At 34.7% G+C, this 72,089-nt stretch overlaps 5 protein-coding genes across 8 annotated transcripts in view; 2 read left to right on the forward strand and 3 right to left on the reverse strand.

Annotated features, from left to right (window-relative positions):
* LOC131803678 (uncharacterized) overlaps positions 1-360 on the reverse strand; it is a 979-nt gene extending 619 nt beyond the window's left edge. Inside the window, exons 1-2 of the mRNA XM_059125167.1 lie at positions 201-360; positions 1-122 (exon numbers count right to left, since the gene is read on the reverse strand). The exon at positions 1-122 is cut by the window's left edge and continues 55 nt beyond it. Coding sequence (XP_058981150.1) covers positions 1-122; positions 201-258 — 180 coding nt within the window. The 5' untranslated portion in view covers positions 259-360. The remainder of the gene's footprint in view (positions 123-200) is intronic.
* Positions 361-11,228: 10,868 nt separating this feature from the next.
* On the reverse strand, positions 11,229-13,961 carry LOC101890523 (uncharacterized). The gene is made up of 2 exons (XM_005177394.4): positions 13,542-13,961; positions 11,229-13,477 (listed from the first exon to the last, which is right to left on the reverse strand). Exons 1-2 carry the CDS (start codon positions 13,610-13,612, stop codon positions 11,296-11,298), a joined length of 2,253 nt encoding a protein of 750 aa, XP_005177451.1. The 5' UTR covers positions 13,613-13,961; the 3' UTR covers positions 11,229-11,295.
* Positions 13,962-15,312: 1,351 nt separating this feature from the next.
* On the forward strand, positions 15,313-20,695 carry LOC101888807 (serine/threonine-protein kinase 25). The gene is made up of 8 exons (XM_005177384.4): positions 15,313-16,750; positions 17,169-17,267; positions 17,325-17,963; positions 18,028-18,173; positions 18,238-18,922; positions 18,978-19,352; positions 19,419-19,612; positions 19,852-20,695. Exons 1-8 carry the CDS (start codon positions 16,736-16,738, stop codon positions 19,862-19,864), a joined length of 2,166 nt encoding a protein of 721 aa, XP_005177441.1. The 5' UTR covers positions 15,313-16,735; the 3' UTR covers positions 19,865-20,695.
* Positions 20,696-23,248: 2,553 nt separating this feature from the next.
* Positions 23,249-24,043, reverse strand: LOC101888628 (NHP2-like protein 1 homolog). Its single transcript, XM_005177383.4, has 2 exons — positions 23,884-24,043; positions 23,249-23,820 (listed from the first exon to the last, which is right to left on the reverse strand). Exons 1-2 carry the CDS (start codon positions 23,884-23,886, stop codon positions 23,440-23,442), a joined length of 384 nt encoding a protein of 127 aa, XP_005177440.1. The 5' UTR covers positions 23,887-24,043; the 3' UTR covers positions 23,249-23,439.
* Positions 24,044-26,699: 2,656 nt separating this feature from the next.
* On the forward strand, positions 26,700-31,333 carry LOC101888109 (cAMP-dependent protein kinase catalytic subunit 1). Of its 4 annotated transcripts, none has more exons than XM_020040174.2 (2): positions 26,700-26,954; positions 28,710-31,333. In XM_020040174.2, exon 2 carries the CDS (start codon positions 29,471-29,473, stop codon positions 30,530-30,532), a length of 1,062 nt encoding a protein of 353 aa, XP_019895733.1. In that variant the 5' UTR covers positions 26,700-26,954; positions 28,710-29,470; the 3' UTR covers positions 30,533-31,333. The 4 variants fall into 4 exon arrangements, with proteins under 4 accessions (XP_019895733.1, XP_011296509.1, XP_019895734.1 ...); XM_011298207.3 differs by having other exon boundaries at positions 28,821-31,333; XM_020040175.2 differs by having other exon boundaries at positions 26,700-26,947.
* The last annotated feature ends 40,756 nt before the right edge of the window (positions 31,334-72,089 follow it).

The raw sequence follows: 72,089 nt of genomic DNA on the forward strand, positions 1-72,089 counted from the left end.
ATTATGATAGGTATTCAGCAGAGCATCACGTGTAGCATTGGCATTTATTTGGTTACATTGCACGGTAGTGGGATTTTTGCAGGAATTCACATCACGGCATTCGTAACATTTCAAGGAATTTGCTAAATAAATACATAAATGCAGATATGACACAATTACTTTCACTTGCACGGTATTTCAAAATATCAATTTTCATTTACCCAGCGGCAAGGCGATAACGGCAACAAAAGCCAAACACAACAAAACTTTTCCGTACATATCGATTGGTATGTTATTTTTTCTTTTGATTTTATTTCAATTTTTTTTCCACTGCTTTTAAGTTCTGCACCCGGCGAGCGTTTAGTTAATACTGTAACTTCTCTTAACCGTCAATATGAATTTTATAACAAAACCTCTTTGCCTTCTTGCCTTGAGGTCGTCTGTTCTTATCAACTGTGATATGACAAAAACGAAACGTCGTCTCTTTTTTTTTGTTTTATTTTATTTTTACTTCTTGAGCGTTAATGTTCGTAATCGAAATTGTTTGCATTGCGCCAAGGAAGTAAATTGTATTATTATTTTGTTATTGTTGCTGTTCGGCTGTTCATTTGTTATTAATAACAATGGATTACTCACACTTTAATCAATTCACGAAAGAGTGTTAATCACACCAACCCCATCCCGCCCTAATAATCGGGTTACACTTGTTTTATAAATATTTGCATGACAACTAAAATGTAAACAATAGCCCAGGTGACATTTGAAGAAAACATAATGAAAGTGAAATCTTCAACATGACTGCTCGAACATAGCCTCCATAGAAATATTCACAGTCCTTTGAAACATATTATTTAGAATACCCACCATGATTCTACTTAAAATCATGTCGGCCGGGCCGACTTTATGATACCCTACACCCCTCTACATATTTAGTAGAGCTTTATATAATAAATAAAAATCGAAAATATAACAAATCGGATGAAAAATATATATGGGAACTATAGCTATATCTGAACCGATTTTCACCAAATTTAACATACTTGTTTCTAGGCTCAATTTGGTCATAATTGCCAAATTCCATCCCAATTGGGTTAATATTAGACGTTAGGTGCACAATAAAGGCAAAACGGACGAAGACATATGTGGGAGCTATATCCAAATCTAAACCGATATCGATAAAATTTGGGAAAGGTATTTTTGTGCTTTTTTTTAATTTATTTCCCCAAATATCGTTGTTACAGAGCACATATTACGGCTGCGGAGGACAAAAAAAAAAACAAATCGGATGAACAATATTTATGGGAGCTATAGCTATATCTGATCCGATTTCGATCAAATTTGGCATACTTATTTCGAGGCTTAACTTGATCGAATATGCAAAATTCCATACTATTTGAGCAGATATTACACGTTTGGTGCACAATAAAAAATCGGACGAATATACATATGGGAACTAAATCTAAATTTTGACTGATTATCTCCAATTTCAATAGGGTTCGTGCTTGCGTTAAACAAATGAATTGTGTAAATTTTCATCTGGATCGGGCAATAAATGCGACCTGTACTTTGTTTACAAAAATACAGGGACAGACAGGCAGACGGACGGACATACATAAATCGACTCAGAATGTGATTCTATGCAGATCATCAAAAAAAGCTATGAGTCTATCTCGTTTCTTTTTGCCTGTTACAAACAAATGCACAAAGACATAATACCCCGACCAACTTGTGGTGTAGGGTATAAATACCTAAGAGATCCTTCCAAAAATACACACAATTATTTTATTTGATGTTCTCTTTTTCGTGACGAGCTGATTTGTAATTAACAATGAACAATTAAAAAAAAGCTTTAAGTTCGGCAGGGCCGAACTTTGAATACCCTCCATCATTTGGAAAAAATTTGACAATTTTCAAAAAAAAACCGTTAAACATTCTGTTAAAAAAATACCGAATGTAGCAGTTATATTGGACCTGCATAGGCAACTTTTGTCATAAACCATAACAATATTCAAATGTGAAATTTGGAAAAAAAAAATCGGTGAATACATTATTCACTAATCATTATTCAGCTAAAATCATCAGAATTAATCTTCTGTCATAGGCTGTAGTATCCAATACGAACTTCAATTACTAAATTTGAGACAATTCCGTTGAATAATGCCGCTAAAATCATCAAAATACCGATTATCTGGACGTACCGTTATATGAGGGCTATACGAAAACGTGGGCCTGCGCAAACAATTTTCTGTCATAGGCTGTAATATCGATTCCATTCCAATTCCATATTCATCTCATGTTTCTGGTTGAGAGAAATATTTAGATATAGCAAGTTTTAAAGGATCGCTGACTTGTTTCGCAAGCTATGACAGATAAAAGTATTGAAAATTGTGACCATTTGGGGGGGAGGTACCAGAAGGTATTCGCAGATATATATCATCTTCACAACAGATCTTGTGTTGGCAAAAATGTTTGTATGTGTGAAATTTTAAGGGAGTTAGATGCTAATTTCGCTCTATTTGAAAGTTTTGTTTGTCAAAATCTTGAACCCTTCGCGAGGGAGTTACCAGAAGAAATGGTCCGATCGCTACCATCCTTATAACAGGTCTAGTGCTGATAGAAATATTGAGATGTGCAAAGTCTAAATGGAATTGGATGTTCATTTCGCGTTTTATGAGCTTCCCCTTTGTGGGGGAGACACCAGAATAAATGGAGCGATATATCCCATCTTCACTGCAGATCTTGTGTTAGTAGAAATAGTGGGATGCGTGAAATATGAAGAAACCCGGATGCTTATTTCAGATTTTATAATCGTTTTGGGTATTTAAAACTTGGATCCTTTGTTTGGGGGGTAAATGGTCCGATCTCTTCCATCTTTATAACAGATCTCGTGTTGATGGAAATATTGAGATATGCCAAGTCTTAATGGAATCGGATATAAATTTCGCGTTTTATGAGCTTCGTCCTGAAACGGATTTGGTCCAAAAAGACCTAGGGTCAAAAATCGTTATTTCGACGAGGCACGATTTCGCCGTATCTCTAGCCATATGGCTTATAGTATAAAAAACGTTAGAGGCATTCTCTGAAATTTTTTGTGAAACTATATTTTAAAAATTCAAAAAGGAATGAACAAATTTGTAATAAACAATCCGTCAAAAAAGCTCAAAGGCATAAAAATGCTCAAATCGCGTCTGAAAAAATATAAAAATACGATATCTTGAATATATCAAAATTTAGCTACAATCACTTGCGGTTTGGCTTTTCGATTTTGTTTATTTGTAACTAACTGTGGTTGAGATCGCACTTGGTTAGTACATTAAAACTTTCCAACAAAAACACCCACAAATTAGTCACTTGATATCGAGTCACGAGATATGTTGCCATAGGGAACTGTAGTAGGCCACCACCAATTTGAGACAAACAAAAACATGTTGTTTGATAAAAAAAAATAATTGATATTGAATAGCACGAAGAAATGTTTTCATCAGATTTTCAAAAAGATGTATGAATGTTAACCAAAAAATTTTAATATTTCTAAAGCAAACGGGACACACCATTCCCCATCCCCCAGCGAATCTTGTATAAATAATAACAGGAAAAAGCATAACAACAAGAAAAAAACACCAGCCCAGAAACAAATGAAATGATACGTGATAGTAATACACGTATCACGTCGTATCTTCAACAGAATATGCGCCAGGCAAACAAGGAAGCAGGCTGGCTGGCAGGCAGGCAGGCAGGCATGTGACGGGACAAACATAACTCCGGTATGTAGAACATGATGCTATGCAATGTCATGCCGATGTGGATGATGAGATGCCATGTGATATGGGACATTATCCAGGAATGTTGGATAGATGATTCTCGGTTGTGGCAACAAGAATGGTAGAATAACAAAGGCAAAAACAAACATTGCGGGGCAACAATATTATATTTGAAACATTTGTATGCAACCATCAAATGTTGGAATATGTGACCTCCCAAAAAAAGCTAGAACTACATACACATATAAAACAAATGCTAGTTAGGAACCAAAAAATCCAACTAAAATGGAGAAAAAATATCTTCCAGTTTCGCAAAAACCAAACACATATTTACATACACATGGGCATGCATATTTCAATTCAACATCGTCATCATCGACAATAACGTGGGATTTTGTGAGAAAAAAAATTGCTACTAACTCAGAATCCCTCGGTGATGTTTGTAATACCAAGCAACCATTGCTTGGAATCCAAGAAATTGTTTCTTTGCCAAGGGTAACTTTAAGCTAATTCTCATTTTGCCTTGACTCGTTCACAAAACCGGAGGATAGAAAGGATCTGTTTTCACTTTGTAGTACTCGGTTTGTATTTTGTCATTTATTTGTTTACTTGTTGTTGTTTTTTTTTCTTGGTCTTTCCAAGTCACTACTACTGCTACTGGTCTTTCATATCGAGCATTTCTCGCCAATAGTCTCCTGTCGTTTTGTAGATATTCATTGTTTCAAATAGTTATGTTTAGTTTAATGTTTCTAGTCACGTATCCTTTTTAATCCTGACAAGAATATTATTTCCATAAAAATCACATGCACACACATACAGAGCCATACACACAGCGTGGAAGCATAACCAGTCGTTATTGTGAGCCAAGCAAGCCGCCGCAATGTCCTTTTGACAAAGGAGGATTCAAAACAACATTGTCAAATTGGCAGACCCGATTCCATTTCGGGTTGCTATTATTCGGATGGGTGGAAAACAATTATTCGGTAGGTTTTTTTCAAAATATATTAGAAAAAATATGAAAAAGTAAAAATCCAGTAAGGAAAAGTGAAAAGTCGGTCGGGGCCGACTATATGATACCCTACACTACTATGCGTATTTAGTAGAGTTCCCGTAACAAAAAAATTTACTTGAAGTAGATCATATCGCCTATCAACATTTGGCTTTAAAGCAGTAATAGTTTGGTTTCAGAGGAAACTACTATATGGGAGGCATATCCAATTCTGAATCGATTTAAAATTTGGCAGAGACATTTTAATCTTTTATACCAAATAACATTGATATAGAGTGCATGATGTCACTTAGAGAAGGATTATATTAAAAAAATATATATCGGAATCAAGTTCCACAAAATGGAAACGTACGTCCCGAAGTTCACTATATTTGGGGTGATATTATATGCCATTATTTGCACAATAAACCTGAAATCGGATTAAGGATATATATGGGAGCTATATCCAAATCTAAATCGATCTTGATAAAATTGAAAACATATATGGAGATATATCCAAATCTTAATTAAGTTTGGTGAACTGTATCTGGTACCAAATATCATTGTTGTCGAATGCATATTACGAATGTGAGGGCCATAAAAACCAAATCGGATGAAACCTATATATGGGAGCTATAGCTACATCTGAACCGATTTTCACTAAATTCGAGGTACTTGCTTCTAGACTGAATTCGATTCGATGTGCCGAAATTCAGGTCATTTGGACTTACATTGGCCATTCAGTCCACAATTAACCCGAAAACGATTGAGGATATATATAGGAGCTATATCTAAATTTGAATCGATCTTGATAAAATTTGGCAGAGGTATTTCTGGGCTCTATAAGATATCTGGTACCAAATATCATTGTTGTCGAATGCATATTTCGAATATTAGGGACTTAACCTACTTGCTACTAGACTGAATTTGGTTGGATATGCCAAAATCCAGGTCATTTGGGCTGATATTGGCCATTTGGAGCACATTTAACCCAAAATTGGTTGAAGATATATATGGGAGCTATATCTAAATCTGGTCCGATTATCACCAACTTCAATAGAGTTCTTCCTTGGGCCAAACAAATATTGTTTGAGAAATTGCACCTCAATCGGAAGAATACATGGACAGACGGATGGACTGGCATTCATAAATCGACTCAGAAAATAATTTTATGAAGATCCTCAAAGGTAATTATGGATCTATCTCGCTTCCTTTTCCATGTTACAAACAAATGCACTAGGGTATAAAATTTTATACCCTCCACCATGTTAAAACTTGTTGTATGGACAAATCACAATGGTCAAAATCTCTAAAATTTTCCGGAAGAAATTTGAAATTAAAAGAACCTGAAATAAAAAATTACAGCCGATTTGGTTAAAAAATGGACCAAAATATTCAAAATGCAAAAAATCTTTAAACTACCTACTGAGAACAAAAACATCGCCAAGAAGTTCTACCTTTTTGACCCGCACCAACACCATCCCAGTTTCGACCAGCGACTGCTACTCAGTGTATACATATTCGGGACTAGCAAATGAGGGTGATGACCTCTGTCGTTCCTACCCTACTGAAGCCGAAATCAGTGAATTGGCTGGACCATCTGAAGTGTTGGAACCGATATGAGAAGCTGTTGTCGACGGTTAAATCGCCCTCGAACTTTGGGAAAAAGGATGATAGGTCATCAGTCACTTCTAACAAAGTAAAGGTGACGGATCCGAAGAAGTGTATTGTATATTTTAAACGACAATTTGCCGAGCACCCCAAAAACGATACAGCGTATCAGATTTCTTCCCTCCGATGAGGCAAAGCGTTAGGCCCAGGCGTAATCTCAATGGTAATGTTGAAACAATTGGATATGAAATAAGTTGAGTACCTGACAAATCGTTCCCAATGCCTGGAAAATGGGTCAAAAATCCACAGCTTCTCATTCAAACAGATGGTTCGTACGAAAAAATCTTTATTTTTTTAAAAATGGAGACAGACCTACAGAAGGGTAACGAATTTATAAAAGTCATTTTAAATATATTCTCAATCCCCAAAAAATTGTAGCCTCAAAAATTGAATTTTTTCTAAATAAAATTTCTTCAAATCCCGATGCTCTATTTCCAGCAATTTCCATTGGGAATTTCAGTTAACTTAACCTCCACCATTGGGTAAAGAAAAAATTTTAGGGCAAAAATATCTGGACTCAAACGTGCTCCACTTTAAACTACAAATTTCAAACAAATCCGTTAAAAAATGTGGCTAAAATCATCAAAATACCGAATATCGGGAGGTGCCCTTATATGGAGGCTATACGGAAACGTAGACCTATATGTACAATGTTTACGCCACTAGAGCTAGACCACATAACGTACTACAAATACCAATTTTTTAGACAAATTGGTGGATATGTGTGGCTAAAGCTATCAAAATACCGAATATCAGGAGGTGCCGTTATATGTACTTCTGTGCCAAATTTGAAAGCTCTACGTCAAATATTGTGAGCTGTATCGTGATTTCAACAGACAGACGGACAGACAGATGGACGTCGTTAAATCGACTTAGAATTTTATGCTGATCATGAATACATGTACTTTATGGGGTCTATGACGAATATTTAGAGGTGTTACAAACGGAATGACCTTCTTTCCACGGAGGAGGGTATAAAAATCAGTCGGCCTCTGTGGGTTGATACAATTACATTTCGAATCCCATAAGTCCACCTCTAAATCCTTATTTGGCTCACAAATTCTAAGCAAAAATATATCTAAGAATATCTACTTATGCCTAATAAAAATATTCGGCTGGTCATGTATATATTGCTACATTAAAAACATCTGGCTCCCTGGGAATGGGTACTAACACATTCACCGAAACCTGAAAACATATTTTGTTCATGCACCATCATAACCAGTTCATGAAACATTTCACACACACATATTTTTTTTGTTCAAGAAAATACTTGGCATTTCCTTTCGAAACGCATACCATAAGCTTATGATGGAAGCTTTTCTTGGATTTAGAAACAATTTACAAATAGAATATTCAAAATAGTCATTGAATTACAAACAAAACTGTGACAGGAGAATATTTTGAGAGAAAAGCCTGCTAAATTTGTCACTTATTAAAGGCCACGACAGTTCTCTCTTTAAGAGCATGTCAACCTTCAGCTTGCATTATAAATCGTCTTTCCCTTATTTCAACACGCGCTAACCAAATGATTTCGAAAAACCCAACGGTTTGGAAGCCATGGATTTCAGTGATGCATTCATATGAACAAACCTATCCAACACTTACCTCAGTGCAAACATCACGTACAATGCCTGCAGCAAAGTGGACATCATGTAATGTTTCTGTGTTGTTTTTTTTTTTTTGTTCACAGTAGTGTACATGCATATGGAAATCCACATGTCCTGACTAGTAGCTATGTGAACGTATAGATGAATGCTGTTATTCTAATGCTGAGTTATGCCGGAAATAGCCTAAGGGCAGCATGGGCAAGGTGAAGTCATTCTAGTTTGTTACATATTTGCTGAAAAATCCACCAGAATATTTAAGATTTGTGACATTATTTCCATTGGAATTTGAGAGATTGAAAGTACCACAACAATTTTTATGACTACTATTGGGCGACATGAAAAAACTGCAACCAACTTCAGACTGCGGTCATTTCTAAGCCACTCGTCCGACAGCTGGTAAAATTCCAGTGACAGCTCATTACATTGTTTACAAGCGTACAGAAGCATATTGGTCAGAATTTTGCAGAAAAAAATTATTCGTGATGGAAATCAAGCGTCATAGTGTGATTTCTTTATATTTTTCAGGAAAACCACAAGTGGCTATCGTTAGAGCACTCCAGCATTTAAATCACTCGTAACCGTGATACTGGTAGCGTAGCCCGACGTCAAGGAAGTGTACGGAAGAAAACAGCAACATCAGCAGAAATGGTTCGAAAAGTAAAGAAGCGACTTGATCGAAACCCGCGTCGCAGTGGCTGAAAAATGGTTCGTGGGCTGAACATATCGCAATATTCCATTCGGCAAATATTGAAAAATTTGCTCGAGGTAAAGCCATTGAAATTCCAAAAAGTGCAAGAACTTACACCGCAACAGAAAGAAAATAGACTCAAAAGAGCTAAAGAGTTGCTTCGCTTGGCCGAAAGTGCTGAAGTGCCGAATTTGGTTTTCTCCGATGAGAAAACATTCGTCGTCCAGCAGTTTGTAAACAAACAAAATGATCGTGTTTACTTGTCAAAGAGGTCAGCTGAAAATGTACACCTTCGGTTGGCCACCAGAACTCAAGCGCCGGTCATGGTGATGGTGTGGGCCGCCATAACAGCTGATGGTCGCTCTCAGGTCGTATTAATCGACCGTGGCATCAGAATAAATGCGGAACATTATCGCGAAAATGTTCTGGAGGGTGTATTAAAGCCCTGGGCACGCAAACATTTTGGCCGCAGACCTTGGACATTCCAACAGAACTCAGCACCATCGCACTCAGCACGCGCCAACCAAGAATGGTTACAAAATGAGGTTCCTCGCTTCATTTCCAGCGCACAATGGCCACCAAAATCTCCGGATAGCAATCCGTTTGACTATTGTGTCTGGGGTATTTTGGAAAGCAAGGTTGGCACTAAAAAAAATACCAAAATTATAGCGTTTGACGTTGTTGCACCATGTATAGACAACGAGACCTATTGTGAACACCAAACTCAAAACAATTCCTTTGAAAAGTATGGCTAAAATCGTCATAATACTTAATATCGGGAGGTTCAGTATATGGGAGCTATATTGCAAAGATGTTCCCTATATAGTGGGAACACAATCTGCAAATTTCCAGAAAATTCATACCTGTTTATGTAGAGAGCTTTAAGCCAGGGTCTGAGACTTTCCGTCGAAGTATATCCAACACCGACTACGCGACCCCAGGTATTCTAAATTTGATACTTTTCATAAGATGTGAAACTTTCTCCTATGGACAGATTCCAACACAGGCTACAAGACTAAATCTACTTTTAAAAAAGTAAAGATTTATTGAGTGGCCAGTCTTTGCAATCAGTGGCGCTACAACTTTACATTGATATCCATATCTCTGGTTTGGACAAACACTGCGACCACATCAGACACTAATGGAACTATAGAGTCCCATAACTCGGGAAGGCCGGACTTAACGGTACACCAAGCGGTACCTATGGAAACATTTTCAATTATTCCACGCTGGCCTAAATCCCCACTAAAGCCTTTATTTCAATAAATTGGAGAGGAAGAGAAAAAATTTGAGTTGCTGAGTAGTGATTTTTATTAGGAAACATTTAACTTCAGCCTTTAACAATCTAATTTTATATTCAAAAATCTACATCCAAAGGAGAAGTCTTTTTCTTATAGAAATAAAATTATGTTTAAAAATTCTCAAAACGAGAAGTCTGAAGTCTATGAAAAAAACGTTTTATTCCCAATTTTCTTTTTCAGAGATTTTTTTTTTTTGTTTTTAATAGAATCTTTATCTTTAGAAGACAACATATGTGGAGTTAACCTAATTCTTATCAAAAAAATATATTGAAGCTGTATATTTAACCTATCTACTTTTGGGAATACAACCTTCTTCCTAAAAAATATATACCTTTTCTGTGTCATATCCCGTAAAAATATAAATAACAAAATTGGCTGAATCTGTGGATTCCCCAACATTGGAATTTTTAGCAAATAAATAAACATATCAGATAAACTCCGACCATGACTTAATTCCTCAAGTATCTTTAAAAGTATGTGACCGATTCTATATGTTACAAAACTAATTTATCAACGCTGAATTATTGTACATTTTACAAAAATATAAATATTCCCCCTAAGAAGCCTTTCAACTTAATTTTTTACCTTTCTTGTTTTGGCTGAATTGTTCGTCATTATAGAGAAATCTTAAATTGTCAAATGTTGTCATTTCTTAGAATTGCTTATCAGATAAAGAAGCCCAATAAAACAATAAACATCACTTAATCACCAAGGTATTGTTGTTGACGAAAGGGGATTCCTCATGTCACTTTCATAATTTGAAGAGCATATTAAATATTATTGGTAAAGCTATGATTCTTCGCCGCTATCTAATCAATATGGGCCAAGAATGCGAAAAAGGTATAAACCAAAAAATATTAAGTACTTTTGTGGCACAGAAAGGTAATTAAAGAGTAGATTTTACAGATGGCTTGGGAGAAAATCTTTGTCTACATAATGACATTGTAAAGTTTTGGACGAGTAACGACTGTATCCATTGAACAAAATATGTCAGCATAATTAAAAAATCAAATAAATTATGTTTCTAGCAACATCTACTTTGAAGATACAACCAACAAAATTTACTTACAGCTAATTTATGTATTTTCGGCCAATGAATTCCATATGTATGGTCTGTTGATGGGCGAATGATGTTTTGAATTTGCTGTGTTGATTTGTTGGTATGTTATCTGAATTTCAATTGGTCAGTTTTCTTTTTTTTAACATTTGTCACTTAAATATATATTTGAATAAAAGTTCCAAATCACAAAAAAATTTATTTAATTCTATTTTTATTCAGATCAACCCAGGGCTAATCTTATGAACACTTATTAAATACGACACTGGCCTTTAATGCGGAATGTTTGCAACGCAACATATCACATTTCAGGGCATAACTATGTTTGCAAACTTGACAGGTAAAGGGCTTCACTTGTAGATGGAACCCTTTCAGATGCTGTAGCAGACCGTTGCGACGTTTAAAGCATCGCTGACATAAACTGCAAATGTGTTTCCTTTCTTCGGTATGTGTTATGCTGTGTTGGCGTAAACTGTTGGCATTCGGAAAAAATTTCGAACACACCGGACATGTGAAATTTTTATTTTCAGTGCTTGCATCAGAATTTGCTGCAATTTTAGGTTTTCGTCTATCCTTAATGGTCCGGCTATATTTCTTTGTAGGTTGCAACTGTAATTGTTCAACATTCTGTTCTAAATTTAAACACTTCTTTTGCAAGGTTTGATAGAGCTTTCGCAATTGTTGATACTGATTGGCCATGGTGTTGAGAGAGATTTTGTGTGGATTCTTCTTGACAATATTGCGACGTCGATAATTGGTTTGTCTTTGTTTCATTTGCGTAACATTATCTCCCCTTACGTCGCGGCGACGTATCTTAAAGCTATTTTTGAGCATTTTTGTGTTTTCTTCCTCGTTGGTGTTTCCTTTTGGATTTTCATTAGTTTCAGCAACGATATCCTTCGCCAGTTTTTCCAAGTTCTCAGCTGGACGTTCATAGACTTCCTTAGCACTGCTTAACTCTAAATTCTCAATTACTTCCGTTTTCATGTGACATTTACTCTCCGTGCTATTTCTCTCCACCAATATGTTACTGGTCGGCACTGTAACCATGGGAGTACCATGTGTTTGAGTATAGTGCTCTTTAAGATTTTCCACAGAGAAAAACTTCAAATGGCAAACCATGCAGGCATGTAACTGGCAGCCACCAGCTCCAGATTTGACTATACTTTCATTAAGTACCACAATACCATTTCCTTTACTCGTCGGCTGTTGTATAGCACTAACGGAGGTGACAATTGGTTTCAAGGCGCGATTTTCAAAAGAGTTCGTTTCTGAATATGATGGATCCGATATGTAATTATATGCCGGGTCTTTACACAGGTTCTCATTTTGTCGCACAATATTGTCGTCGCTTAGGTTTGGATGCTCCGTAAAAGTTCTCTCATCTCCATCAGATTTTTCGGTCTTGTAAACTTGTTGTTCCTCTTTGAAATCGTCGGTATCCACATAGGCATAATTATGTTCGTCCATTAATAAATGCACCTGCAGGAGTTCATGGGCAGTTAGCATATGGTTGGAACGCTGTTCATTTACTCTTTTCGGCGATTCTTCACTCTCATTTACAATGGTATTGTTGTCATCATCGGGTATGTTTATAAAAGGGTCGTCGAGGTTAATGATTTCCATGATGTCACAATCGTTAATGGGAAAATCACAAAATTCATATTTTTGGTCTACAGCTTCGCCGCCTTCGGTTTCATCATGTTGGCCATCGGCCATGACATCATATTCATCGTTGGCTCCAAGTTCCTGTTGCTGCTGGTCATAACCCACTTCAGCCACTTCCTGCTTTACCCGCACTGCCAGTGGCTCCTGTTTGATCTTTAATGGTGGTTTCTCTACGGCTTTCAGTTTGTATTTCTTTTGTAACTCCGTCTGAGCGGCCCACACAATGTCAACAAATTCACAGAAATGTTGAAGATTTTTATAGCAGGCAGAACACAGCACTTTGGGAAAGGCATCATCCTGTTGTATATTCAGTGTGGGAAAACATTTCTGTAGCATGCCATATAGCTCATAATTGGAAGCAAATGTAACTACTGGAACTGAACTGACACCACAAAGACGGCAATTGGTTTTGGCAATATTACTGCTGGCTGCAGCTTCAACATCTTCCAGCTGTTCTCTAATGGCCATGATTTCTTTAAACTCTTTGTCCTTTTGGCTCTCTTTGTCCTTTAATACGTTTCCATCATATATCGGTTTGTTTCTACTGTGACTTTCCACATAATTTCCCACATCCAGGACCGAGGGTACAGCAGTCTTTTTAAGAGTTTTTCTTTCGTTAAACGATCGAAAGTCGTCCTCACGAAAATGACGACTACACAAAGAACTCCAGCGTGAGGCTCGCCAGTCTGGTCCTCTTTGCTTTTGTATAAACGACTCCCATTGTTCCAACAAATCCTTCCGTTTAAGAGGAAATCTATAAGGAAAAAGGAAATATGTATAAATAATAGACATTGGAAGTTAAGTTACGGCGTACTTACTTGTGAAAGGATATGTTCTCTGAATGTCCATATCGATCATTGCAATTCACCACTGCACAAAATGAAGGCATTTTATAAATATGTTGCTTTTTAACGTACAAAACACTCAATGGACTTGGGGCAAATCCAACTTTACGGTCATATTTGGTAAAAATGCATAAACTTCAAACTTCACAAATTGTTTTCCACCGAACTTGGTATATAAAGTTACACTTTCTGGATGCCACAACAAGAATTTAAATAGCGTAAATCTTCATTAATACGATCGAAGTCTCCGATTTGGTCCAATTTCTGCGAAGAATGCCTTCCTTCCAGGACAAAAGTCGTATTTTGGACGAGCGTATGTCCATCTGTGTCACACCAAAATAAAACGCGTACCTAATTAGAAGGCAAAACAAAATGACCGATAGCTCTATTGTTTACGAATGAGTGTACTGCATACCGTCGAAAACTTTGTTGTTTACGAACTACGAACATGAGGAAAACGCAATCAGCTGGAATATTCATTTAAATGAGCAGGGAAGTAGATACATTGATTCCGCGGTGGCTTATAAAAATTTGTAACAATTGTTGCAAATTGTTACTGGATGTCTTCTGTTAACACAAAATATCTGCAAGAGAGAGCGATTTGAGAAAACAATTTTGACAGTTCATTCACTGAGAGTTTGCAAATTCTTGCTGGACAAATTTCTTCTTGCAATCACTTGTAAACTCTTCTTCTTCTCCTTCCGTTGATTTACATTCGGACAAGCAATTTAAAAAAATTTTATTTTGGAAATCACAAGCGCAATTCCTTTGTTTTTTTTTTACTTTTTTGAAATTTCTGCATAATTAGACGCACTAAATGCTTTGTTTTGACAATCCAGCTGATTTCTTGCAAGTTTCTGCAGGAATTCCGTCTATTTACTTTTCACAGTTTTTTTTTGCAAAAGAAATTAAAACTACCTTAATCTAAATTTTTGGTTTCCGGCTATCGAAAAATAGTAAATGTCAAAAACGTAGAAAATAAGGACAACTATGATACAATAAAAAGGAATCACAGAGCTGCTTCCATTGCCATGGAATTGAAACATTGAACTGTTTAGAACATATTAAAAGAAACATGTTAGTAAAACTGCAGAATACAACACCAAGGCTATGCCCGCTTCATGTCAGAATTATTTAAATTATATGCAAAAGTTGTTCTTATTTATTTTATATTTTTCCTAATTTTTAAAATAAGTTAAATAGATTCTTCAAAACAATAAATACCTACCCAAAAACGGAAGAACTCGGGCACACTCAGTAAAAAAATTGTAATCAGCTTGTAGCTCTACCTTACCTTTTTATTGTACCAAGTTTATGATAACTTTCACGAAACATTAACAACTTGAACCTAAATGTTCGATAAATAAGTGCAATTTTGAAAACTATTTTTAATGCATTTTGTAGACACATGTTTACATTTCCACATAATATGGACATTTTTTACTATATTTTGCACTTTTACTTCTTACAATATTTTAATATAAATTAGTAATTAGTAGACTGCTTTCACGCAATCATAATGAACCACCCCAAAAAATTATGATGGCAGTCCTTTAAAATCTACACAAATTCGGGTTGGAAATCATGCATTATACAATTTTTAAAATTTGAATTTCCAACGGCTTAAGCAGTGTTGAACTTCTAACGAAACAGCTGTAATTGAATGAGACAAACATATACGCTTTCATATGTTCTCAACTCAATTTGTTTTGACACTTTGTCTTTTCGCAGCAGCTAGCTTTCATATATCATCTCTGAATAAAAAGAAAAATATTAGAGAATCGGGGCAAAACATCTCGGAAAGTTATTATTGCTTATTTACATAACGAGCATGATTATTTTTTAATAAAATCGTATAGTTTTATATTTTTCGTAATATAAAATTTATGGCCATTTAATTTCTATTATTTCCACTATCGAAAAAGTTCTGGGAAAAAGTTAAAATAGCAAATCTAATCTGCGAAAAAAATCTGAAACGTTGAAAAAAGAAAGTTTAACCTGTCATCTCTATGAGAGAGGGAGAGAATGTGAGCAAGAGAACAACAAACCAAACAGAAACAGAAGACGAAATAAATTGAAAACAAAGCAAGTCAAGTCGATTGAATGAAATAGGCAAAAAGAAGTGGTGAAACAAGATCTATTTGTCTTTCGACACAGATTAGAAAAAGAATTCCAAGTTGTTTTTTTTTTATTAAATTCCAATTTATATGCATAAGACATAACCAGCCAAACGAAGAACGAATAATAGATGTGAACAAGAAGAAAAAGAAAATCGGCAAACAAAAGACAACACATTTGGAAATTGATGTTGTATTGGAGATATAGGGAATTATTGCCAGAGACTACAAGCCGTGTCACACAGCAAGGGCCAGCCACAACAGTCTGGGCCGAGGAGCGCAGCGGAGCAGCGTAAAAACAGATTGACAGTCGCAGCGCAAATTGTAAACGTAGCAGTCAGTCAGTCATTGAGTGGAAGAGGTAGAAGCAAAGCTAAAAAATACATATATTTGTGGTGTGAATGCAAGCAGCGCGAAGTTGCGAAACAACAATAACTACGACAACGACGACGACGAATAAGAAGTGGCACAAGACAATCCGACAGAGTGGTACACAAGAAGTGGAGAGACGTGTTCTTGGGTTCCCGTTGTAGTCCCAATTTTCCAAACAGACTGCTGTTCTCTCTGTGTATTGTGCAGCGGCGGTGGCGAAGTAGCCAGCCACAAAAAAGGGGATCCCACGATCATCATCATTATTGTACACTCCCTCTGCTAGACCCCCAAACCAATGTTCGTGTGTCTCACACCTTTCCTCCTGATCGAGTAAAACGATTCAAAATCTACGTTCGTGTGTGCGTCTGTATGAGTGAGAGTGAGGTGTGTGCTTAGAGTTTTTGGTTTTTACTATCGCTGCTGCTGCTGATGTTTACGGAAGTTATAGCCGCTGTCTTGTAGTGGATCACTGTTTCTATTAAGGGAAAAGAAGTGTCTTGTTTTGTTGTTTGCATTTGTTGCTGCATCACCCGCAAAAGGCGGAAGAGGAAGCCGTAGCTGCCAATTGTTGCAGCAACCACCAGCACCACCACCAAAGGAGGAGGCAGTCATACTTGTCAAGTCGAGTGCAGCGTTAGACAGACAACACATTGCCACCGACATCATTTTCTGCCCACCATGTCGTGGACAGAGGTAAGTAAAAAGCGAAACAATTTCTTACCATTTATGGGCAAACCCCTTGAGCGCATATCTTTGGAATGGAACTTTATGGCCTTAGATAAGGGTCTCCCTTGCTCTCCCATCTATACACGCATATGTATACCGGGAGTATCGAATCGACACCAAAACAAATGAGATCATCAATCACTATTTGTTTTACTTTATCGCAATTGTTATTGTTGTTGCCACTTTTTCAACCACATTCTTTCGAAATTAATTTTTCGTTTGCTTCGATGTCTTACAAATCGCATTTGTAGCTGAAAAATTGCAGCGTAAGAGCCACAGTGTTCAACGGACAAACATGCATACCTGGCAACAGCATTAACATTGGGACACAAGATAATGAAAAACCTTAATTTAACCAGTATATAAATATTCTCGAAAATTACAGCAAAAGGTCGATCCGGAGTTAATCTTCACAAAACAAGAACGTATCGGCAAAGGATCATTTGGCGAAGTTTTCAAAGGCATCGATAATCGTACTCAACAGGTAAGACACGATGGAGTAAAAATGTTGCACATGGTTTAATTATCGTCCTCTTTTTAGGTGGTTGCCATAAAAATAATTGACTTGGAAGAGGCTGAAGATGAAATCGAAGACATACAACAAGAGATTATGGTGTTGTCGCAGTGCGACTCACCATTTGTTACCAAATACTTTGGCTCCTTTCTCAAAGGAACCAAACTATGGATTATCATGGAGTATTTGGGCGGTGGTTCGGCATTGGATCTAATGAAGGCGGGTTCTTTCGAAGAAATGCACATAGCCATAATATTACGTGAAGTTCTCAAAGGTCTGGACTATTTGCATTCAGAGAGGAAACTACATCGTGATATTAAAGCTGCCAATGTTTTGTTGAGCGAAATGGGCGATGTAAAGCTGGCTGATTTCGGTGTTGCCGGTCAGTTGACGAATACCACATCAAAGCGCAACACATTTGTGGGTACACCATTTTGGATGGCACCAGAGGTCATTAAACAGTCCATGTATGATTCCAAAGCTGACATTTGGTCGCTGGGCATAACGGCCATTGAGTTGGCCAAAGGTGAACCGCCCAACTCTGAATTGCATCCTATGCGTGTCTTATTCCTTATACCCAAAAACAATCCGCCACAATTGACGGGAAACTATACGAAATCTTTTAAAGATTTTGTTGAAGCGTGCCTTAACAAGGATCCCGAGAATGTGAGTTCCTTTGATAGCGAGTAATGCCAACGTAAATGTTAATATTGTTGAACTCTATTTTCAGCGTCCTACTGCAAAGGAATTACTCAAGTATCCTTTTATTAAAAAAGCTAAGAAAAATTCGTACCTTATCGATCTGATAGACCGTTACAAGAAGTGGAAGCTTCAAAAGGGTGATGAAAGTGAAACAGAATCCGAAAATTCTGATTCGTAAGTAGAGATAGAGGCAAATTGTCGTAAATCAATTAATTTAATATGTCTTATCCTTTTCCAGTGATGACTCCAAACCGGGTTGCAATAATGATGAACCGTGGATTATGACTGTAAAAGGGGCTCATTTCGGCAGTGAAGCCACTTCCCCACACAAGGCAATAACTAGCAACCATTTCAATAGACTGGAAGAACATGAACTGAAAATGGATAAACTGGCCCAGGGTATGGACACATTGACGCCCCTGTCGCATCATGGCAGCAAGCATCATTCCCAAATAGGCGCCTCCTCTTCCTCCTCCACCTCATCCTCCGTTCAATCAACGTCTCAAAATAAGCGTGACAGCATGGTGGCAACGTCCGCCTCGGCCTCGTCATCTGCAGTCGCTTCCGGCCCGTCTTCATCGGTCACAACGATTACGTCCTCTAATGCGGCAGCTTCGATCAATACACGTGGTGATCACACGAATCATCACCTTCTCCACCACCCAGCACAGCATTCCCATCATCAAATATCAAACAATAGCTCCTCCTCTGCTTCCTCGTCGTCATCACCGTTGTCGTCCAATGCCAACACTTCCTCGCAACACAAGCAGTTAATGTCCTCAACTGGCAATTTGTTGGAAAGTTCCAGCAAGGCGGGTATAATGTCAAGCTCTTCGAGCACTAACTTTAAAGACCAGCAAAAGGTTAATTTGCGGCCAACCCGTACCACATCCCTGGATGCAGATATTGAAAGGCGAACTTCGGTAAGTTGTAGCCACATCGGTAGTAGAAAATGTATTTTGACGTAAGATTTTTTAGTTACAGTTAATGGATCATGGCAAGCAGCAGCAACAACACCGAGAAGACGATGAGGAGAGATCTCTGCGGCGCAGTACTATGGCAGCTTCTATTTCCTCAGTGGCTGTAACACCATCCAGCAGCAGTGGAGGCGGTGGTGGTCATATGTTAGCCACTAGTAGTAGCATGGGCAATGTCTACAATGGCAATTCCCATGCAACGTCGGCCGATTTTATAAACCATGAGTCGGCATCTCTTTCCCCCACATCATCTAATGCCAATCATAAGAGCAATTCTTCGTCGAATCATGGTGTCGGCAGCACTAGCGGTGGTGGTCGTGTGGCACATACCAACAGTGCCTGCCTTAATAATTTTCTCTTTCCTATACTCACTGATGTAAGTTGCAATGCGTACTTTAGTTCGAAAGGACACTTATATACCAATTACTCTTTTTCCTTGTAGATTCAACGTAAATATAGCAGTAATTCCAGCAAGAATATGAATGTATTGGATATAGGCGATTTAAAATCGGTATTTGAATTGGCCGAACGCAGTCGCCCTGGTGTAAGTGACCTGTTTCTAAAAGAAATCATACATAAACTTGTACCGGGATATTCGGAAACACGCATCAACAATATTATGGATAGAGCAATTAGGTAAGTGTTGTCAAAAGATAAGGTCATTGCTTTTACATGGAATATCCAACACCTGAACAACTGCCATTTTTTGGAAAACAATGGAATTTTGTTTAAGGGAGTCTGGTTTGTGGTATTTATGGTATTCATGCTTTTTTATCTTATCATATCATAAATATTTGAAAAGAATTTATCTAACATTAGTTTTGCTATCTGTCCATGTATTGGTATCTCATTCGTTTCACTTCTTTTCATTACAGAAACAAGAAATAGGTTATATGACCCTGCGACGCCCAGGTCCGGTTTTGTTGTGGAATTTTATTATGTTATTCCTGCTTAACGTGTTTTTATTATTATAATATTTTTTTAATTGTATTATTATTTTTATTATTATTCGTTCTTCACGATGATGTTATGTTATCTTTCTTTTCTTTTCTACCATACTTCCACTTTGATAGTTCCCCCCTGCGTATTGTATGTAAAATTAAATTAATACAAAAAGAAAAAAAATAAGCACGGAAAACTAAACAAAACAAATCGCATGTGCAAAACTGCAAAATTTGCTGCAGTAAAACGGCAAATAACTACAATAACTAAAGAAATTAATCCAACAATCAACCAATCTCCAAAAAAATTACTAGAAAATCAGAAAAAAAACACCACAACAACTACAATAATATAAATAACCCATGAACACACTCTTATCACAGATAAGTCAACAACATTGGATTACCAACAAACCACAAGGAGAGTTCAAATGGACTAGATAAACCTTCAGCAACAAGCGATTGATAAAGATAACATTTTTTTTCAAATTGCTGTACAACATTTTCCCTTTGTGTTTTGTAATATACAGGTAGTAACAATAAACTATTAAAAATTACAAAAGCAAAGGTATGTTTGCGAACAACAACATAAACTTCACCGTCTCTCAGTGCGTACAACGTTAGCTTGGTAAATCTGAAAACAAACACACTCACACAAATTCAGATGACACGGACACCCGAAGAATTGTTTGATCTAAATCCGATAATTTTGGAAATTATTTGTATGTAGTTAAAATTCTAAAAACAAAGAAATAAATAAAGAACAAAACAAAACTGATACGAAAGTATAAAATCTTCAACTTATAGTACAGAAGAAATCATATATATACACAACAACAACAAATCTTAAAAACAAATACAACAATGTTATTGACACACATATAAAATAAATTAATAATAAAATAAAAAAGGAACAAAAACAAACAAACAAATAACATGAAAAGAACTTAAATGAAAATAAATCATACCTACATATATAGATTGAAAAGTAATCCCACATGACTATTATCATTACATACCAGTTTGGGGGTTTTCTACCTTTTTGTAGAATAGGAAGTGGGGTGTGGATGGTTTTAGAATCAACTGTTGAAGGTTTATATCTGTTATAAACTATATAAAGTTGTCCAAATGTGCATGAAATTTCTACAGGACTTACAATCGTTTAAAAGGGAACAAACCCCACAAAAGGCGAATAAAATAGAAAAAGACAATTTCTCGCATTCAAAATTTTCGACATTCTCTCAATTTTTTTAAAAATTGAAAATCATTTTAAAATTCCTCATTACTGCTATGGTACGATAAAGACAATGTAGGCTAAATTGGAAAAAATTGAACGTAGCGAGGTGTTCCTGTAAGAATTGAAATGTCTAAATTACTATCAAAACAAATGCAACTTGTTGCATTGATTTTGAATAAATACAGCGCGAGATAAAAAAAAACCTGCAACAAAGTCAAACGCCGTAATTTTTAATTTTATTGAATGAAAGCAAAAAATGTCGGAAACAACCTCAAATTTTAGAAAAAGTTTAGATTGTTCAATTTGGTCACCTTTGGCACGAATTATGGCCTTCAAACGGCCAATGAAACCGTCACACGCTGTCCGAATGTTGCTCTGCGGTATTTAGCCCATTCCCGGCGAAGCGCTTGCTTGAGGTGATCGACACTTTTGGTGGCCACTGGCGAGGGTGCTGACTTTCCTGCTGGAAAGTCCAATTTCTGCGGCCAAAATGTTTGCGTGCCCCATGCTTTAATACACCCTCCAGAATATTTTCGCGATAATATTCGTCATTTATTCTGATGCCACGGTCGATTAATACGAGCGGAGAGCGACCATCGGCTGTTATGGCGACCCACACTATCACCAAGGCCGGCGCTTAAGTTCTGGTGGCCAACCGAAGGTGCAAATTTTCAGCTGACCTCTTTGGCAAGTAAACACGATCATTTTGTTTGCTTACAAACTGCTGGACAACGGATGTTTTCTCATCGGAGAAAACCAAATTCGACAGTTTATCAGTTTCGGCCAAGCGAAGTAACTCTTTAGCTCTTTTGAGTCTATTTTCTTTTTGTTGTGGTGTAAATTCTTGCACTTTTTGGAATTTCAATGGCTTTACCCTGACCTCATTTTTAAATATTTGCAAAATGGAATATTGCGATATGTTCAGCTCACGAGCCATTTTTCGGCCACTTCGATGCAGGTTTCGATCAAGTCGCTTCTTTACTTTTCGATCCATTTCTCCTGATGTTGCTGTTTTCTTCTGTCCACTTCCTTGACGTCGGGCTACGCTACCAGTATCACAGTAACGAGCGATGGTACGAGACACAAACGATTTGTTCACATTTAAATGCTGGAGTGCTCTAACGATAGCCAAATATAGAAAAATCACACTATCACGCTTGAATTCCATCACGAATAACTTTTTTTTCTGGAAAATTCTGACCCAAATGCTTTTGTGCGCTTGTAAAGAATATAATGAGCTGCAACTGGAATAATTTTAACAGTTGACGGACTGAAGTTGGATGTAGTTTTTTCATCTCACCCTGTAATTAAAAAGCGCGAAAACCGAATAAAATTTCATACTTTCTTTTAATAATATTTTTTTTTCATTTCTCTACAGATTTATTTCGCTACAAAAATGAAATGTCCTTGCAAACGTTGAAATAAGTAATTTAAAATTGGTCGTTGTCTTGGATTTTTTCATTTTAAAGCCTACCATAGAACATTTTTTTAATTGGATATTTTTTTACCTTTTTTAATTTTGTTTTCAAAATGTGTTTGTGGGTCATAATGGGTTCCAGCTCCGGTGGCAAAACATTGTAATTATAGGTCCACGTTTTGGTATAGCCCCCATATAACAGTACCTCCCCATAATCGGCATTTTAATGGTTTTTGCCACATTTCTTCTAATGTTTCTTTTACCCTAAGGTGGAGGGTATTAAAAGTTTGGCCCGGCCGAACTTAATGTTTTTTTACTTGTTTTAGTTTTACTTGACAAGTTTTTTTCAATAAGATATCAGACACCTCAATTATGCTTATTGCAAACAAAATTCCTAATGTTTTAAGATAGAACTTTTATGGCATTATTCAGAAAGATTATTTTTGTCCTATAGAAAACTAGGCATCATCCAAGTTTATATCTCAGTTAAATATATATTTCACACAGAGCAAGAAAATACTATCAATTGAACACGTTTTTCTATGTGCATTTCAAAAATTCGAACAAGGCGTACGACTAATATTTTTATTTCAAAAGAATTTGCCACTTCCCCTTTAGAATCTAACAAGATTCAACCTATTTCTAACCAGTTTAATTTCAAACAGTACCACATGGCCTTAATACTTTAGATTTTTTTATTTATTTTTAGTTTTTTTTAGTTTCTTTATACTATTTGTACAAAATATTGTTTTGGGGGTATATTAATAGGTGATTTGTCACTATTATTTTAAAGAATAAAATTTGTAAACTTACAAAATGCTCTTTTACATGGATATACTAAATATAAAAAAAAATAGTTGGTGAAAACTTAAACTAAAAGTCTTTCGATTTCCTGTTGAATAGAAGTGATCTGAGACTTTAACTGAGATCCCTCATTTGTGGTAACGGAACAGGCAATGATGGGCCGTGAGACACCACACGCACGACCCAAGGCTTGTTTTGAACGTACAAACACATATGGAACATTCTTATCTTCGCACAACAGTGGCAAATGCAAAAGAATTTCCAAGGGTTCAGCATCAGCTGCCATCACAATAATATCGGCTAAACCACGATTTAAGGTCTTGGTAGCTTCGTTGGCACCTTTACGCAATTGATTGTAGTTCAATGCCTGTTGCAAAAGGTTCATAATTTTTGCTGTTAATTGGGCATCCGCCAATGGGAAAGCTTTGGGATTGACTTCATCTGCCTGCAAGAGAAAATCGCCAACGTTATTTGATGTCCTGATTACCGTTCAAAGTAAATAACTTACCATTTTTAAAATTTGTATGGAACAAAAATGTACACTTTAACTCAGTTTTTATTAGCTATAATAAAATTTCAACAACTATTGAAGAAAACACTCGGCGTTGTTGCCGAAACCAAGGAAATAAAACGTTTTCACAACGCACGTGTTTTTATTTTGTAGTTGAAACCAAAAAACTAGGCAGCATTGAACCTTTGCAAGTGTATACATATTAAAGCTGGAATCTATGAAAACCTGTGGTAAAATAGGGTATACATTATCGAGCATCCCCTTCTTGACACATGTGCACTTATTACCAAACTGAAGGGGTAGAAATTTTCGGAACAGTTGCATTCATAGAATAAAGATATTGTTACACATTCAAAAATTAAAAAATAACAAGATGCAAAAAATATTCACCACAATTACTGAAAATTGCGAGTTTTCATGACGCAACATCAAAACTATTGTAGATTGCTAAGATTAGTACACACTATCAACAATGGTACAATAAAAAGGTAAGGTAGAGCTACCAGCTGATCACAATTATTTTTCTAAGTGTGCCCGACTTCTGCCAATTTTGTGTATGTGTGTATTGATTGTTTTGAAAAATAAAAACAGAATATTTTCAAAATCAATGATTGGAAGACGCGTAAATTGTGAGACGCGCATTAAAGCTATTTGCCAATTTAGCCATGGAATTGAAATATAGTACTGTTTAGATCATGTTTTTGAAAGATTATCCAGGCATTTCATTCATTTTCCCGCTGTTTAAGAGATTTGAAAAATGAGAAAAAATACTAAGTAAACGAAAACAACTTGTTGCATACAAATTTGACAGGAAGCGGGCATAGCTTCAAGGCTGTATTTCTGTAGTTTTACGAAGCTGTTCTACCTCATTATTGTGCCATGCTATTAACCAAAAAATAGTACACCTTATCAATTGCATTGCATTGATTTTTTATTTATTTTCAATATAAACATTTTCCTAGTCCATAGGACCATGGACTGTTCTAAAAACTTTTATACACGTATTAGCAATGGAATTGACATTTTAGGTCCCGTCCCGGTTTGGCATATGCCAATATGGGACAAAGAGCTGTTCTTTTACCCTGCTGTTCTTTAACTTTTGCAAAACCCAGTAATTTTGTTTTCATTTATTTGATATTTTTGTTAATTTTTCAAATGATTCAAATAGCGTGAAAGATGAATGAAATACCTGGATGTTCTCTCAAAAATGTGATCCTAACTTTTCAATCTTTGAATTCCGTGGCAAATCTGGTTAATATCATTAATGAGTGCCCCGCAATTTAAGTTTCTTTCAATCATTGATTTTGAAAATATTTTGTTTTTATTTTTCAAAAATACATACACAAAATTGGCAGAAGTCGGGCACACTTAGAAAAAAATTGTAATCAATTTTATTTATTGTACCAAGGATTATTGTAGGTTCTGGAACAGAATGCTAGATGCGTATAATGCATTAAAATAAATGTATTTGTCCGGGTTTATTAACTTAATCCGAATTTATAAAACCAGTAGTGGGATTTTTTACTGCTTTTTGTCAGTAAGTCAAAAAATAAAATCTGACTATAGATACACACTACAAAAAAATCATAAACGCTTGAAAACATTGATATGTCAAAATGTTTTGTCAAAAATAAGTAGATTTTTATATGTTTTCTTATACGAAGCAAATCGGAAGTTGTTATGACACACATTTTTCAACAATTTTTACAAATTCCAATTATTTTTCCATGGTAGAACTAAGAAGGTAAAGTCATGTATTTGTAATTTATTTAAAATTTATACATTTGACAACATCTCATTGTCAAAATCTATACTCATAAATCCATTGCAATGCATTGAAATTTGACAAGGTAAGTTACAGAAAATGCAGAGCGGAAATGTTAATTTGAAATGATGTTACCTTTATTTCTTTATACCATGTAATATTTCATTAAACAATTTCAATTCTAAAATCGGTTTGACAGTTCATTGTCCCAGCAGCTGTGTCGATGCGACTACCTTATTTACAACTTTTATTACATTTTTTTAAATTATTTACTTGACAACATCTCATTTTTAAAATATATATTCATAAATCCATTGTAAATGCATAAGTTATTGATGGGAACCTATTTTTTATGCAGTGAAATTTGACGGCAAATTAGAGAAAATGCAGAAATGGGTATGCTTATTTAAAATGACTTTGCCTTCCTAATTTTACCATGGTTCTCATCTCTGGTTTGTATATGCACAATGAATATATATAAATATAGATTTATACAATAAGATGTTGTCAAATAAATAATTTTGAAAAAATTGTAAACATATGATTGCATGACTTTATCTTCTTGATTCTACCATTAGCATTTGTTAAAATCCCTGTTGTTATCTCTTTTCAAACTCTAGAACCCATTTGCATTTGTCAGTTCATATATTCCTTATTCTATGATTAATCGGCCTTTACGTCTGTCAAATGTCGATTGTTGATAAATCGATAGTCGACTTACGTACAGAGTCACGCATTTCGATTGTAAAACGGTGGCTTAGATTTTTTTCGGATGTAAGCCGCCGAGGATTTTTTCGGCTCAAATCGTCTGCCGAATAACCAGCTATAATATCGCACGCGCCAATTTTATTCGACAAATATATATACAAATTAAAAAAATGTATTCCTATATACATATAGCTCTTAATTATTTTTCCTACTTGCCGAAATCGAACCGCAGTCGATAAACTACAGGGTTTGACGCCGATGATAAGTATCATATGTAAAGAGTTGACGCCGTCAATTAAAACGTTCCGCTTCGATGTCTACTTGCGTATCCCTAGTATCATCATATTTATTCGTAAAAGTCGTGAGAGAAGTAAGAACGCCCGCGTCTCGTCGTGTTTCGTTTATAGCACACAAAAAAAGAAAGAAAAGCAAATACAAAATATATTTAAACAAATCATTATAAAACTTAATCGCTTAATTAGAAAATAAATATTTCTCTAATTTTAAGTTGAATGCGCGCATTGTACACAATTTACATGAGCAAAATTCTACATGCATTGCATATGTTTGCATAGGCGAAGAAAAAAAGTAACAAGTAAGAAAGAATTGTTGGAATTGGAAAATATTCATTTTCCTTGCTGCTCTAATTGGATTTAAGTGGATAGAAAAGATAGTGCTTGTAGCAATACGGAACGGAGGAAAATCGATTATTCAATAGCGCAGTGTAGAAAAAGCCAATTCGTTCAAATGCATGAATTAGCAACAAAAAGACGGGAAAATTTTTTATGGCAAATATGAAAAAAAAATCTAAACAATAATTCGTAATTTTCGATGTAAAAATCGAGGCTAAATTAGTGAAAAATGTGTGTACATAGCGAAAATATAATGGAAAAAGATGATAATCAAACATACACACACGCACATACACTAACAAACGGCTAAGAAACTCTTGTTCGCTCACTCTCACGCACACACATACACGCTCGCTCGTTTACTTGTATATAGCAGTCCAATTGAAATATATGTGAATTTGTTTTGCCCCCCTCAATACATACAGACTTCCTTCACGCAGTCAAAAAAAATGTAATAAATGAGTACATAGCAGTAAGCAGAACAGCAGGAACCAGAAAAGCCACAATAAAGAAGAAGCAACAGACAAGAAATGTTACTTTGTGTAAAATAAATGTGTAATGACAAAGAATTACGCTGATGATACTACTTCTAAACAAGCGACAAGTGAAAATATTGCAAAAACATACCGATACAAAAACGAAGAAGAAGAAGAAAAAACAAAAGTGTATCAAAAGAAATAATTGGACAAACAAGTGTTTGTTGAGGCCTGTATGTATTAGGGGTATGTGTTGCGTCGGACGGTTATTACAAAACATAAAAATTTGAGAATTGCCAAAAGTGAGAATTTTATTTTGACAAACATTCCAATAAAAATCTGTTTAGAAGACGCAATGTCGTAATTGTCAAAAATAAACGAAAAAAAAAACAATTCTTTCCCCTCTCTAAGATCAGCTGTTATCGTCACTGTGTAGAAATGTTAGATGGAATAGAAGAGAAACAGAGAGAAAGAAAGCGTATAGTTGTTATGTATGTGTGTGTTTTGTGTTTAATAGTATTGCCACATTTCTATAACAGTAGAAATGAAAATCACCTGTAATTTTCATATATTAAGTGGTTGAGATAATTTATAAAGAACATTAAAATGGAACAGTGTTGGTATGTTTGTTCGGGATAACATAGTATTTTGATGTTGCAAAATATTAAAATATTTCAATAATCTCTCTTCTGCTACAACAAATATAAGAATTCAGTTGTCTCTAGGGATGAGGAAGTGTTTAGGACGAAAAAAAATTGTAAAATTCAAATCATGAAAATCGAAAATCGTTCCTACGATCGGTATTTCTTGCCGGCAATTGTCGTCCCTTGTTAGATCAGCCTGAAATTACGCCACTACAATGCCAAAATAGGGCAACGTTTATTTTGTTTTTATACAAAATTTTCCCAGTTTAATTTTCTGTTTATCCCCTTTATGATTTTTTATCTCTGCTGTTTGTTTTTCATTTAATAACACAGAATCGGTATTATGCGAGATTGTGTGTGTGTGTTATGTGCTAGTGAGATATCGAAGTGTTTGCCAGAGAGAGAGAGATAGAGAGCAAGAAAACGACGAACGATTTTCTAATTGAAATCAAACACTTGACACTTTTTAAATTAAAACGTCAAATTAGAAAGAACGAAAAATGAGAGTGCAGCAGCGAATAAGTGTTCGTTGTTCGTGTCATCTCTGATTGATGCCCATAGTAATCGGTTTTTATTGGTGTTTTCCCGCTACTTTCAGATGAAACGAGCAATCAAGCCCACAACACAGAAATAAATGAAGTGTAACAACAATTAATTAATTTGTTAATTAACTAAACACAAAACAAACAAAATAAAATCACAATTGCAGATTTGAAACGAGTTATAAACAGTGATAAATAAATTTCCTCAAAAAGAGAAAACAACAAATCGCCAAACGAAAACATTTTTCATTTGTTCGCAACATAGCCACCAGTACAATCACACAACAACGCAGCAAAGTGGAAAAATAAGAATAAAGTGATCTTCGAACACAACGTGTGCCAGTGACGACAGCCAGTCAGTATTTTATCGAGACCAGTTTGTTGAAAATTTTTCAAAATTGCGAAACATATTTTAAGCTTTTTAAAAAAGAAAAAGACCCCTCAGTCTTCTGGCAGCGGCAGTGAGGACAACAAATCCCTACAGCAGCAGGAGTCCGCACAGTTGAGCAAACAGCTTGAGCCAAGCAGTCCCGGCGCGTCGTCTAGCAAGTCGTCGCCGTCACCGCTGACGACCGCGACTAAATTGGACACAGCTGCTGCACGGCCACAGGCAACCAACACATCTACAACATCGGCAGACCCATCGGCACAAAAAGCCTCCAAAATAACACCACCCACAGGTCCCCAGTCTACCATATCGTCGCCGCCTACAACGCAGGCAACAACCGCCTCGGGCGATACAACAGACGCTGCCGGCTCATCCGTATCAACCACAGCGACCTTCCGTCTCTCTTCGTTAACAGGTACCATCTCGAAAATGGGAAATAACGCCACCACTTCCAACAAAAAAGTGGATGCTGCCGAGACCGTCAAAGAGTTCCTCGAACAGGCCAAAGAAGAGTTCGAGGACAAATGGCGCCGCAATCCAACCAACACCGCCTCTCTCGAAGACTTTGAACGCATCAAAACTCTGGGCACGGGCTCCTTTGGTCGGGTAATGATAGTACAACACAAGCCGACAAAAGACTATTATGCCATGAAGATTCTGGACAAGCAGAAGGTTGTCAAACTAAAACAGGTCGAGCACACGCTCAATGAGAAGCGTATCCTACAGGCCATTTCATTTCCATTTTTAGTGTCGTTGCGCTATCACTTCAAGGACAACTCCAATTTGTACATGGTGCTCGAGTATGTACCGGGTGGTGAAATGTTCTCGCATCTACGTAAAGTGGGCCGGTTCTCGGAGCCCCATTCGCGCTTCTATGCTGCGCAAATTGTACTCGCTTTCGAGTATTTGCATTATCTTGATCTAATCTACCGTGATTTGAAGCCAGAAAACCTGCTTATCGACTCACAGGGCTACCTCAAGGTAACTGATTTCGGTTTTGCCAAACGTGTCAAAGGCCGCACCTGGACATTGTGCGGTACTCCTGAATACCTCGCCCCCGAGATTATTCTCTCCAAGGGCTATAACAAAGCTGTGGATTGGTGGGCCCTCGGTGTTCTTGTCTATGAAATGGCCGCCGGTTATCCACCCTTCTTCGCCGACCAGCCTATTCAAATCTATGAGAAGATTGTGTCCGGCAAAGTGCGTTTCCCCTCACACTTTGGTTCCGATCTGAAAGATCTGCTGCGCAACCTGTTGCAGGTCGATTTAACCAAACGTTATGGCAATCTGAAGGCGGGTGTAAATGACATTAAGAATCAGAAATGGTTCGCTTCCACAGATTGGATTGCGATCTTCCAGAAGAAAATTGAGGCTCCATTTGTGCCACGGTGTAAGGGACCCGGTGACACCAGTAACTTTGACGACTATGAGGAGGAGGCGCTGCGGATCTCAAGCACCGAAAAGTGCGCCAAGGAGTTTGCTGAATTCTAATTGTATTCAAACAAAGATATTTACCCTTTATACACACAAACATACAAACACATACATCTTTTCTTTTTTTGTAATATGTATGCGTCGTCGTTGTCGCAGCAATCGCTCCAGCTCCAGCTCCAAGACGCCCCTGTCGCCGTCGCTGTTCATCATATTTCTCATCACTGGTTGTTGTGTGGGTTAGTGGTGGGTACTAATATATAATGTGGCGGTACTGCAAATGGATCGTCGTACTTTTGTAAATTATTAAAAACTTAGAAAAACAAAAAACAACTACAAAATACCAAACTACAATGTTATAAAGTAAAAAATCTAAAACAACAACAATCATAAACTAATTAAAGGCATTAATATAGAAACAAAACAAAAAAAAAAAAACATAAATCCAATCACACTCGTTGTCACCATATGTAACCGTGGTCTTCGTAAATCAATCATAAAACCAATCACTGCTACGTTTACGGTACGTAGCGTTTACAATACGTCGCGCGTTCTTTTCTTTTCGAAAATAAACAAAACAGAAAACTTCTTTTTTGATGGGACCGAGAGAAGCTGTGAAAAAAGAAATCAGATTGAGATGTGAAAAGTGATGGAGAAGAAAGAAGTGTAAACGTATAGCGGCTAGTTAAAATTCCAAAAAATAAAGAAACAAGTTTCAAAAACTGTTGTAATGGATGGATTTTGACAAGACGATAAGTGGTGTTTAAAAGAAAAGTTATAAGGCATGTGTAGGAGCGATCCCTGAACTGAGCCTCCATGAATGCTAAAATTACTCTCCCCATAACCAAAACAAAAAGAAAATACATCGTTAGTATAACACCAACATATTCCGGGACGTTATCTATCAATAAGTGAACTAAACAAACATAATACAAACCTCCTTCAACATTGGATAACCAATCACAATCACATCTGTAACTGCATTAAAGACAACAACAACAACAAGAACACCAGCCATCATTGTTAATACGAACAACTTAACTATATATGGTAAGTTTATATTTCGATTTAATTTTCATTTTTCTTGGATGCCATGGATCATTTTATTCATTTGTACCTTTTGCATTTTGCTTTTATGCCAATCTTTTGAATCTTCACCTGTCTTCTGCTATGTACATACACATCTGCATACATTTCCATCTGTCATGAACTAATAATTTGCACTTTTTGTTTTTTTACTGATTTGCTTTTTTTTGTTGTACATATTTCTGTGTATATAAAAAATATTTAATTATGTATGTTCTATTATTGGCTATATGTTGTCTTTTGTTAAATGGATGATTTGTTTTATTTATGTTCAACAATTGGCTTTGGTTGATGTTTTGGGGGAAAATGATCTTAAAAATATGTTTTTTTTAATTGAATATTTTTTGTGATAAGTGGGGAAGAATCTGGATATTCTGTTAATACGATAATAATATTTAGAGATTTTGTTAATTATATTTGTGCATTTATGTTCTTTTTGGACACTTTATGCTGAAATTTACTATTTTCACTTGGAGATATTGCCTCCATTTGACGTTGGCTTGGTTTGTCGATTCTGTTTTTATACCCTCCAACTTGAAAAGGGGGGTATATTAACTTTTTCATTCCGTTTGTAATATCCCTAAATATAAGTCAGAACATATATTGATGATCCACATAAAATACTAAATCGATTTAACGATGTCCGTCTGTAGGTTGAAATCACGATACAGCCCAAATTATTTGACGTAGACCTTTGGCAGAACAATTTGTATTGTGTTTAGGATGGTTGGTATTAAAAAAATGAGATATATCGGTCCATGTTTTGATATAGCTCCATATAACGATAACTCCCGATACTCGGTGTTTTGATGATTTTGCCCTCATTTTTCCACGGATTTGTATAAAAATTGGCATTTGTTGGTCATAGTGGGTTCTAGCTCCGGTAGCGGAACATTTTATGCATAGGTCCACGTTTTCGTATAGCCCCCCATATATGGGTACCTCCCGATATTCGGTATTTAGATCATTGTTGACACGTTTTTCAGGGATTTGTCTAAAAATTGGTATTTGTAGGTCATAATGGGTTCTAGCTCTAGTGGCAGAACATTTTATGCATATGTCCATATAACGGTACCTATCGATATTCGATATTTTGATCATTTTTGGTAATGGATTCTAGCTCCTGGGGCGGAACATTGTATGTATAGGATTACGTTATGCATAGCCCCAACATAATCTTACCTCCGGATACTCTGTATTTTGATGATTTTTGACACATTTTTCAACGGATACGTCTAAGAATTGGTATTTTTAGTTTTGCTCTGGTGGCACAACATTATTTAGGTCCATATTTTTCTAAAGCGCACATATAACGATACCCACCGATATTCGGTATTTTGACAATCCTAGTCACATTTACCCACGAAATTGTTTCAAACTTGGTATTTAAGAAGATTTGGTAGATGACAATCCTCGAAGTATAAAATTGTCTATAGAGGTTTCCGTTTTGTTATGGCGCCCATATAACGGCCGCACCCACTTTATGGTTTTTTTGAAAAATTCGACAATATGGAACACGTTTGAATTCAGATACTTTTATACAAAAATGTTTTTTTAGCCAGTGGTGGAGGGTATTAAAATTTCGCCCCCGACGAACTTTATGGTTTTTGCTTGTTTTTAAATTCTGAGGGGATATTTTGTTTACAAATACCAGCCATTTGCTTTAGAATTATATTTCGATATAAATTCTAGAAAGAAAAATCTTGCAAAATTATGTGTCAAAAGTCTATGGTATAATTTGATCTAAAAAAATGCGGTATGTTCGGTCATAGTTTTTTAAACATATTTCTTGTAATTTGCTATTTTGGATAAGAATCTAATACAAAACTTCAAACTTAATTCAAAACTAAAAGTAAATTGCTTCTTTGAATTATAAATATTTTTTTCTCCTCTGCTCTTTTCTTCATACATAATTTCCAATATAATTTTCATTTAAAATACCAAAAACTTCCTTTGTTTGCTTTTAATTCCTTGAAACCATTCCTGTTATCTCATAACTTCAGAATCGTTGCCAAAGATGACAAAAAAGTAAATACTTCTTAGAAACCAAAACTTAAATCATATTTTCAATGCACGCTTGACAGATTCCTCAAATATCACGATTATCACAGAAATGTCGCCTTATTAGGTCAATGTGCTAAGAACAAGAAGTGCGCAGTCGTTTTATTCATGGAACTTTCGCTTTTAAGTTTGCATACCGAACAACTGGTGGCTCTGACGACGTTTTTTTATTTTTGTATAAATAAACGCTGATTGTTTGGATTTCCGAAACTTTCTTAAAATGCGTTAATGCGGCCATGTACTTTTAAATGTGGGGTTTTGTGCTTAATTCTGGTTCATTAGTAACTCAAGCTGTTCTTTTCGATGTGTTTTACTCTGCCGATTCTCTTGTTTGTTTTTAGAATTTATTAAACGGTTTTAATTAGCTTCATAAGCCAGTTTGTTGTTTTTTCACATCGTTGGCTGTTTTTATTTAGCATTGGTGGTGAGCAACTGGTTTTGTGTTATTAAAATTGAAATTAACAAACAAAAAAAAAAAAAACAAAAGCAAGAGCAAACAAATGCCGTTGCTAGTTTTACTTGGAGTCTATTTGCACTTGTTTTTATTTGGTCTTTTTTGCTTTGAACGCGTTTAGAATCTATTATTAGCTGTTGAAATTGTTGTTGCCATTTTTTTTTTCTTCTTTTCGCCATATTGCTGTTGTCTGTCTCCTCTGTTTTAGCCACCCCACCACCGTCGTCATCGTCATCATCATTAGCGATGACAGTTTTTCAAACGCCACACACTACCATCTAAGTTTATTCGAGGGCACTGTGACAAGGCTATTTACTTTTTTTTAATACAGCGTCGAAAAGTGTTGAAAGAAACTTTTTAAGCTCACCACTTGAGTCGTTTTTTTGTAGTTTAACAAGTGATTTCTTTATTTTAAGTTATAAGACAAAGAATTTAAATAATACCATCTCTCTCTGAAGGTGATATGAAGTAACAACAATTTTTCAATTCCATTGCTACTGAATTTTTTATTTTTTTTCATCTACTAAATTTATTATCGTTCAATTATCATTTGGGTGAGACTCTTTCCTCTTCGCATAACTTCTGGTGATGAATTCACACCAAATTTGTGAATTTTTAGACATTTTTGTGTATTTGTTTCCTATTACTCTTTATCAGTGTTGCTTTTTACCGGAAATAAGTGGCTGGTGTTTAACAAAGTGTCAATAACTCTAATATGTTTCGTTGACTTGTTGATAAGATATCTATGGTGGAGTTTGTGGAGTGGTACAAATTTGAATAATTTTAGTTTTTGGAAACTTTTGGGAGTAGCAATGCAATTTCAAAATATTGAGTCAGAATTTGTAATACATTGTCATTTCCCAATATCTTTCCAAAATGTAAAATTGTTTAGGATTCTCTACTATGTGAACAATTTAGGTAGGATATTTTATGCAAAAGTTCTGTATACCAGGCCCGCTTTACTGGTGGGCTTATTATACCCTAAGCCATATGGCTACAGAGGGTATATATCATTTGATACGAAAACGTGCCTCGACGAAACAACGGGTTTAGATCCTAGGTCTCTTTGGACCAAATCCGTTTCAGGACATTTGGAGCACAAAAGGTCGAAATTTTCAAAGAAAGAAAAAAATATTTTTCTGTGCAGAAAGAGAGAGGATAATTTTATTTTGATCCAGCTTTTCAATTCCTAATATTTCTATCAGCGCTACGTCAGGTGTGAAAATGGAAAATATCGGTCCACTGATTCAAGTACCTCCCCCACAAGTGGTTTACCTTTTGAATAATTATAACTCCTATAAATGAGAAATAAGAGACCGATTGTCTTCAAATTATTAACATCACAATACCTTCAATATCCCAAGGTACAGTGTGAAGATGGGATATAACGGTCCACTTCTTGTAGTACCTCCCCCACTAAGGGTCAACATTTGAATATCCATTAAGCTCATATAACGCGAAATCCGATTCCATTCAGACTTGGCACATCTCAATATTTCCATCAAGGCAAGATTTGTTATAAAGACGATAAAGATCGGATTGTTCCTTTTGGTACCTCGCTACAAAGGGTCGACGTTTTGAATAACCACAACGATCATAAAATCTGAAATAAGCATCCGGTTCTCTTCAAATTACATACATCACAATATTTTTGTTAACCCAAGGTCTGGTGTGAATATGAAATATATCGGTCCGCTCCTTCTGGTACCTCCCCCACAAAGGGTCAAAACTTTGAGTAGGCATGAAGCTCATATAACGCGAAAATAACGTCCGATTCCATTCAGACTTGGTACATCTCAATATTTCCATCAACACAAGATCTGTTGTAAAGATGGTAGAGATCGGACCATTTATTCTGGTACTTCCCCCACAAAGGGTTCAAGATTTCCAAAAAAAAAAAACGCTCAAACAAATCGAAATAAGCACCCGACTCTCATAAAATTTCACACATCCAACTAACGCAGGATCTGTTGTGGTGATGATATATATCTGCGAACTCTTTCTGGTACCTAATCCACAAAGGGTCACAATTTTCAATATTTTTCTTTCTTTGCAACTTGCTATATCTAAATATTTTTTTAACCAGAAATTTGATGTGAATATGTAATATATTGGAATTTATGATTTCGCATAAAATTGGATATAAATGTTCTATTTCCTTCAAATTTTGCACACACCAATATTTTTATCTGTATTAGATAAAGTATGGACTATATCTGTACCCTCACGCACATTTCAACGTTTTCTAAAAATTATCACATAGCTCATATAAAGTTCTCGATATAATTTAAATCTGGCGTATGAAATATTTTTATCTGTCTTAGATCAGATTCGAATTGCTCAATATTGGCCAACTGCTTCGGAACCTCCCCCATAGAGGGTCAAAAGTTTGAATAATCATACATCTGTCTGAAAAGCCTTTTTATATCCTCCTAAAAATATGTTCATTAAATTATACTCCTCAAAACACAACACTTTTCCCCAACATCAGAATCAGGATGGCGCATGTCACAATCTGAGGATTATTTTTCAAATATGGAAAGTATTTTTCCAATTCTGAGTATCTCTTAAGATTTATTTGGATTTTTCTGAAATATTAACACACGCATTTCGTTCTAACGACAAAAATATTTATTTGTTCAAAACAATCCCTTACATTTTTACATGTAGCCAAATTTTTATATGGCATTATGCCGAATGCAATTGGATTTTCTAGAAAAGAAAATGTTTTTCTTAATCTTTCCTTTACCCTCTTCTTTGATATTATTAAGAAAATGCTTACTTTAGCCAAGTAAACTGATGCAACATTTTGAGGATTAATTTGAGAAAACAACACCCCAAAACAATATTCACCTTAAAGCCTGCTAAACATCCACATTCAATATAAGTAGCTGTCATTACTGTCCACCCATTCAATACTGGGTGTTACAAATCGCCAGCGGGTCTTACAAAGTGCCAGTGGTGAAGAGGAGAAAACTTAAGTAACACTTAAATACATAGGCTAAAACACTTGGTAAGCAAGAAATGCTTTAAAGCTTCAACGTGTGGGCCACAAAATGTTAAATACATTTTCTACGAAAGCTGGTTACACAATTCCTCTAAAAAGAGGTGCTGGCATAAAAGGAAACGTAATTTAAACCTATTTTTATCAATCGACTTTTAAGGTTGTTTTAGGCCTTTAACATTTTGTTGATGGTGGTGGGGGTGTTGAGCTGTCTTTACAATTCCGTGGTTCTTGGTTTGATTGGTTTTTCATTCTAACCTTCAACTGGGGCAAGGTTAAGGGTTGAGGTTGTACAATTAAATTTTAGAACTATTAGAATATTCAATATCTGTTCTATATTCCAAAATATATTTGGAATCAGGCTTTTAAGCACAACATGTGTGTCATACATTATTTTTAATGCAAACATTTTCATTATTATTAATGTCTATTTGTCGCCGTAAAATTGCATATAATTACCCTCGAAAAAAGTACAGTCCCGGTTTTAATTTGTTTTTGATTTTTTTTTTGTGAAACAAGTATTTTATGAAATCAAATTAAGCGATTTTATCAACGGCAAAATGTACAGAGTATGCATATGTGATTCATACATTTTTGGGAAAAAACCCGATGAACTCTAACTGAAAATAATTTTCTTAATTTGTTTTTAAGTCAATTATTTTCCATTTCGATATGAAATCATACGCAAATTAAGCAGCAGGTGGACACATACTCTTAATTTAGGTCACCGGCATAGATATGGAGAATTTTGTAAAAATTTGGCAAATTTTTGAAGATTGAATGTAGTTTACGAGGCTTTCGTAGATAATTTTCCACGCCATCTATAGTATAATAAAATAAAGTTATTAAGTCTTTGAGGAATTCTTTCAGAAATTTAGGGCAAATGACGATTTTAAGTTCAATTTATCCAGCTTGTAATGGAGTTAGGATCAAGAGCTCCATCTATACTTCAATTATACATCGGCCTCATCAAATTACATTTTTTTGACCTCTACTCGTTTTCCCAACATATGAAGATGGCGTTAGTATACGTTGTTTTTTGTTATTTGAATATTTTTTTAAGTATTTTGAAAGTATTCAGGACAGAGTTTGAAACCAAGAGCCTTTTCGCCAATACCCTCCACCATTTGGAACAAATTTGGAAATATCTCAAAAAAAATATAAATAAAGTAAATAAAAAATAGAATCCGTTAAAAAAATTCTGCTAAAATTACGAATATAGGGGGTCACCGTTATTTTGGGGTCCATACGAAGACCTGGACCTGCATAGACAATTTTCTGTCATAGGCTGTAGTATCAATAACGAATTTCATATACGAAATTTGAAACAATTCCGATGAATAGTGTCGCTGAAATCAGCAAAATACCGAATATAGCGAGGTACCGTTATAGGGTGGCTATAGGAAGAGATGGACCTGCATATGTAATTTTCTGTCATAGGCTTTAGCAGCTGTTAGGAACTTCAAATACGAAATTTAAAACGAGTCCGGTGAAAATTTTCGCTAAAATAATCAAGATACCAAATATAGGGAGGTACATTTATATGGGGAATATAAATAAACGTGGACTTATATAGCCCATTTACCATTTTCCAAAATTCCGGCAGACGAAACAAACATTTGAATACAATTTTATCAACCTTCTTCAATTCGTTCGAAAGCTAGAGTGATTTCCACAGACGCACAGACATACGGACGGTCATCGTTAAATCGCCATAAAATTCTATTCTGATCAAGAATATATATACTTTGCGGGGTCTAAAATGTATATTTCGTTACAAACGGAATTACAAACTTATACGCCTTAAAGTATGCCTGGAAAATTCTATTTATTGGACCACTATTTCTTAGAGCCATATCTGTATATAGATGGCGCTAGTTTTTTAATGTTGTTTTAAGTATTTTTAAAGTGTTCGAGTCAGGATTTAAATCAAAAATTCTTACCGTTATAATTTCGAGCCTTCTTATTTGTCTTGCTGTTTGTAATTTAAAGTTCTGTAAGTCAGGGCTACTTTAGGTTAGGTTAAAGGATGCGCGGTTGTATAAACAACCACTCCACTCGGAGACCTTTTGGTCCATTGTGTTTTCATTGTGTTCAGGGCCGCTTTACTGATGCTTTGATTTAAGACTCTAGGAATGTCTTTATTTTCCTTTTTCTTTATAAACGGCCATTGCCATTTTTACGCATCGGCCTAAAAGTATGCTCAGCAAATTATATTTCTCGTTCACTACCCATCGTCCAATATTAGCATCAAGATGGCGCTTGTGGAAACCTGAGGGTCTTTTTTAATATTGACAGTATCTTTTAGCATTTATTGGCAAGTTTTGACCCTTAAAAATCCAATCCGCTTTAGGAAATATTCTACTATTTCTGAATGTTTATTTAGCAAACTAGAATGAAGATGGCGCCTTTGATATCTTCACACAATTTTTCGAATATTGAGAGTATTTTTGCAATACTGAGGAACATTAAGGACTTTTTCGGATTTATTGAAAATTTATCAAGTCGTTTTAGCTAAAATAGTTAAAATTCTTTGAAGGAATATGTCCCATGTGGGTGTACGCTATTTATACACCGCTCACAAAAGGCTATATCTTCCAATTAAGTGTCTTCCCGGATTATTTCAAATTTCTAAACACACAACAAGTACATTTTCCAATTGGCTGTCAAAGAGTACAAAAGTAATTTTTCCTTCCTTCTCCTGGTGACCTTTTTTTACCTCTCACATCTGTCAAAGAATTTTCCTTCAACACAAAAGAAATTTTGCAAAATGTTTATTATTAATTGAAATTGGTATTCCGCTAACAAACAAAAACCGAGAAATGTACGAAACAAAAACCCTCAAAAGTAACTGCCACTAATCAACAGTAATTTTAGAAGAGGGAGTGGTGCGAGATGTTAACGAAAGGGGAATGAACAAATAAAAATAAATAAACAGAACGACCCGTCCTAATTGATTTGTCTCGAGGCTAATTTTTGCAAGTCCATGAAATACGAAAATCAACCTCCTCCCAAATTAAACTATCTTTCAGTCAGAGTGACCATGACTTCACACACAAGAATCTGTCGGTATGTGCTCGGTAAATAGATTGTGTTGAGAGCATGAAGTAGCAGCGATGGCCGACCCTCTAATAAGTGTTAAATGTTAGCAGAGTTTGAGATTTAAAAACCCAAAAGAGAGATAGCAAATGTTTTTGCAAAAAAAAAGAAATTATTTAAAAATATTTGGGTTCCCGTTGCAAAGCTGAGGAGGAGGAGGGGGTATGGTGGGACAAAAATATTCCACCATTTTTTTTGTTGGTTTGAATTGTTATTGTTGCCATAATTTCTTTTTTGTGCTGTAACCCCCATACATTTATTTTGGCTAGGGGAGAATAGATATTCTTTTTCGTTTTTGTGTTTTGTTTATCTGTTGTTGCTTTTAAGTGCCAATGTAAATAGAGACCGAAAGCGATTATTTTTTGTAGTTCGTTTTCGCATTTTGGAACAACGTCGTTTGTTTTTTGTTTGCGGTTTATTGTTTATTTTCTGTTTGGTTTTTTTTCTCTGTTCAATCAATAATTGTTGTAATTATTATCGTTTTGTTTTTGTATCGTGTTGTGTCGTGATATAGTCAGGCTTAATTTTGTGAAATCGTGTTTTCGGCTTGTTGCCTGAGGGTAGGGTTTAAATGGAACTTTTATTTACAAATTTACGATTATTTTTATTATAGCCCATCCATATTCAGAGAGAGAGAGAGAGGGAGAGAAATGTGGAGGATTAATTTTTTATATTGGCCTAGGTATTTTTAGCACGGCTGGTATAACCTGTAACTGAGTTAGGGAGATAGCTTTGGGGTGTAGTACATAGATAATTGGAATTTGGGACTGTAGGTGGAAGTTTCTACTTGGATGTTATAGATAGAATACCATGTACAGATGTGAATATGAACATAGGCCCTACAGACGAAAACCCTGTTCTAACAGTCAGAACGTTAGAATTAACATAGAGAGTCGAAAGGACTATTTATTTTGGGCCATCGTTACGACCAATATCAATTTGGATTTCTCACAAATCCTCCGAAGACAGGTGGATTGTCTAACAAGCTTCTATAGGGTTAGGTATTTTTAATTGGTTTGATATAACCAGTGGTTAAATTTGGGGTTAGTTTTGCGGTTTATGGAGGAGCGTTCTGTCCTGTAAATGGGTGATATTTTACAATCTTCTTTATAGATAGAAAGCTTTTCCTGTTTATTACAGATAGAATACTGTTTACTAATGTAAACCTGATCTTAGGCCCAAGACACTAATGACATATAAAAATTTTAGATGTAATGGATCGTTATTACGTCCAAGATAAATGCGACCTTTATAATTATAAAACGTTTTACCGGATGGCCATAGTTATTTCATAGAAGGTAGCTATCAGGTTTCCTATTTATAAAGGACCCCTTACAGGCCGCCTCTAGACGGAGGAATTCCAGAAGGTCTGCTGTAGATGTAAAAATTCTGTCAAAGGTCTTCTCTATGAATTTGTGTACTTAAGAGAGGTAGGTAGAGACCTCTTCCAGGTCTTCAGTAAGAGCTTTACTGTGTATAAATGACCGCTTACAGGTCTTCTATAGACGTAAGAATTCTGCTATAGATGTAAGAATCATAGTTCTTCTATATTTGGAAATTTAATTGCGGGAATTTATTTATTTATGGGCAGCACTTTTATAGATCTGTTACAGGTTTTTTTTTTTTTTTTTTTTAAATTGAAGATCTCGATGTACGTAAAAAAGGTACCCACATAAACCTTTTTCCTTCCATCTCCGCTATAGGTTTCTCTTAACTATCACCTTCCGAAATTCATTTTAAAAATCAGCTCTACACTAAGATTATAGATAGGACAACTATAGATTGAATATATTATACATTGTAGGCCAGTATTCTTTAGCCCTCTTGTATGTCTTTTTTATAATTTTTAGGTCTTCTACAGGTATTTTGTAGGTAGAACTTGTAGGAAGGCCTCTGATAGCTCTTCTGTGGCAAAGAAACTTCTGGCTTTTAATGAGAAATTCAGTTTGCAATTGGAATTTCGAAACTTGCTTCTAAGTCTGAAATATGACTCTATCCGCTTATCTGAGACCCCTAAGTAGAGTCCAAATGCCTTCCAAGTTCAAGAATTCTTATGGAAATATTCAATATTTTGACTTAAGATATTTTAATATTTTACCATAACTCCGAAATTCTCCCTGCTTTAATTCGAGCATGCTATATTTTTCAATACTACTCAAATAGGTGATTCGCTCTTTTTCAAGGGGTGCTTCGCTATTTTTTTTCTGCTCGAAATCGAGTTCTCTTTTAGGTTTTGTCATACCGTTGTCATGCCGAACCCAGAAATCAGCAAATAAAGCTATTATTCCACCATATTCTACTTTTAGAGTCAACTCCAACTCTATTTCAAGCATTTCGACTCCCACCCGGTTTTTTTCCAAAACAAGTGAATTGCGATATACTTGATGTAAAACTCGAACTCTTCGTGCAATCGGAGCTCTGTATTTTATTCTCTTCAATTAGATTAAAAATAAATATAAAAAGCCCCTAAAACTATGCATCATACATTAAAAGTATTGGTAATCAGCTGTTTGGAATTGATGTAAGCAAATTTCCAATAGGTGCGATCAGGCTTTGCTCTTTTTCAAGCGGATTTATAATCTGATCGAAATCTACTCTTGCCTAATTATTGCCTATACCAAACTTACAAATCAGCAAAATAAACATTTTTTCCGATAAAGTAAACTCATTTTTTATTTCAAGCATTTCGACTCCCACTCTAGTTTTTCCAAGGGAAAAGTAAACTTTATGTAAAACTCGCACTCTTCGAACAATCTGAGATCTGTATTTTACTCTCTTCACTCAGATTTAAAATAAATAAAAATCGCCCCTAAAACTATGCATCATTCATTCAAAGTATTGGTAATCAGCTGTTTGGAATTCATGTAAGCAAATTTCGAAGGAGCTGGATTGTTTAGTTCGCTAAAAGAATTTTTGGTACTTTTCCAAAAACTTCCTCCAGTTCAAAGATTTATCGTGTAATTTTTGAATTTTTTTTTTTTAATTTGAAAATTATAATTTCTTTCACTGATATCTAAGAGAAATAATTATGAACCTTTGTTAATTATTAATTATTTAATACAGTTTAGACATATGACTGCTTATAAATTATTTATAGGGGTAATGCGGCGAAGTAGGAAATTTCGGATCTTCGGATTCCAAGATTGAAACATAACTCAAAATGTTAATGGAAATACGAATAATAGGCACCCTAGGGTCCAGACTACTTCCATTTCCCAGATACAAATAAAAAATATTGAAAATTTGCTATTTTTATCTTGTCTACTAAGATTTAAGGTAAAAATACAACCCCCAAAACTATACATCAAACATTATTCATACTGATAATCAGCTGTTTGGGCTTCATTCTAAATATACACAAATTTCTGTTTAAGGCGTCTAGCTGTTGCCTTTATTGCAAAAAAAAAAAAAAAAACTATATGTAAGCAACTCGTAGCCGTGTGCCTCGCAGTGATTATTAGTTAATTTGCTTATTTAATATTTATATTTAATGAATTGTATAACAAAAATGTCAAAAAAATGGCTGGCTATCTGGCTGTCATTGTGTGTAGGTCATATAAAAATGGAAAAAAAAAAATGAAAAATTCGATTTGATTTTTGTTTTCATTTTGTCTTAGTAGAGATTCGCGTTTTTACCAAAATGTGTGAACATGATTATCGAAAGACTTCTTCTTCGCATTCTCAAATGCGTGGGTTTGTTTTTTGCGATACCGAACGTGAAAACAGACATATTTCAAATGTGAAAATACACACAAAAAAGAAGTCACCTATAGTATAGACGGGCTGCCAGTGGCTCTCTGAACAGCCAAACATCAGAGTACATTCATAACAGTGTATATAATTTGTTTGAATATACGATATGTAGTTATTTTTATATTCATAAAATAAAACGAAAAAAAAAAAAAACACAATATGTTATCTAGATTAAAATGTATGTGCGGCGTATATTTTTATACTGGCACACACATGTCGAGATGGATGGCGGCGGGCGTCGTCGCTTTGCTTGCGTCCATTAACATTTTGTGTTATGACATCTTTTCATGATCATCAGCGGCAGCGGCATCAGCTGCTTCGGCGACGGCGTCCGCGTCCGCGTCAGTATCTCTGTTGTCCATTTCTTCTCTGATGGTGTTTATAAATATTTTTTAAAGGAATCATACGCCCGTGGCGTTGTGAAAGGGGGAAGAAAATCAGATCAAATCGTTTTAAGACGAAAAAAAAAGTTTATTTGGCTTTGTGCTAATTTTAAACTTTTTTTTTGGCAAAAAACAAATAGAAATATTATTTGTTGTTGTTGCAAATTCCACAATGTTTATTGCTAATAAAAATTATAGATTAGGTCAAGTATTTTTTTTGTTATATAAATATTTATATACAAATCTGTCTATGTTCCTCCATAGCATTTAAATTATTTTTGGGATCCATTAAATTTTTTGCTATTGACTTTGAAAGTCATATGCCATTACGACCGAAATAACTTAGGCAAAAAATGGGTGTGGGTTATTGACCCTTCTAAAAATATGATACCTTTCAAAAAATAAGTCGAGAGGATTACAACAAACGTGTGGATATTTTTAGAAGATCCCTCAAACAGATCTTTTTTTGAATAAATGATTCTTCAAAAGCCCTTTTTGGCTCGAAGATTCATCTACTGGCATTTTATGGAAACGATATTGATATCTTTCTAAGATGAACGTGTCAATTTTCTTGTGCAGGGGCGGAATAAGGCTTACCAAAAAAATAGCCATATTCTTCTATCTTAAGATATCGTAATCGCAATAGGCAGGCGGACATACAGATCGGAAGACGACGGACATCGCTAATTTTAAGAAAAAAAATTATGTTCCTATGTTTAACTCTTTTGTACCTTTTTTAATATTTTTCGTACCCTTGATATAAGTTTGCGAAAATTTCTGCCGTTCATCGTCTTATTTATCGATTGTTACAAACGTTGTACGGTTTTGGACTTTTTAGTACGTTTTGTACCTTTAAAGTAGGGATTTGGAAAAATCCTCTCTGTCAACAAATTGCATATGTGGCAACCCTCATAAAAAGTTGCAAAGCTTTAGCACTTATCGGCCACTCAATAACAGCTTCGAACCTTTTTGTACTCTTCGTAAGCTTAAAGTAAAAATTTCCAAAAATTCTGCTTTATAATGCAGATTTCCTGCTTCTCGCTTCTGTCGCTTCGCTTGGGAGTTGATTGGTCAGTCAATTATATTCCATTTTTATACCCTTAGCCATATGCCTAGAGAGAGTATGCAGGGTAAGATAAAAAAACAGAGTCAAACCCCATAATTTTTACATTTTTTTTTTAAATTTTATTGAATGACAACAAAAAAGGTCGGAAATAGCATCAAATTTTAGAATGACTTTAGATTTGTTCGAATTGGTCACCTTTGGCACGAATTATGTCCTTCAAACGGCCAATGAAATCGTCACACTCTGCCCGAATATTGCTCTGCGGTATTTTGACCCATTCCCGGCGAACCGTTTGCTTGATGTGATCGACACTTTGGTATTTTTTAGTGCCAACCTTGCTTTCCAAAATAATCCAACGGATTGGTATCCGGTGATTTTGGTGGCAATTGTGCGGTGGAAATAAAGCGAGGAACCTCATTTTGTAACCATTCTTGGGTGGCGCGTGCTGAGTGCGATGGTGCTCAGTCTTGTTGAAATGCCCAAGGTCTGCGGGCAAAATGTTTGCGCGTCTAAGCCTTTAATACACCCTCCAGAATATTTTCGCGATAATATTCGGCATTTATTCTGATGCCAAGGTCGATTAATACGAGCGGAGAGCGATCATCGGCTTTTGTGGCGGCCCACACCATCACCATGGCCGGCGCTTGAGTTCCCAGTGGCCAACCGAAGGTGCACATTTTCACCTGACGTCTTTGGCAAGTAAACATGATCATTTTGCTTGTTTACAAACTGCAGGACAACGAATGTTTTCTCATCGGAGAAAACCAAAATCGGCAGTTCACCACTTTTGGCCAAGCAACTCTTTAGCTCTTTTGAGTCTATTTTCTTTATGTTGCGGTGTAAGTTCTTGCACTTCTTGGAATTTTAATGGCTTTACCCCGACCTCATTTTTCAATATTTGCCGAATGGAATATTGCGATATGTTCAGCTCACGAGCTATTTTTCGGCCACTGCGACGCAGGTTTCGTCCAAGTCGCTTCTTTACTTTCCGAACCATTTCTGCTGATGTTGTTCTCTTTCGTCCACACCCTTGACGTCGGGCTACGCTACCTGCATCACGGTAAAGAGCGATGGCATGAGACACAAAAGATTTATTCACATTTAAATGCTGGGGTGCTCTGACGATAGCCACTTCTGGTTTTCCAGCCAAATATAAAAAAATCAGATTATCACGCTTGAATTCCATCACGAATAACTTTTTTTCTGGAAAATTCTCACCAAAATGCTTATAAACAATATAATGAGCTATCACTGGAATAATTTTAACAGCTGTCGGACGAGTGGCTTAGAAATGACAGCAGTCTGAAGTTGGTTGCAGTGTTTTCATCTCATCCTGTATAGATCTTCTTACGAATAATTCGTCATATCTCTAAAAATAAAACATGGCGCAACAAAGAACAAATAAAAAATTAAACAAATAAATCTTCACTTCTCCAAAAAATCTGAAATCGAATGTCATGCACGTTTTACTTTGTTTGCATTACACATCATCATCATCATATTTTCTCTTTTTGCTCAATCAGTTATGGGTCAAAATCCTTCTCCCTTCAGGGTTCCAGGCGGATGTTTGTGGCGCCGTATGACTTATATTTTATTATCATTTTAATTGTTGTTGTTGGTCTTGTTAAACAAATGCAAACAAGATCACGTGTAGGCGAAAAACTTCAACTTGAACTCCAATTTCACGATGTCATGTGACTTTTTTGTAAGCGGCAACAATGCAATGAAAAAAGAAAAAAAACTGGGTTCATAAGGCAGCAGGGATTTTATTTTTTAAATGGTCAATTAATAATATTGCATTTTGATTTGATGTGTAAATCAAAGATCGTAAAAACGTATTAATCTTAGAACAGCTTTACTGATAACAAACGGCCATCATGCTATAGGCTCGTGGGTACTAAATGCATTAATGGCATTCATTAAACGCGTGAGATTTATATAAACTTTAGAAGTGCGTTTTTGTTATTTTTAGATTTGCTAAAGGCTTGAAAAATCAGGAGGTCATGTTCCCAATTTTCGCGTTTGAAATCTGAACAAAAATCTATTTAAATTAATTGAACATTTTGATAAAAGCAATTAAAAATGTCGAATATTAGATGGAATCTCCAGCCTTTTCTATCAACATTTCAATCTAAAATGTGTGGACACAATTTAATTTTATTCAAAATTCTTTCAATAATGAATGTGAGAACTTCGACCCCGCATACCTGTTCCAAATGAGCATTATGGTTCCGCTCTTTTTTCCACTCCTGGTCTTCAGTTTTGGCTTGCAATTATTAAATATGAAATCTGGTTTAGAATTTTCCATCCAATTATCATCTTAATTAATTCTCAAATACCTTGCAAAAATGCACCCCATCTACATATTTATTTAATCATTTTTATTTTTCTCTTGAAATTATTTTAGAGGTTAAATGTAAATATGTATTTATGTGTGTTCTTTTTTATTTTTAAATATTGTGATGCACCGTTTGAATTGCATTTTTATTGAGATTACTCAAATCGCCACGGCTTTATGAAAAATTAAATCTAATTCTCTCTCTGTCATGATTTGAGTCATTGCTATTGTTGCTGGTTGTGTCCACAAGCTTGTTAAATTTAAATTTAATTTACATTGTTGGCAGGAAGTTGATTAATTGCAATTTGAAGAGTGAGCAATTACCTACCCCCACCTCTACTGCAATGAACAATGAAAATCCTTATCTGTAAATCATTTTAATTGAAATACAATTAGGGAATTGAAATAATTTCATCAGTGTCATATCAAATACTTTTGAAAACGTCCGAAACAAAAGACCATATGTCCATTATTGAGAGTAAGCTAAAATTGGTAAAATTAATATTTGATCGGAGGTTTATTTTCAAAAGCTTAGGATTTGAATTTGTAAGCTATATTTTTCATTGCTCTTCCATAATTCGTCAAATTCATAAGATTTGTCTTTCCTTTTAAAACAGACTGAAATTCACGAAAATTGAAACGAAAATTCAATCGGTGTTTGGGGCGAGTATCTATGCTTTGGATATTATTTATTTTGAGAATTTTAGCAACTTTTTAACGAAATTATTTCGATGGCAGACTATATTCTGCCATCTAAGTATAAGATTGCCTATAGTCTCCATATAAGCCGGGGACTACACATCACCACGACTGAACTACAAATTACCTGACAGAGACATCTGGACCCACAGAAGCCCACCTTTCAACGGTTTAGCTTTTTATACCGATGTTTAAAAGATGAAGTGTGGAATAGGTGCAGGCGGTTTCTGCGAATATCAAAATATCAGCTCCTGAATATCAAAAACTCCTTTACACTTAACAACAACTGGAGCGTGTTCCAGGCTATCAAAAAAGACATATACCTGCTGGCAGACAAAAAAAAAAAAAAATGAACGGTCGGGTGACTATATATGGCCATGTACTATTAAATCTATAGCAGTTTTGAAGAGTAGGAACGCACTGGTAAGCTAAAACATTTATTAAGTTCTGTTGTTGGTCATTGCAAGATCTTTGGCAATGAATCCATCAGCAGATGAATTGAAGAGAAATGGATCCAAACCAATCGATTTGGAGATCGACAACTCGGTGAAGCAATCCTTGGGCCACTTCTTCTTTCGGGTGAAATATGAATATTACACCGGAAGATTTCAAAAAAACTGGCTAAATGGAAGTAATGTCTCTAAGGAAGGATGCAATGTTTCTAAGGAAGATATCTAGGCCGCTCATATCAATGGCGAAATCAGACCTAAAACCAGATCTCCAATCTTGATGGGAGCGCTCTTGGGTGCAGAAAAAATAGTCAGTTCAATTCGACACTCGATGACACTCGATAGAAGTGGGCATGTTTTACTCGTTTTCGAGTGAGAGTAAATTCGTTCAAAATCGAGCGGATGCTACTCTTTCCGAGCACTCTTTCCGTTTTTGTTATACGGTTTTTGTCTTTTCCAAAATTTGTGCATTTTTTTGCACACGATCACACCCCCTCTTCCACCCTTACTCCCCTCTTCTACAATACACAGGCTCAAAATATTAGTTTCCACTCATTTTCATTCTTAAAACAATATCTTGCTCTATTTTGAGTCATTCTGCTCCCATTCTCATTTTTAAAAAAGGAGTGACTCATGAGCGTTTTCACACAATACAAAAAAATGAAGAGTAGACTTCTTAAAAATCTTCCACTCTTCGGGCAATCTTGGCATGCCAGTTCGCTTCCGAATGAATATCAGCAATTCTGTGCTACGCCTAAAACTTGTGGTGGAATAATCACAGGTTATTGTAACACAGGTTATTGTAACACAGGTTATTGTAACATATGACTTCTACGAGGGGTGACAATGACACCGATGCAGGCCATAGACAAATAAAAATATAGACTAAATAATTTAATGTTTACCTCTTCCGACAGAGGCCACAATGGCATAGAAAGCTACGAAAGCTAAATCAAGTTTGAGGAATATTTTCAGTTCAAAAAACTAACCGCTTATACTTTTGAAAGCATACTAAATAAGCATACAAAAAACTAACCGCTTATACTTTTGAAAGCATACTAAATAACTTGTATTGTGATTTTTGTACGATCGCCCGAAAATATGCAGCCTTTATTTGTGACTAAATATGGTATCAACTGCTAGCTTTTTATATTGTATAAACGTTAAAAATATACTTCAGTTCCAGAAAAAGTACTATGGAAAGCATATGCAATACTTTACAGTATATTTTTAAAGCTTGCCTAAAAGTATGCAGTACACAGGTGTTATTAAATATTATAGTGAATGTTTCCTTTTTTAACATTTTAATAAAAAAAGTGATCCGTTTATACATTTGAAATCATGGGCAACAAATTTCATAACGGTTTTTTTGCGGCCGCCTAAAAATATGCAGCATACATGTGTTGTTAAATACGCTATCAGCTGTTTTCTTGTGCTTGCGTTAAAAAATGTTAATTTTATTTCAGTATAATAATAACAAATATTATAATATAAATATTTTATATAACTTTATCTTTTCCTTAAAAATACATTTTTGGTAACCCTTGTTGTGTTATCTCTGCCGTTTTATGGTCCCGATATTAATTTTTTTTGCAAAGCTCTTTTGAAAATCTACCGACGTGTCATCTTATTGTTTTAAAAGTACCAAAAATCATTGTACTGTTATATTTTGAACGCTAAACTTCCAAACACCACTTGAATGTCACAGCCAGTCAGCCAGTCAGCCCACCAGTCATGGTTCTGTTATAATTGCGTGAGTGAATGAGCCGAACTGAGCCGGCTATGAAATAATGTTCGTGTCACGTTCTTTGTCGTAATTAGAGGTCATTACATTTAACGATTCTGCACCATTGTAGACACATGCACACACACACGCATACTTACATACCACAAGAACGACGAATGAACAACATCTCGTTGACAGCTGCAATAACAAAACCAACAATTTAGAGTTTAAACCTCTTTGCGTTCTTTACACTTGAAGTTGTTGGTGTGTTTTTTGCATATTTGGCCCCTAAACAAGTGTAATTGCAAAAAAATAAAAAATAAAATTCGCTCTCTGTAAAGGAAAGTGTGGACGGTAATTTTTATGTTCGATGTTGGTTGTGTTTATTAACATATCCTTCAACACGGTCATGTATTTTTTTCCAACCAATTAAGGATGGGTGGTTTTTCAATGAGTGAATGAATGGCCATAAAAAATTATAATTGCTGCAGCCAAGTATTACAGCTTGCTTGTATGCTTTTCCAATGAAATTGTGTAATACTTTGATGCTGGTAAATATAATTTTAAATTATAATTAAAACACAGCCACAACATATGCATATGTATGTGTGTTTGAGAACAAAATCTTGAAAATGAATTCGCCTGGACTAAACTTAAATTTTATATTTAAATTAATTATTTACTTGATCTCACTGTGCAACTGCGTTGCGAGTGCAATTAACTTGTGTAAACTTTTCGATTAAAACGTGAATATTTGCAATTTTTTCTTCGTGTTCGGTAAGAGCGTGATTTTAACGCTGATGTTCAATTTTAATAAAATGTACATGCATCATTTTTGTTCATAGCGGCATTTTAGATATGCATTTTATATATACAAATAGAAGACCAATTTTTTTGTAATTTCTCAGGGAATATGTAGAAACATTGGCTTGTGTCTATAGTATTTGGAGAATTTTCAATTCAACTCACACCGATAAAACGTTCGCCACCAAGATTTATAAATCTTTGGGATTTAGTGATTAGAAGATACGAAATAATGGTCGTGAAAATAAATTTTGAATTCATGTAGCTTAGAGACAAAGCATCCGAATTTTATCCTGGGTTCAGAAAGGGTTAATAAAGATAGAGAGATAAGAGAGCATTCGAGAGGGAAATTAAACCATTTTTAGTTGAAACTGTTTAGAATAAAAATGAAAAATGGTGCGGAGTTGAGACCAGTCTCAAATTAAAGTTTCAATGGTGGAGTTCCAATGAATGGTTTTTTGACTCAGGGAATTTTCAAAGGTAAATTTTATCTAGCCAGGATATATATAGAATTCGAATTAAAATTGGAAAGGATTAATAAAAAGAGACAATTTTAAAGCATTTTAAAACATCTCTGTCACAACAACTTGAAAAATATCTTTCCATAAAGACAAGAAAAGTAGAAGAATAAATCTTACTTAAAGACGGACTCAAATGAAAGGTCTCAAGGAATATATGGAACTTATAGGTAGTTTCTGAATTTTTAAACCTTTCGGGAATTACAGATAAAAGGTGGACCCCTTCTGGCAGTCTAAAAATTAAGCGGGTTTGGGCCGGGGTCAAATAATTGCTCTCAGGGAGTACCTTTAAATTTATGCCCCAATTTAAAGTATTTCAAAGGATTTGAACCCATTTCTCAACCAAATAAACTATAATTATACCTTCCACCTTGGAAGAGGGTACATAAAATTTGTCAGGATGGTTGGTATGAAAATGAGATACAGGGTGAGATAACGCCATAATTTTTACATTTTTTTAAATTTTATTGAATGAAAGCAAAAAATGTCGGAACATCAACATTTTGAATAAGTTCAGATTTTTTTCGAATTGGCGACCCACACCAGCACCATGGCCGGCGCTTGAGTTCTGGTGGCCAACCGCTGACCTCAGCTGACCTCTTTGGCAAGTAAACACGATCATTTTGTTTGTTTACAAACTGCTGGGCAACGAGTATTTTCTCATCGGAGGAAGCGAAGCAACTCTTTAGCTCTTTTGAGTGTATTTTCTTTCTGTTGCGTTCTAAGTTCTTGCACTTTTTGGAATTTTAATGGCTTTACCCCGAGCTCATTTTTCAATATTTTCAAATGTAATATTGCGATATGTTCAACTCACAAGCCATTTTTCGGCCACTGCGACGCGGGTTCCGATCAAGTCGCTTCTTTACTTTTCGAACCATTTCTGCTGATGGTGCTTTTTTTCCGTCCACTTCCTTGATGTCGGTAACGAGCGATGGTACGAGACACAAAAGATTTATTCACATTTAAATGCTCGGTCATGAGGTCATAAAATGTATAATTGTGCCAGATTTACCTCAAACCTCTCACATAGCGGTATTACAGCTGGTGTGAATATAACATGTATCGGTTTAGTATTTTTTCAAGTTCGAAAAAAGATTGAATTTCATGAGTCCACATGTTTAAATCAAACTCAGGTCAGGAATATATAGTCCCACACATTGCTACAAGCCAACAAAAAGGCACATTTATCCTTTGAACCTACCTGGATTGTTTTCGAAAATAGAAAATAAAATTCACAGAAAACTAAGTAGTACCACTTTACATAAAAGTGGAGAGTAGACTGGAGTAAAACTCAAATTTTTCAATTTTTTCAAAAGTTTGGAAATTTCACAGAAAATTAAGTAGTGCCTTCATATGCTGGTGTATTGATTTCTATTAACCTAGATGCTGATGTTAATCTATCGAATAAGCGACTAAAAATCATAAACTTGCTTCTATATTAATTATTTCAAGGCTGATTGATGGCTTCCCATTACGGAAGCCCAAGTTTTTTTTGTTTATTAAAAAATATTTTTGTTAATAATGTAATGTATATATTATTTATTTTTTTTTCTATTCGCACTTTGCATGTATTTTTTAGCATATTTACAATTTTAAAATTAAAAACTTGCCTAATATGTATAAACATCGTGCTATTAACAAAATTCATACTTTTATTTTTTTATTGCAAAATTAATTGTGAATGTTTCTTCTTAAAATGTTCAGCAATGTTCCAGTGAAATTTTTCTTTTTGTTTTTTAATGGTGTTTTTTTTTTATTTATGTAAGTGCATGTTGTGATAAAATTTAAGTGGCATATTAATATTTGTGAACTAAAAATAAAACACTAACTCAAAAAAAAAAAAAAATACTGCATTAACCTTTCCTCACTTCATTTCCTGCTGTATATGTATATATGTGCTTCTTTATCCTCATAAATATTGCCATCCAGATCCATTTATCCCTTTATTTCTAGAATAAGACAACAAACAAAAAAATAAATCCCCTATAATTAACTATTATTGTATTTTTTTCTTTCTTTCCACTTAAATCTCTATTCCATGATGCCTCTCTCCTCGCTCTTCTATAAATCCCGTATGATGTTGCCCAAAAACAATAAAAAAAAACAATAAAAACAAAACATTTGCAGTGAAACACCAAAGCAATATTACAAAATAAATTACATAAAAAATAAGAGAAAAAAGGTTTTTTGATACTTTGCTAAAATACCAACAAAAACCACAAACAAAAAATATGGCAATATATTAAGGGACCGTCCTACGCTCTCATGGGAAAAACTACAACAACAACTACAAAGAAAAACTATGCTTTATATCTTCCAAAACAATTCTACCTTTTTCCCCACACCCCTCCCTCGAAACAGAAATGCTGTAAAACTGGTCTTACATCACATCCTTGTGAAAACTAATAACAACAACTACAACAAGAGGCATCGAACAACAAAGGTGAAGGAGAGAAGAAGCAGTATAATCATTAATATCAACAACATTAGCAGCATCATCATGGTCAATAACAACAACAACAACAACAATATGTTTATTATTAGAACAACACACCATTCTCGAAACCTTAATAAAGGATAGTGTGCGGAATATACGGGTTATCATTTCAAATCTTAGACAAACAAAAACAACAACAAACAAACACAATCACATACATACACATACTCGCATTCATGTATGAATATTATTAATTATAAAGAGAAAGAGAGATATCACCCAATATTAATTAATAATAATAATAAAAATAACCAACAACAAAAACACCAAACTATAAGCAAGAGTATCATCATTTAAATAAATCACCGTCATGTTGTTTACCTCTATCTATCTACCTATATCTTTCCTCTCAAAAATACATTAGCCGCTCTTACTCTTTTGAAAAAAAAAAAACAAAGCAAAGCAAAACCAAACAAAACTCTTCTTCTTAAGGGTCATCATGTAGTGAGTGAAACTGTTATATTACACAGAGAAAGAGAAGAAAACACGTAACAGTTACAAGAAAAACAACAACATCCATCATGCCTTTTTATTCATACTCATCCTCAAAATCACAACTCCAAAGTTCATTTTTGTAGCATAAAATAGGAAAGGGAGTTACAATTCTCATTAGGCAAGTGTTACAGCAAAAGAGAGAACACACAACACACACAGAGTTTAAGGAGAACATCAACAAAAAATACAAACAGGAATATTAAGAGAAAAAAAATAAGTATATATGACATCTTATAGCTAAATAATAACAAAAACAACAAATTGATCGTGTTAGAAGAAAAAAATAAATAAAATAAAAATACAAAGACAACAAACAACAACCACAATACAAGATACTAAATAAAAAACCGAAAAGAAAAACAAATAACAATAATAATAAACTAAACATTCATAACAATTTATATATATAGAGACAGACACATACCACATAACTCTACATACACTTGTTTATACATATATACTATATATATATAAAAAATTATATATAAAAAGAAAATGAATGGGAAAAACGAAGGCGAATAGCAAAAATAAAGAAAAGAACAATTCTAATAAGAAAAAAAAACACAAACTACCACATAGACATCATCATGTTTATAGAAAATGCCATTCACATACAACATACCCCCGTACACACATACATACATACGTACGTACATACATACCTATACACTACACTACAATGGAAAGGAAAATCAAGTAAGAAAACCACAACAACAACAATTTAATCACAAGACTATTCAGGTGTAAATGAAAAAAATATAGCAAAATAACAACAACAAATTGCCCATATAACAACTACAAATGCAAAAAAACAAAGAGAAACCAGAACAAAACAAAACCAACAGAAATAAGAAAAAAGAGAAAAGATTAAGCAAAACAAAATAAATAAGTTGAAGAAGATGATAATAGAAGAAGAAGAAGAAAAAATCGTATTGTAAAGTAACGCTTTATTTTAATATTTATATTTACAGCTCTATTTACTATTACCGAAAAAAGTATATAAAAAATATAAAAAATCAATAATAAAACAAGAAACAAAGTAAAACTAAAATGTCATCCCCTTCGCCCCTTTCCCCACCCCCTAACACTTTAGCCAACTAAAGAAAAACAAATGTACTGTAAGCGAAGCGAACACGAGACTCTTTATCTTTTGTTTATGTTCCTAAGGGCGTGTTTACACAACTTATGACAAATGAGAAATGGTTTAAGGGTGTATGGCCACACATTGAATTTCGCTTGAGAAAAATAAAATCTGTGGAAATGTTTTTTTTTTTTATTCCTGAAAATGTGGCGACATTGTGAAATTTATAAAAATTTTGGTTTTTATTGAATTATTGTTTTCATTTTCTTTGGTTTTTCCACTCCCCTTTTCTAGGGGTTGCAACAAAATCGGACCTGTGTCCAGACACCTTTAGAAAATTCTCATTTTTTGGCAAATGTGCAAAATCCGCCTCTTAGGTGTTAAAATAAGCTTTGGGATTGTGTTGTCTTAGAAACAGTAAACAATATTTATAGTTTCCTAACATAGAACACCTCTTCCACCTCCCCCAAAAAAATCCCCTTTCCCCACAACCCTGCCCTCCTTCCCCCTTGTATTTCTTTTAAATTAAATAACATTTTTTAAGAGAATAAAGTATCTGTGAGTAGAAAATTATGTAATTTTTAAAATAGAAATAATAAAAAACAAAACAAATAATAATTAAAGAAAGAAAAAAAAACAACAAAACAAAAATACCTAAAAAATCACAACAACTGAGTTTGTATTTGTAAAATTCTAAAATTAATTAAATAAATTAGTTACTAACAAGGCAAACAACAACAAAACACATCTAAACACAAAAAGAGTAAGTGGCCTGTTTCTGGATGTCGAATCATAGGACTCTATATAACAAACGATTTTGAGAGCATTCAGGGCAATGCTTTGGCCACACAGAAACAGCAAGACCCAATTTTTGGTGGTTTACTAAAAAGAGAACAATATTTGCTTTAAAAAAATAAATAAGACAACTGAAATAAGGTTACAAAAACAAAAAAGAAAAACTAAAACAGTTCTAATTCTAATCGGTGTCACGTGTTATTAAGGAAACAACAAGAACAACAAAAAGATAAAAAAAATAAACAAAAAAACAGTAAGAGGTTTAATTTCAACAAACAAAAGAAACACAAGTATGAACAATATCAGACATATTTTACAATACAACTACAAAGGGAGAACAAGAAGAAGAAGAACAAGAAACACAAAATGCACAAGAGAAAGTCGTAGGAGAAATTTTATAAAGAGTAGTAGCATATGAAGCAGTAGTAGGAGAGAAAAGAGTAACACATACGAGTAGATAATGTGTGTGAGAGTATATTCAATGTTGTGTAGAGAATTGCCATCATGTTCCACTCTCACACTCAAATGAAGACATATTTTTTTGTGTGCTATTGGGAAAGATACAGGAAGTTGGAGAAATGTTTGTTGAGAGTATTATATTTATTATTATCATTTTTTTTCTCTGAGAGAAAATTTATTTGGAATGTGTGATTTGTTCGGTGTATTTAAATGATTTGTTTCAATAAAAAACCAATTACGTGCAATCCCAATAATATTCGTTGGCATTTTTAATTCGATTTGAGGTAAGGTATTGAGATTTTTCAGAATTGATATTAAAAGAATACGATTTTCTGTTTTTATTTTATTTGAATTTTTTGAAAGATTTTTTGATTGTTGTTATTTGATTGTTGAGTTTAATTTCTTTTTTCTGTGTGGCAAACTGCCGGCAGAGACAACAATTTTCATGAAAACTTCAAAATTTGTGTTTATTTTTCTAAGACTATAAAACAAAATAGAAGACCCGTGGTTATTACTTTGTGTAACACAGATTACAAGTTACTTTACTTATTTGATTTTTCTAAAAATTATCATCTATTAAATAATTGTCATATGAAAGTTCTCTCGTAATGTTGAACTTTAAAAAAACGAGTGCTGTTATACCTTTAATAGGTGCCGATATATTGGCTAATACCAGAACATTTCGAAGTTCCTGAAAGTAGATGCTGAGTGTGATCGTGACTCAAATAAAACCTATTTATTCATAGTTTCCAGGCACGCATAATTTCATTGAAAAATTATCTTTTTCTCTCTTCTCAAATATAAGAGTATATGGTCTTTATTGCCCTACAATCCACAGGTGTTTTAGGTGGTTATGTATCTCATTAAGGGTTAATATAAGCCTTTGGGATGATTAACTCTTGGAAGAGACTTGCTTGCCGATTCCACAAAGAAGTAGAAACAAAAATTACAGGGGCAAATTTTAAGGTCTCATCAAAAAGAAGGGGAGAGTGAAAAATCATGGCAAAAAACGTTTTAAAAAATTCTGAAAAACCGCAAAACATGCAAAAAGTATGGATTGAGTTTTCTCTATGAGGAGAACGTGTACTTCTTTTCGGATGACATTTTTGCCCAAATAAGCTGAAGAGAAAAAGAGGGAATACATTCCTGGAGGGAATATTTGCAAAATTATGGAATCGTAATTCGTCGGCTAGAGAGTTTCGATTTTGAAAATCTTCATTCTCTGTTGATGATATTTTTGCAAAAAATCAATTACAAGAATGAAAAACTAACATCAAATGGAAAAGCAATGGAAAAATTCTATAATTTTTGAAAAATTCGTATTGAACTGCCTGATCCTGATACAAAGTACGATACGCCCTCTCACGACACATCCCTTCATGAAGCGTCATTCTATCCACACTTACATTCAGGGAGGGACATTTAAAAACAATATCAGCAGAGAGTAAAAATATTGGGATAACATAAATGTGTTTTCTGCAGTAATGCAGAGAAGAGAGGGTTTCCATTGCTCTCCCCCTTAACGGTCGTTCATATCTCATGGGTCATTTGAAGCATAATCTTTACAGCTCACAAAAAAAAGTTTTTATTTTTTATCCTATCCCAGAGAAAAATGTACATGAAAGAGAGAGAGAGATAGAGAGAGCGATTTTTACAAAGAGAATTTGGTTATAAGTGCAATTTCTTTCATTTCTGTACCTTCTTACCAGATATTTCACGGATCATTTTAGGGCTGATAATCGTCATAAGAAAGCTTCTATGAGAGAGAACTAATTCCTTGGTTCAATGGAAAATTTCTCATGAAAGAGAGAGGGAGTTTGGAAGTCAGTGCAATTTCTCTTCCCTATTACAAGGCATTCATATTTCAGACCTGACAATCTTCATGAGAGGGCTTTTGTAGGAGCGAACCAGTTCTGGTAAAACCATAGATGGAGCAATTCGAACTCTTCCATTAAAAGTTTCTTAGTTATTGGATATTAATGGGATAGAATCAATCATACAAGCTCTTTTCAGAACGAGTCCTCAAAAAAAAATCAAAGATTTTCTTTGAAATTTTTAAAATTACAGATTCTGTCATATCTTTTGGCGGCACAAGTTTTGACTTCTAACATGTGCTCAACAAATGATGAATCAAACCAATTTGAGGACCAAAAGCTCATGAAGGTATATACGCCACCGTTGCATTACCAGGAAGCATTTTTTAAAAAATGATTTTTTCGAAATAAATTACGAACCGATTTGAGTGTCCAAAGCCTTCTATAGATAAGATAATCCACTACCATGGCATAAAAAATATTTTTTTCAAAAAAAATAAACTGCAATTATTTAAAATTTTGATTTTAAACCATAATGAGCAAATTGTTAGGTTATACAATGGGTCTTATGAAAAATACCAATATATTAATATAACTTATACGCCATTTGGTTGCAAACTGTCTTTATTAAATTGAGGCTAAGATGTCAGCATTTCGAAAACACTATAAGTGATTTATTTGAGGAATATATCCATTCAAAGATTGGGTCGTACGAAGAGAACTCTTATATGCCGCAGATCGTTATTAACACTGTTCAAAATTTTGTATAGATTATAAATGGGAAAAGTTTTCAGGCGATTGTAACAAGAAAATAAGAAGAATAATTAAAGCACTTTGGCACCCCCTGGTGATACAATGGATTGTATGATTAATACAAAATCCATAAATAGTGATCATACGCCACGAATAGTGATTAAGTTGTACACAACTTTGCCTTCGTAAGGAGAGGTTTGGTGGGCCATCAGCTAAAAATGTAGTATCATCCCGGTGTAAAACAACTTTACCTTAAAATCAAAAAATATAAAAAAACACAAAAAATATTAATGTTTCAAATTTGTTTTGAATAACAGTAACGGCGATTGTATTTCTCTCACATCTCATTACGTATTATCTCTCACACACATTTAAGGAAGAGAAGGTTAATTCATAGTAATTTTGAGTGAGACAGGGAGAGGCTAATATTCAGCAAATAACCTCAAATCCATTTACATTCACTCACTCTCACACAAACCATAATTCAAAACACCTACAACCACACACATATATATAGGAGCGCATAGTATGATAAGAAAAGGCAACTAGAAGGTAAACAGAAACTAAAACACAAACAACAAACAAACATAACAAGATTCAAATTGTTTGTGCAATGCAACTGAGGCACGGAATTTTTCTCTCTGGAATGATAAAGAGCAGAGAAAGCCACGATTCCGGGCATTGGATGTAACGCATAGACGAGTGTCAATGTCTTTAGAATTATTTAAGATACAAAAAATGAAGCAAAAGTTATAAGAGCAACAACAACCACAAAAACATAAGAAAATATATAGAAAAACTACAGCTACAATTTGAATAGAACAAAAAGAAATTATAATAAGTGTGTAATTTAAATATAAAAAAAATAAATTAAAATTAAAAAAGGTAAATAAAAACAAAATACTATTGGAAAACCCAGAAAAAGAAACTCAAAAAAAAAAAAAAAAAACAATATAAAATAAAAGAAAAGATGTTTATAATTTATTTTATTTTTTTTTTACTTTTTAATAAATATGTAATAAACAATATTATCTACCATAACTATAACTATTAATATTGTATAATTCATAAATATTAATAACAACAACAACAAATATATATTAATTATTTTTTTAGAATATATTATGACTTGTTTGTGTCTTAATTTATTATAACTAATTTAAAAAAAAATAATAAAATAAAATATTCTATTTTTGTGTTAGAATCAAATTCAACAAAATCCTTTCAATAGTCTTCGCTAAATATATTTTACATTTACATCACAATTTTTTTTTGTTTATTTTAGGTAAAGAAAATATATATTTTTTAAATTTTGAAAAAATAACATTTAATGTTTTATTGCCAATTTTTTTTAATTTAATCCTCTCTAACATGGCCAGCAAATTAAAAATTATGTAAAAAACAGTTTTAGCAAATTAAATTTCTCGTAATCCCAAATGCAATACCACACCCCGGGGGTGTGTAAAAATCTATGTTTTGATTTTTTTTATTTATTTTTAATTTGTCCTGCCCCCCCAATTAACAAATTTTTGTTTTGTTCTTTTTAATTCTGTTTACAATTTTTTAAGTTAAGTTATAGCTATTTTTTTAATTAACCATAACGTTTAAATAATAATTTTTAATTCAACTCTATGACTATTACAAACTATTATTAAATTAGTAAAAGAAAAAAACAAGCAAATTTATATAATTTAATAAAATATATAACTATTGTTTAATAAAAATAAATAAATGATGATAAAAAAAGTAAAACATGTGTAAATCAACAACAACAGAAAATAAACAGAGAATATTAAAACTGATCCCCAAAAAACAAAATACGAATGTTATTTTATTTCTTAGCCAGCCGAGAACATTTATTTTGGGAGATTAAGAAACGAGATGTGGTTCTTCGCACAGCTTGATTCCATTTGCTGGCCCTTACTCAAACCATATCATATCATTGTGAAAAAAGAATTCTGAAATTATTTTGGGTATGATTCCACATACGAAACTTGGAAATCTTGAAAATAAAAAGAACAAGTTAAAAAGTTTAAGTCTGTTTTGCCGACAGGTGTATACCCTCAGCCAATGTTCGGTTTTTAAAATATATTTTGACTTCTGTTATGATTTTTCAAATTGTTGACAACTCCATAGATTGTCAACAATTTGAAAAATCATTAAAAGAAGGTTCCAAAGGAAAGGCCCAATATTTTTAATTTCGAGATATGTGATAATTTTTAGAAAATATTAAAATTTGTGTGCGGTACCAGATACACTCGATGGAAGTATTTCATTTTCAAACTTCATCTAATGCAGATAAAAATATTGATATGGGCAATATTATATAGGAAATCTTAAATTTATATACAATTTTTTGCGAAATCGTAAATTCTATATTCATCTCAGGTTTCTTGTTGAGAGAAATATTCATAATATATCTTGTGCTGATGGAAATATTGAGTTTTGCCAAGTCTGAATAGAATCGGATGTTAATTTCTAGTTTTATGGGCTTCGTGGACATTAACAATTTTGGACCCTTTGTGGGGGAGGTACCAGAAGGAGTGCTCCGATCCCTTCCATCTTTATAGCAGATCTTGTCTTGCTGGAAATATTGAGATGTACCAAGTCTGAATGGAATCGGATGTTAATTTCGCGTTTTATGAGCTTCATGGTTATTCAAAATTTTGACCCTGTGTCGGGGAGGTACCAGAAGGAGTGGACCGATACATCCCACATCCACAACAGAACTTTTGCTAGAAGAAATAATGGGATATGTGGAATATGAAGAGAATCGGATGTTTATTCTGAATCCAAAACTTTGACCATTTGTGGAGAAGAAGAAGTGGAAGATATATCCCATCTTCACAGCATATCTTGTGCTAGTATAAATAATGGTATGTGTGAAATGTGAAGGGAACCTGATGCTTATTTCGGATTTTATAATCGATTTGGTAATTCAAAACTTTTATCCTTTGTAGGGGAGGTACCATAAGAAATTGTTGGATCTCTACCATCAATATAACAGATCTTGTGTTGATAAAAAAAAAAATATTGAGATGTGCCAAGTCAAAATGGAATTGGATGTTAATTTCGCGTTTTGTGAGCTTCGTGGATATTCAAAATTTTTACCCTTTTTGGTTAGGTGCTAGACGGAGTGGGCCGATATATTCCATCTTAACACCAAACCTTGGGTTAATAAAAATATTGTGATGTGCGTAATTTAAATACAATCGGATACTTACATCAAATTTTATAAGAGTTATAAATATTTAAAATTTTTACCATTTTTGGGGGAGATTTTTGAACGCAGGAAGCGATCGGTGAACTTAGCCTTGTCAGCTTCCAAAAACGGGATATACAGCAAATCATTGTGGATCTGGGATTGAGTGAACTTAGCCAGGCCACCTTACCCATGTCGTTTGTAAACTTAGCCATGTTACCCCGAAAACACGGAAGAATACCATTTTTGCAGCTCCAGACAATAATATATTAACTTTCTACAATTAAAAAAGCCCTAAATTCCGTTGAGCCGAATGAATACCCGCCAACATTAAGAACGAATTTCAAACAGTTCAGGTGAATTATCTAAATACCGAATATGGGGAGGACCGTTATATGGGGCTATGCGATGACCTGCAATTGCATAGAACATTTTTGGTGACAGGCTGTAGTACCTTTTAGAAACTAGAAATGCGAAATTTGAAACAATTTCGGTGAATAATGTAGCTAAAAATCATCAAAATACCGAATATGGGGAGGTATCATCATGAGGGACCTATACGAAGACGTGGACCAGTATATACAATTTCCGGGGACAGGCAAATTAAATATATCCTGCATACTATTGTGGAGGGTATAAAAATCTATCGAAATAAAGTCTTTTGCTCCAAACCCCCAACTAATCGGTGTTACTCTCTCGTTCTCGATTTTTATGCATTTCTGTAACAGATCCTGACCTCCGTGAGCTTACCCCACCAACCGGAGGGAACCTGTGTCCTCATTTTCACTAAGATCTTTACGTTTAGTAACGGGGTTATAATGATTTGCGCGTTTTTCTTTCCTATAAATCTTTTTGCATTCAGTGCGTAATTTAATCGACGAGAAGTGTTTTTTGTCCCATTTCCCTTCCAATAATTACCATAAACGGGGATTTTCTTAAATTTGATTGCAAAATTAATTCGGCCAACAACGGTTGATTTGAAATTATTTCCCAGAATTTGATAATTCCTATTTCAGTTTGTTGGCTGATATCGACACAAATAATGCTGTCATATGACATTGTTTCAGTAAAGCCCCCATTCGTGGAGGTTTTCAAAATCAAAACATTTTTACTGATAATCGAATAAAGAGTCAGTTTAATGGCTTGTAATGGGTTTAGGGACGGCAAAAAATTTCCATTACAGCAGTTAACACTGTTCAAAACAGAAAATAATTGTAAGGTAAGCCGATTGCATTTTGAAAGTAGAGCTAAAAAATAGAAACTCATGTATGGGAGTTTTGAAAGTTTACATTGGAAGGTAGGGTGGGAAAGATTGGCCTCTTTCTTTAATTTTGGACAATATTCGAGTTAAAATTCGATTTTATCCCTGCATTTTAGGTGTATAGTGCGTTTAGCAATATTACCAATAACAATACGAGGATTATTTTGGTCGAAATGTTTAACCCTCTGTCGAGTCATAAAGGGGTCTTTTAAGTAATTTTTTTCAAAAACGTTGAAAATCTCCATCGTATATGATCAAAATATTCTACGTCTTCTATTCTACGTCTTGTTCGTCATAGCATTTTACTATAGGCTACCGAGCACAACAAAACTCCCAAACTCACCTAAAGACCGGACATCGTTATTGTTCATCTAAGTTAATGTAAAATGGTCCGAAAAACATAATTTTAGGTGGATAATGCATACCATATGGCTACAGAGTATAATATATCATATCATGCGGCCACCACGTGCCTTTTTAAAATAACGGTTTTAGACCCTAGGCGTCGTTGGATCAAATTCCTTGCAGGGCATTTGGAGTCGATGTAGGGATTTCCGTCCGTTTGTTTTAATGGCTGGTGTGCACGATAACTCTCGATGGGAGTATCCGATTTGGTCCAAACTTTGTATATCGTTTTATTATTATCAAACTTAGATCGATTTCGGAGATGGACAACATCGGACCACTCCTTCTGGTACCTCCCCCACAAAAGGTTAACATTTTCAAGGAGAATATATTACCTCATAGAAATAGAGAGAGTTATTCGATTTTGTATAAACAATGCAAATCTCAACATTTCTCTCGGTGCTACGTCCCACTCAATGCAATACCTCCCCATAGAAAGGGTCAAAATTTGGAATAGTTATAGCTTTTATAAAATATGAAAAATGAAGTTGGATTGTCTTTAAAATTCACAATATTTTTATTAACACGAAGATTTTCCACTCCTTCTGTTACCTTCCCTACAAGGGATAAAAATTTTGAATAGCTGCGAAGCTCGTAAAACGCGTAATGAGCATTCGATTCAAAATAACTTACCGTATAGAACAAGAAAAGATAGAATGATTTGGATCAGACTTTTTCAAATTTTTATCAGGGCTAGGGCAGGTGCGAAAATGTACAATATCCTCATAATCTCTCCCTAAAATGTTAAAGAAGATTATCTCATTATCTTCACATTTCGAATATCCCATCATTTTTACCAACTCTGGATTTTGTGTAAGGTGTTCCGATCTGTCCCTTCTTCATAAAAGATGTAGAGTTGGTATACATATTAGGATGTGGCAAGATTGAAAATAATCGGATGTTAATTTTTTATGAGGGTTGTGGGAATTCAAAAATTTGAACCGTTGGGGGTGGCGGAAGGTAACCACACTCCTTCTGGTACCTCCCCTACAATCGGTCAACATTTTGAATAACCATAACACTAATAAAAAGACGATATAAGCATCCAATTCCTTTAAATATCGGCACATCCCAATATTTTTATTAACACATAATCTGATGTGGAGACGACATATATTGGGCCACTCCTTCTATTACCTCCCTCACAACGAGTCAACATTTTGAATAACCATGACGCTCAAAAATGTGGAATAATCATCCGATTCTTTTCAAACTTCAAACATTCCAATATTTCTACTAACACCTGATCTGGTGTGAAGATGGGACATACCGGTCCAGTCTTTTAGATATCTCCCTTATAAAGGGTCAACATTTCTAATAACCAACATCCTTGTAAAATAATGAATGGGCAATCGACTATTTTCAATCTTGGCATATCCTTTTCTATGTACCAGTTTTAGATCTTGTACTAAGATGGGATTGATCGGACCACTCCTTCTGCTACCACCGCCACAACGGGTCAAAATTTCGAATAACCATGACGCGTATAAAAATAAAATATAAGCATCCGATTCCTTTCTAATTCAGCACATCGCAATCTTTGTATTAATACAACATCTGGTGTGGAGATGGAATATGTCGGTCCACTCCTTCTGGCACCTCCCCCCAACAATTCAAAATTTTTTAATAACCGTGACACTTATGAAAATGCTTTATAAGAATCGGATTCTTCCAAATTCCGCATATGCCAATATTTTTATTAACTCATGATCTGCTGCGGAGATGATAGATATTGGACCACCTCTTCGGTTACATTTCCCACAGCGGTTTAACATTTTGAATAACCATTACGCTCATAAAATGTAGAATACACATCCAATTCTTTTCAAGCTTCACATATTTCAATATTTCTACTAAAACATGATCAGGTGTGAAGATGGGACATATCGGCTCACTCCTACAGGTACCTTCCCTATAAAGGGTCAACATTTCTAATAAGCACCACACCCTCGTAAAATGATGATTTACATTCGATTATTTTCAATCTTGCCACATTCTAATATTTATACCAGCTCTGGATCATGTATGAATATGGGATATATCCGTCCATTCCTTCTGGTACCTCCCCCACAAGGAGTGATTTCAAGAAATCTTAATCCGAAGATTTCAAAAATATATTGGGGGGGAGGGGTTGAAGTGGAGGGTTGGTCTTGGCCTCTCTTTCTGGACTTGCCCTCTATGTAGATTTTCTCAATGAAGATGTGCAGACCTTCTCGAAAAATTGTAGATCTTTAACTGAAACTCCTGAATTGGGATAAAGAACTTTGAAATCTTCCAAATAAACATAATTCCACATCTTTGACGAGATTTCAGAGTCCATGCATTTGAATCATTCCTTTTTATTATTTTATCCTACAAAATAGGTAAACATAGGGAATATTGTTTACTTTTGATATTGAGAAAGTAAAAAAGCCTAATTGAACAAGGCTTTATGAATGACCTCTTTTTTCCAAACATTCACATAATTTCGTTGCATTTGCCTTAAAACAAAAATGTTACATACGTATCTTTCACCATTATGTAACATTTTTATATTCACCTTAAAATTTCTAGGATATTAGGTTAATGTGCCTACCTACCCCTTCTTGACATTTGACATAATATTACCCAAACAAATTTGGTTCACAACCAATAAACTTCAATATTTTACCTCATTAAATGGCATCAAAAAGCATTACAGAAAAAAATATATAAATTTAGGTTATTGCTGCGGCGCTATTTTAATTCATAACAATAGAAATAAAAAAAAAACAAACCAAAACACATTTCCACTTAAGATTATATTCCCCAGTTATGGAAAGTATCAGCAAATTTGTTAGACAATAAAACAAATGCAAAACAAAAAAAAAAAAAAAAACAAATCCACGTTCCGTTCTGGCCAAAGTTATTGCTGCCACGGTTGAGTGATTTCGAGTGGAGGAATAAAAATTATTGCATGTCAATTGCCAATTTATATTAGAGATTTTGTGCTAAAATTAAGTTGACTTCATTTTTTATTGCACCAAAAAAAAAAAAAAAAGTAAAATAAAAAAAACACATGGAATAAAATAAAATAAGGGAGACAATATTTTATTTAGCATTTTCAAGGTTGGCGGTTCCTCCCGGGTGGTGAATGCTTGGCACTACATTTTAATCAATACAAGTGGAAGTTTTTTCCCCAAATGACATTGGCAGCGGAGCCAGAGCCGAAACAAATCCATAAATGTAAGTATAATATGTATAGTTATGCTTGTGAAAAATAAATATTAAATTTGTTTTATTTCCATTAATAAAAAGCTTATGCCAAATTTCTAAATTGTGTTTTATTCTTGTAATTCTAAAATTTGTTCTTAACAAGGAAGAGTATAAGAGATAAAATGAGAATTACATGGAAATAATTGAAACATTGTCTTAAAGTCGTAATACGTTGCGTATGATTAACGTCACAATGAATACGCCGACGTAAGGAAGCTATATGTTAGCAAACAATCCTCAGCCGTAGATCACACTCTACAACTTTATCTCTTATTTTCACCTCTTCTACCAACCACTATTTCCTCTATTCTTAACATTCTTCTAGGATGAACACAATGGACCTATAGGTCTCCGAGTGGAGCGGTTGCCATATGGTAACCGCGCGTCCTTTAACCTAACCTTAACTAGCAAACAATCATATTTTAAATTTATAGATTTTGAATTACACTTACTCTGTTCCAGAACCTCCAAGAATCTACTACTTTTGTAATTTTTTTTGATATTATAAAAGGAAAATGGGTTACCATAGTATTTTTATACCCTCAGCCATATGGCTAGAGGGGATATATATCATTTGATCAAAACGTGCCTCATCAAAATAACGGTTTTAGACTCTAGGTCTCTTTGGAGCAAATCCGTTTTAGGACATTTGGTGTCGATCTAGCGATGTCCGTTCTTCCGTCCGTCTGTCTGGCTGGTGCGCACAATAACTCACTAAGGAAGTATCCGATTTGGTCCAAACTTGCTACATCGTAATATTATTATCAAACTTAGATCCAGAACGGAGATGGGTCAAAAATTTAAAAACAATATTTTACTGCACAGAAAGAGAAAGGGTCATCCAATTTTGCTCCATCGTTGCAAATCCTAATATTTGCATCAGGGCTAGGTCAGGTGCAAAAATGGACAATATCGGTCCACTCCATCAAGTAAACACCCCCACCCTCCCACAAAGGCTCAAAATTTTGAATAATTATAACTCTTAAAAAATGTGATGTAGGAGTCCGAATGTCTTCAAATTTCACACGTCACAATATTTTTTATTAACCCAAGGTCTGGTGTAAAGATGGGATATATCGGTCCACTCCTTCTGGGACCTCCGACACAAAAGGTCAATATTTCCAAAAAAAAAAAAAAAAAATAAATAAATAAATAAATAAATAAATAAATAAATAAATAAATAAAAAATAATTTATTGCGCAAAAAGAGAATATCTACATCAGTGCTAGGTCAGGTGCGAAATCAAGTACCTTCCCCACAAAGGGTAAAAATTTTGAATATCCATGAAGCTTATAAACCGCGAAATCAACATCGTCAATACAAGATCTATTAAAAAGGTGGTAGATATTGGACCATTCCTTCTGATAAACTGATCTGAGACAAAGGGTTCAAAGTTTTGAATAATCAAAACGATAATAAAATACGAAATATGCATCCGGTTCTCTTCATTCTTCGGCCCACTCCTTCTCGACCTACCACTTCTTTCTATCCCATCGACCTGGGTCGATCCAGCCATGTACGTGCGTCTGTCATTTCGAAAATTTAAGGAGTAAGGATAATAGTCAGAATAGTAACATTTTGCTGTTCGAGAGGTTCCAAAAATATTTAGGGGCTGAAATCGATGGTCAATAAAAAAAAAATTTATTCACCCGCGAGGTTTTTTTTTATAATGAGTTACTTCCAGGTGGGAAATAAAAATTAATGAATAGGGCGTTTATGACGTCTAAATGTATGCTGATTTCGTTGTCGCATATTAGGGATATAGCAAAGTATACTGAGGATACCCCTCTGGTCCATAAGGGTAATCCCTTTGGTCCATAGGGATAATCCTCCTAGTCTAAAAGTGAAAACGCCCTTGGTCCATAGGGGATATCCCCCTGGTCAGGGTGTCCCAGGTTTCCCAGGGGGTAATCATCCAGGTCCATAGGGGGTAATCATCCTGGTCCATAGGGGTTATCCTCCTGGCCCATAGGGGGAATCCCCTTGGTCCATAGGGGGAACCCCCTTAGTCCATATGGGGAGGGATGGCTTACTTATACACAGAGACTCTCTGAGCTTTCAGCTCATCTATTTGGACTTCCTGGCATTCATCTCCTCTATATGGATTCCTGACTTTCACCTTAAAATTCACCTACTTTATAGAGACTTGCTGAACCTTCAGATTGTCTATATGAACTTGTTGGTCTTCAGCTCATCTATATGGAGTCGAATCCCCCTGTTCCATAGAGGGAATTCCCCTGGTCTATAGGGGGATACCCGCTGGTACATAGGGGGAATCTAACTTGTCTCTAGAGACTCCATGGACCTTCAGTTTATAGAGATTCTTTGAGCCTTCATCTCGTCTATAGAGACTCTATGATGCCTTCAGCTCATCTATAGAGACTCTTTGAGCCTACAGCTCATCTATAGAGACTCTCTGGACCTTCTGCTTATCTATAGAAATTCCTTCGACCTTCAGCTTTTCTATAGAGACTCCCTTGACCTTCAGCGTATGTGTAGAGACTCTCTGAGCCTTCAGCTCGTCGATAGAGGCTCCCTGGGCCTTCAGCTCTTCTAAAGAGATTCCCTGAGCCTTCAACTCGTCTATAGAGACTCCCTGAGCCTTCAAATCGTCTATAGAGACTCCCTGAGCCTTCAGCTCGTCTATAGAGACTTCCTGAGCCTTCAGCTCATCTATAGAGACTCTCTGGACCTTCAGCTCGTCTATAGAGCCTCTCGGAGCCTTCAGCTCATCTATAAAGACTATTGACCTTCAGCTCATCTATAGAGACTCTCTGGACCTTCAGCCCATCCAAAGAGACACCCTGAGGCTTCAGCTCGTCTATAGAGACTCACTGAACCTTAAGCTCGGTTATAGAGACTCCTTGAACCTTAAGCTCCTCTATAGAGATTCCTCGAACCTTAAGCTTGTCTATAGAAACTCCCTGTACCTTCAGCCCATCCATAGAGACTCCCTGAGTCTTCAGCTCTTCTATGGAAACTCACTGAGTCTTCAGCTTGCAAAATTCTAAGACGATTTAGCAATGTCCGTCTGTCTGAATTGAGATAGAAGGCAAACATTTTGCACATGTGACTTATGCCAATAGGCTGGTTAGTTCTTAAATGGGGCATGTCGGTCTACGTTTTCGTATAACCCCTTTCGTATAACCCCATTATTCGGTATTTTGATGATTTTAGCGACTAGAATCGTTTCAAATTTCGTATTGGAAGATCTTTATGAGTACTACAACCTATGACAAAAAACTACTTATGCAGGTCCAAGTTTTTGTATGGCCACCATATAACGATACCTCCCGATATTCGGTATTTTGATGATTTAGCGACATTATTCACCGAAATTGTTTCACTTTTCGTATTTGAAATTTTGTAATGGATACTTCATCCTATGATGGAAAATTGTTTATCTAAGTCCAAGGTCTCATATAGCTCCCATATGAGGGTTTTCATTTAAACGTTATTTCCAGTTCCTTCCAAAGGCTGGAGTGTATTAAAAGTTCGGCCCGGCCGAACTTGTGTGCTTTTTTACTTGTTTTCAACTTTATTTTGTTGCTTTATTTATTAACAATAAATGCATTGTTGTCTATCTATTCGATTCGAAGTCTATATTTAAAGCGTGAGTGTTCGTTTATTTTGCATTTATGATGATGATTTTTTAAACCAAAAATCGACATCATAAGTGTCATCGTTGGTATAAAGCGCCACTAATAAACATATTTTGTTGTCCTTTGTTTTTATTGTTATGGTCTTGGCAAAACAATTTTTTTCTGCACCAAATAAATAAACAATAAAATATACAATAAAAAGTAATAAAAATAAAAATGAAATTGAAAGAAAAAAATAATATCATTAAAACCATAGTATGTATGTGTGTTCCAAAATATAATAAGATATCAACAAAAATTTAGAGACTTCAAAAAAAATAATTTTAATAATAATAAATAAAATCATATTCAATAATAGGAAAATATATTTATGCATATACACAACATATTAGTCTGTTGTGATTTAAAATAAAACTCACACAATCTAAGGACTTGAGAAGAGGGCGGCTGCAATGTTGTTTTTCCCGACTCATGAGTCTGATGAAGGCTCAAAGGATGTTTGTATTATTGGGTGTTGTAAAATATAAAAATGTCTGAACTTATAAAAATTAGTAAAAATTAAAAATCCATTTAAATCCA

The sequence above is a fragment of the Musca domestica genome, unplaced genomic scaffold (assembly GCF_030504385.1).
Source record: "Musca domestica strain aabys unplaced genomic scaffold, Musca_domestica.polishedcontigs.V.1.1 32, whole genome shotgun sequence".
NCBI classification, from domain to species: Eukaryota; Metazoa; Arthropoda; class Insecta; order Diptera; family Muscidae; genus Musca; species Musca domestica.

Coding starts and splice junctions, on each gene's coding strand:
- LOC101890523 (XM_005177394.4), bottom strand. CDS start 13,612: ATGCCTTCATTTTGTGCAGTGGTGAATTGCAATGATCGATATGGACAT. Junction 13,478..13,541: donor GAGAACATATCCTTTCACAA/GTAAGTACGCCG, acceptor TTTTCCTTATAG/ATTTCCTCTTAAACGGAAGG.
- LOC101888807 (XM_005177384.4), top strand. Junction 18,174..18,237: donor GAATCCGAAAATTCTGATTC/GTAAGTAGAGAT, acceptor ATCCTTTTCCAG/TGATGACTCCAAACCGGGTT. Junction 19,353..19,418: donor TCTTTCCTATACTCACTGAT/GTAAGTTGCAAT, acceptor TTTTCCTTGTAG/ATTCAACGTAAATATAGCAG.
- LOC101888109 (XM_020040174.2), top strand. CDS start 29,471: ATGGGAAATAACGCCACCACTTCCAACAAAAAAGTGGATGCTGCCGAG.